Here is a 72,089-nt window from a genome sequence, read left to right as displayed (position 1 = left end):
GTGTGAAGGTTGTGGCTTCTCTTAGTTGTCTGTCTGTGATTCTCTTGTTAGTGTAGAGGAATGCTATTGATTTTTGAGTACTGATTTTGTATCCAGCCACATTACTGAATTTATTTATTATATCTAGTAGTCTTTCAATGAGTTTTGGGGGTCTTTTATGTAGAGTATTATGTCATCTGCAAATAATGACAATTTAACTTCTTCTTTTCTTATCTTTACCCCTTATATTTCTCTCTCTTGTTTAATTGCTCTGGCTAGTATTTCTAGTACTATATTAAATACGAGCTGTGTAACAGACAACCTTGTCTTGTGCCTGATTTTAAAGTAAAGGCCTTCAATTTTTGGCCATTTAGTATGATACTGGCTGTTGGTTTGTCATAGATGGCCTTTATTATATTAAGGTAAGCTATTCCAATTTTCTGCAAGGTTCTTATCATAAATGAATGTTGGACCTTATCAAAATCTTTTTCTGCATCTATAGAAATGATCATGTGATCCTTACTTTTGGTTTTATTGATGTGGTTGATTACATTTATTGATTTATGTATGTTGAACCATCCCTGCATGCCTGGGATGAATCCCACTTGGTCATGGTATATAACCTTCTTGATGATTTGCCGCATCCTATTTGCCAATGTTTTATTGAGGATTTTTGCGTCAGTGTTCATTGGAGAGATTGGTCTATAGTTCTCTTTTTTAGTTGGGTCTTTCTCAGGTTTTAGTACTAGAGTAGTATTTGCTTCCAGCAATGACTTAGAAAGGATTGCTTCCTTTTCAATTCATTGAAGAGTTTGAGGAATGTCGGCATTAAGTCTACTTTGTACTTCTTGTAGAATCCTGCAGTGAATCTATCTGGGCCTGTGCTCTTCTTTGTAGATAAGGACTTTACTACATTTTCTATTTAATTACTAGAAATTGGGTTATTCAGCAGTTTTACATCTTCTTGACCTAGCTTTAGTACTTCATATGTTTCTAGGAATCTGTCTTTTTCTTCTGTGTTATTAAACCTTTGAGAATAGAGGTTTTCGAAATGGGTGTTGATGATCTTCTGTACTTCTGTAGTGGTTTAGCCTTTTTCATTCTTATTGCATGAAATGGAACTTTTCTTCCCTTTTTTAATAAGGTTGTCTAGGGGTTGTCTAAGGTTGTCTACTTATCAATTTTGTTCATTCTTTCAAAGAACCAAATCTTTGATTCATTGATTCTTTGGATTGCTTTCTTAATCTCTAATGCATTGATATCTGCTCTGATTTTTATAATTTCCTCTCCTGTTTTGGCTTTGGGCTTGAGTTCCTCTTCTTTTTTCTTTTTCTTTTTTTTTTTTAATTTTTTTATTGGTACCGGGGATTGAACTCATGACAGCATGCTTACAAGGCAGGTGCTTATGCTGCTGAGCTAAATCCCCAGCCCCTGCTCTTCTTTTTCTAGATGTTTGAGGTGTAACACCAGGTTATTTGTTTGTATTCATTCTGTTTTCCTGACTGAACTCAGTACAATAAATTTTCCTCTGAGGACAGCTTTCATTGCATCCCCAGAATCCGGTAAGTTGTGTTTGTACTTTCATTTGCTTGTAGGTATTGTTTAATTTCTTCTTTAATTTACCCAGTGACCCACTGATTACTCACAGTGTGTTATTCAGTGTCCGTGTATTTATGGGATTTTTGTGATATCTTTTATCATTAATTTCTAATCTCATGGTGCTATGATCCATTAACATGCAAGGGATAATTTCACCTCTTTTGCATTTATTTAAATATGCTCTATGAGCTAATATATGGTCTATTTTAGAAAATGACCCATGTACTGCTGAGAAGAATGTGTATTCTGTTGTTGGATGGAACACTCTGTATATGTCTATCAAGTCCATTTGTTCACAGGGATGATTTAGTTCTGTTATTTCTTTGCTGATTATCTGTCTCCTTAATCTGTCCCTTGGTGTCAATGGTATGCTAAAGTCTCCTGTTATAATTGTGTTACTGCTAATTTGGCTTTTCATTTCTGTTAATACTTGTTTTATATAACTGGGTGCTCTGGAATTTGGTGCATATACATTTAAGATAGTTATCTCTTCCTCTTGAAGGTTTCCCCTAACCAGTATTTAGTGACCTTCTTTATCTCTTCTGATCATTATTGGTTTGAAGTTCACATTGTCTGTGAACAGAATAGCTACCCTCACTTTTTGAGGGGTTCCTGTTGCATGAAGTATTGTTTTCCATCCTTTGACTCTCAATCTGTGAGTATCCTTTTGGGTTAGATGGATTTCTTGCAGACAGCATATGTTTGGATTTTGTTTCTTGACCCATTTTGCCCGTCTGTTTCTTTTAATCGGTGCATTGAGACCATTTACAATAATGATTATAACTGTTATATATTGGTTTATTGTTGACATGTTATCTTTCTGCTGTTGCATCTTTACCTTTCCATTCTGTTTGATTGTCTGCTTTGTTTAGTGTTTTTCCTAAGTGTATATTAACTGCCTTTCAGTACTCTTTGCAGGGTTGGCTTGGTGATCATGAAGTTCCTCAGCTTTTCTTTGTCCTGGAAGTATCTTATTTCTCCATTGATTTTGAAGGACAGTTTTGCAGGGTACATCAATCTAGCTTGGAAATCATTTTCCTTTAGGATCTGAAATACTTCACTCGATGCTCTTCTTGACTTTATTGTTTTGCTGAGAAGTCTGCTGTGATTCTGATAGGTTTTCCTTTATAGGTGATCTGTCCTGTATCTCTGACAGCTTTTAATATTCTATTCTTATGTTGAATTTTTGGGATGGTGATTATTATACATCTGGGTGTGGTTTTATTTTGGTTATGGCTATTTGGATTTCTATATGCTTCACTGATCCTGATGTTGGTTTCCCATCTTATGTTTGGGAAATTTTCAGCTACTACTTCTCTAAATATCCTCTTGATGTCCTTTATATTGTTTGCTTCTTTTTCATTTATCCATATCAATTTTATGTTGTTTTTCTTTGTGTCATCTTCCAGTTGTTAAGTTGTTATTTCCTGATTCCTTGTTATTTTTAAAAGATCTTTCGTTTTCTGTTCACTAGCTGCAATCTTGTCTTTGAGGTCTGAAATTCTATATTCACTTTCACTGAGGCGGTTTTTACAACTTTCAATGGAATTTTTGATTTCCTGTATATCTCTCTGCATCTGCTTTATATATTCTGTTTGCTTCTTATATTGTTCATCCAGGGATTCTATCTTTTTGTTTAGTTCCTCCACTTTTTTAACTGTGTCTTCTTTGATATGTTCAGCATCTCCTTCATTTCTTTTATCATTTCTTCTTTTACCTGGGAGATTATTTCTAGTTTGAATTCCTTTAAAGCTTCCCAGAGTTGTTTCTTTATTTCAGTTACTATTATGTCCGATATTTGAGGTGTGTGGCATATATTTTCTTCCCTGTACTTAGCTGTTAAGGTTTCTTGGGATGAGCTGGATGCTTGAGACTATAATTGGTGTTTTGTTTTGTCATTTTCCTATATTTCTCTGTTTCAAATGTTATTCCAAGGCTTCCCCAGCGTCCATTGGAAATCCTCTTCTATGCCCTCAGCTCCTGGAACTCTGGCCACACAGTTCCCCAGATTGAGAGAGGGTCACTGGAGGTGGGGCAGGCCAGCTCAAGACCCACGGAGGTGTTCCAGTGCAACAGGAAGCCAGGAAGCTCCTTGTTTGGGGCCCAGCGAGGATCCCAAACTAGCTGGGCTCAGGGGATGGTGTGGAGACACTCATCCCAGGGCCCCCAGTCTCTGGAACTGACTGCTCTGGCAGGCCTAGAACTCCAGAGTCCACCAAGCATGGCCAGGAGTGGAGAGGACATTGTGGGCCTGCTCAGGACCTGCCATGCTGGTCCAGTGCAATAGGAAGCTGAAAGTTCCCTGTCCAGGGCTGATCATGGGTCTCAAACTAGCTGAGCTCAGGGTATGGTGTGGGGGACACTCACCCCAGGCCACCCTGTCTCTGGAACCAATGGTACCTATTTGCTTAGAACTCCAGAGTCTGCCAAGCGTAGCAGGGAGCAGCGAGGCTATTGCAGGCCTGTTCAGGATCTGCCGTGCTGGTCCAGTGCAACCAGAAGCCTCTAAGTTCCTTGTCCAGGGCCAAGCATAGGTCCCAAGCTAGCTGGGCTCGGGGGATGGTGCAGGGACACTCACCCCAGGCCACCCAGCCTCTGGAACTGATGGCGCCTGCTTGCTTAGAACTCCAGACTCCACCAAACATGGCAAAGAGCCACTCCTCTATTTTTAATCTTTATTTTCTTTGGATATACCCACCAAATCTTTCATTATGTTCATCATTTCTATTTTTACCTGAGAGATTATTTCTGATCTGATTTCTTTTACATCTTCCTGGAGTTTTTTCTTTACTTACTTGGCCATCATTTCAGAAATTTTAGATGTGTGATTTCCCATTTCATTCATATCTATATCTACTGTACTTGATGTGGATGGGCTGGAAGTTTGAGATTCAATTCTGTTCATTCATTTGGTCATCCCCTGCATTTGTCAGAATCCACTGGATGTCAAGTCCTAGTGGCATCCCATGCTGAGAGCCTATCCAGCAGTGGGCCTCACTGAGGATTGCCAAAGTCTGTGGGTCTGTAGGCCCAGACTCCCAGTCTCTGTGGGCTTTAGAGATGGTTTCCAGTTGTGAGTGGGTCACTGGGTGCAGCTTACCAGTCCCTGCAAAATTCCTGGGTAAAGCAGGTCACTGGAAACTACTTTCCTGTCCTGGAGGGCCTCAATGGTCTTCTCTGATAACTTTTGGTCACTGGGTGCAGGCTCCCAAACCCTGTGAGCCTCAGATATAGTTCCCAGTTGTGAATGTTTCAGTAATCATGGACTCCCAATCCTCATGGGTTTTACTGAGAGTTCCTGGAAGACTGAGGATAACTGGGCATGGACTCTTTGTCCCCACAGGACTCAATGATTCCCAGGTGTTGGCAAGTCTCTAGGTACAGACTGGGTGTAGGCTTTACTGAGGGTTCCTGGATGACTGTGGGATGCTGAGAGTGGACTCCTAGTCCCTGCAGGACTCACTGAGGGTTTCCAGATAGCTACTGGTCTTTGGGCTTGTACTCCTGGTCCCTGTGTGCTTGAGATGGTTCCCAGGTGTGGGACATCACTGGCATCAGAATCTCAGTTTCTATGGCCCTCACCAAGGAATTCTGGGTGACTGAAGAATGCTGGGCATAGACTCCCAGTTCCTGTGGGCCTCAGAGATAGTTTCTGGGCACCCATTGTATCTTCTTTAAAGTTCTTTTAGAGTCCCAGGCCCAGAGCATGTGCACATTGAAACCCAGCATACAGGCAAGTGTTGGAATATTGTTCACAGTTGGTAAGACCATGCCTCACATCTGATGCACTTGAGGTCCAAGTAGGCCCAGCTGGCCCACACCCAGCAAACTCCAAGCAGCTGGCAGGGGCCTGAATTGAGTTCCAGGCCCACAGCCTGTGGGGGTTGAAACCCAGCATAAATGAAGCCTGGGAACATCACTCCCAAGCAGTAAGACTGTGCCCCATATCTGAAATCAGCTGAGGGCACATGGGAGGTACAAGCAGGCCTAACTGGGCCATGCCCAATGAACTTCAAGCAGCTGGTATGGGACTGAATTGAGTCCCAGGCCCAGAGCCTGTGTGGGTTGAAGCCCAGTACACAGGGAAGACTTGGAACATCACTCTCAGGTGTCAGGAGCACACCCTGTGTCTGAAATCACAGGAAGTGACAAGAGAGTCACTGCAGGCCTAACTGGCTCACACCCATCAAACTCCAAGCTGCTAGTTCTTGCCCGTTGTCTGCTCTGGGAGACAAAAGAAGGCCAGGTGATTCTCAGTGCACAGGGGAAGCCATGAAACATAGCTTGAAACCCAGAAATATATTAACAAGACATCAAAATGCAATATCAAACTTCCAACCCAAACAAAGCAAGCCTAGGAGACATGGACACAGAAGAAAATATAAGCCATACACCTGAAATGCCTGAAATGATAACAACTGAAGTACAGAAACAACTCTGGGAAGCTATCAAATAATTCAAATAAGAAATAATCTCCCACTTAAAAGAAATAATGATAAATGTAATTAAATAAATGCTAAACACATCTAAGGAAGACACAGTTAAAAAATTAGAGGAACAATGCAAAAAATGGAAACTGAATGAAGAATATAAGAAACAAACAGAATGCACGATGCAGATTCAAAGATATATACAGGAAATCAAAAATTCCATTGAAAATTGGCAAAAAAAAACCCTCAATGAAAGTGAAAATAGAATTTCAGATCTTGAAGACAAGATTGCAGATAGTGAACAAAAAAGGAAAACTCTTTAAAAAATAACAAGGAATCAGGAAATAACAATTCAACAGTTGCAAGATGATGTAAAGGAAAACAACATATGGATGATACGCATAAACAAAAAGGAAGATGACAACACAAAGGATATTAAGAAGCTATTTACAGAAGTAATAGCTTAAAATTTACCAAATATGAGGACAAAAACTTATATACATATCAGTGAAGCATATAGAACTCCAAATAACCACAAGCAAAAGTAAACTACACCCAGACATATAATAATCAACATCCCAGAAATCCAACATAAGAACAGAATATTAAAGACTGCTAGAGAAAAGATAAAGATCACCTATAAAGGAAAGCCTATCAGAATCACAGAAGACTTCACAACAGAAACAATGAAGTCAGGAAAAGCATGGAGTGAAGTACTTTAGTTTCTAAAGGAAAATGATTTCCAACCCAGACTCATGTACTCTACAAAACTTCCCTTTAAAATGGATGGAGAAATAAGATACTTCCATGACAATAAAGAGCTGAAGAAGCTGGTGACCACCAAACCAACCCTGCAAAGAACACTGAACGACATTCTAGACAGACATACAAAAAAAAAAAAACCACTAAGCAAGGCAAACAATTAAACAGAGTGAAAAGGTAAAAAATCAACATCAGAAAGATAACATGCCAAAAGTAAACCAATATATATCAGTTATAACTATTAATGTAAATGACCAATTCACCAATTAAAAGAGACAGACCTGCAGAATGGATCAAGAAACAACATCAAACCATATGCTGTATACAAGAAATACATCTAACACAAAATAAAGCACATAGACTGAAAGTCAAATGATGGGAAACAATACTCCAGGCAACAGGATTCTGAAAAAAACTATGCTGTTTGCAGATAATGTGAACTTCAAACCAAGAATGACAAGAAGAGATAAAGAAGGCCACTATATTCTAGTTAGGGTAAAATTTCAAGAGGCAGGGATAACAATCTTTAATATATATGCACCAAATTTGGGAACACCCAGCTATACAAAACAAATATTAACAGAAATGAAAAATCAAATAAGCAATAGCACAAATAATAACAGGAAACCATACCATGGAATTGACACAAAGGGACAGAGCAACTAGATAGAAAATCAGCAAAGAAATAACAGAACTGAATCACACCTGTGAACAAATGGATTTGGTGGATGTATACAGAGTGTTCCACCCAACAACATCAGAATACATATTCTCAGAAGCACATGGAGTGTTCTCTAAAATAGACCATGTACTAGCCTACAAAACATGCTTATGTAAATGAAAAAGAGGTGAAATTATCCCATGCTTGTTAGTGCATCACAGCACCATGAAACTAGAAATTAATGACAAAAGAAACTGCAAAAACCCCACAAACACATGGAAATTGAATAATACACTCCTGAGCAATCAGTGAGTCACAGAGTAAATTAAAGAAGACATTAAACAATGTATATAAGCAAACAAAAATACAAATACATCTTACTGGAACCTGTGGGATGTAATAAGAGCAGTTCTTGGGGAAAAATTTATTGTGATGAATTCCCATATCAGGTAAACAGAATGAACACAAATAAACCACCTGATGCTACACTTCAAATATTTAGAAAGGAAGAGCAAGTCAAGCCCAAAGCCAAAAGAAGGGAGGAAATTGTAAATGTCAGAGCAGAAATCAATGCAACAGAGACTAAGAAAACCATACAAAGAATCACTGCATGAAAGAGTTGGTTCTTTGAAAGAATAAATAAAACTGACAGGTCTCTAGGCAATCTTATTTTAAAAAGGAAACAAAAAACTCAAATTCATGTGATAAAGAATGAAAATGGTGAAATCACTACAGACCCTGGGTAAAAAACACATAAGAACATAAATACCTATTTCAAAAACCTCTGCTCTCATAGGCTTGATAGCACAGAAGAAATTGACAGATTCTTAAAAACACATGAACTACCAAAGCTGGGTCATGAAGATGTAAAACTGCTGAATAACCCAATTTCACTTAACAAAATTGAAAATGTAACTAAATCCCTACTAACAAGGAGAAGCCCAGGTCCAAATGGACTCACTGTGGAATTCTACAAGAAATTCAAGATTTAATGCTGACAGTCCTCAAACTCTTCAATGAAATTGAAAGGGATACAATTCTCCCTAACTCTTTCCTGGAAGCAGACAATACTAATACCAAAACCTGATAAAGACCCAACCAAAAAAGAAAGCAACAGGCAAGTATCCCTAATGCACATAGATGCAAAAATTCTCAATGAAATTTTGGCAAACAGAATGGAGCAAATCATTAAGTAGATTACACCGAAGGCCAAGTGGGATTCATCTCAGGAATGCAGGGATGAAATATGCAAATCAATAAATGTAACCCATCATATCAACAGAGCCAAAAAAAACCACATGATCATTTCTATAGATGCAGAAAAACCTTTTGATAGGGTCCAGCACTTATTCATAGTAACAACCTTACAGAAAATTGGAATGTATAGACTTTACCTCAATATGATAAAAGCTATCTATGAAAACCTAATAGCCACCTTCATATTAAATGTCCTAAACTGAAAGCCTTTACTCTAAAATCAGGCAAAGACAAGGATGTCCCTTATCACCACTCCTATTCAATATAGTGCTGGAAATACCAGTCAGAACAATTAGACAACAGAGAGAAATAAAAGGAGTAAGGATAGGAAAAGAAGAAATTAAATTATGATTATTTGCACATGACATGATACTCTACATAGAGGACCCCCAAATCTCCTAGATATAATAAATTAAGCAATGTAGCTGGATACAAAGTCAATACTCAAAAATCAATAGCATTCCTCTACACTAACAAGATAATCACAGAGAGAGAACTAAAAGAAGCCACACCCTTCACACTAGCAACCAAAAAAATGAAATAATTGAGAATTACTCTCCTGAAAGAAGTGAAAGACCTATACAGGGAAAATTATAATGCACTGAAAAATGAAATTGAACATGATCTCAGAAAATGGAAAGACATCCCTTGCTCATGGATAGGAAGAATAAATATTGTGAATATGGCCATTCTCCCAAAATTGTTATACAGATTCAATGCAATCCCAATGAAAATATCACTAACATGCCACATAGATTTAGAGAAATCACTCCTAAAATTCATCTGGAATCAGAAGAGACCTAGAATAGCAAAGCTAATTCTGAGTAGCAAAGGCAAGGCAGGAGGCATCACAATCCCTGACTTGAAGTTATACTACAAAACTTCTGTAATGAAATCAGCATGGTACTGGAACAAAAATATATCTGAAGATGAAAAGAATAGATTAGAAGATACAACTATAACTACAAACACACTTGGCCACCTTATCCTTGAGCCAAACACATTCACTGGAAGAAATATAGTCTCTTCAATAAATGGTACTAGAAAAACTGGCTCTCCATATGCTGAAAACTAAAGCTAGACCCATGCCTATCACCATGTACTGACTGAAACTCTAAATGAATAAAATATCTAAATATTAAAACAGAAACACTAAATTTGTTGGATGGCAAAGTAGGTAGAAATCTTGAAGTCACAAAGGTAGGTAGAGAATGCATGAACAAGAATCAAACTGTATAAAAATGCTTCACAGAATCAAAAACTGGGATCGTGTCCTATTAAAGAGTTTTTGTATGTTGAAACATATCTGCAGCATAGCCAAGAGATAACTCACAAATTGGGAAAAATCTTAGTGAGCTGTCCCTCAGACAAAAGACTTCTGTCAAGACTATATAAAGAGTGAATACAATCAGATTCCCCAAAATTAAAAGATTCATTCCCATAATGGGCAACTGAGATGAATACAGAGTTCTCAGATGAATAAATACGAATGGCAAATAAATACATGAAAAACATGTTCAGCTTCATTGGCCATTAGAAAAATGCAAATTAAAACAACACTGATATTCCATCTAGCTCCAGAAAGTATGGCCAGGATCAAGAAAACTACCAACAAAAAATGCTGGAGAGCCTGCAGGGAAATTAAACTCCTCTGCACTGTTGGTGGGAGTGTAGATTAGTGCAAACATTATGGTGATCAATCTAGAGATTGCTCAAAAACATAGGATTGGAGGTCCCATTTTACCCAGCTCTCCCACTTTTAGGCATATTCCCAGAAGAATTGAAAACATCATACCATAATGATATATGTGCACCCATGTTTATAGTAGCATAATTTGTAATAGCCAGATTTTGGAAACAACCTAAATGCTCATCAACTGAGGAATGTATAAAAAAGATGTGATGTTTTTATACAATGGAGTACTACTCAGTTGCAAAGAATGATCACATTGAGTTATTTATAAGTAAATGGATGCAACTTAAGGCCATACTCATAACTTAAATAAAATTCACATTTGTAAATACCATGTTGTCTCCCTAGTGTAAGAAATGGTAAGAGTACATAAGATACAAAACTCAATAATTACAGTGAAAGGATAACCATCTGTTTAAAGGTGAAAAATAATATGTCAGTGGAAAAAGAAAAATAAAAAGCAAGGGAAAAGAAAAAATTTCCTAAATAAAAACACATTTAGAATATCTAAGATGACTGCACTACAAACTCTGTAAGTTCTTGGAACAAAGTAGTTAACATTCATAAGATTGGAACAATTGTGCATATTATTGTATGGTGTCCTCTGGAACTCTTGAAGATCATTATATAAAATAACAACCCTAGTTTTGCTCATACCACTTTGTTTTGAAGACCTATTATGTCAGTGTTCTGGGATCTTTGCTGTTGTTTATATGTCTTTTTCATTTTGTTTTTCTAGGAATTTGTTTGTTTTGTCTTGGTTTGTTTTATTTTCCTATAACACAGAAAGGATAGATATACATGTAGAGACTCATGCATGCACTGAACTTCCATAAGTTTATTAGAATCAATAGCATAATGCACAAATGAAATGAACAACTACTTTGAAGAAAAGAGACACTAAGGTACCCAGTGCTGATTCTGTAGCATCATGATGTGAAATCCAGCAATGCTATTATTCTTTTTTTCAGAGTGATTTTAGTTTGTTTCATTTTAATTTCAACATAAATATAGGTGTGGACAGTTATTTTGAAGAGAATGAGAGACATTATGGAAGCCATTGTTTACTTCATATTGTCTGGTTTTGAAGACCTATAACGCCTTCATCATCCTGTTCTGACCTATTATATATTATTTTGTTTTGTATGAATTCATTTTACGTGAAGATATGGACAACTGTTTGGAAGAAAACAAGAGACAGTATGATAGACAATTAATATCTCTGTCTTGCTTTGAAATCTGTGTCTCTTACATTGTTATGATCTCTTTTGTTCTGTTTTGTTATGGTTAATTTTAACCTCTTTAAAAATAAAAATAACAAAGTTCTTTTAGAATTCTAGAAGAAATCTCCGAGGTCCTGGGCTTTTTCTTTTCTTTTTTTCTTTTTCTTAATCTTCAAATTTTTATTTCAAAGTACATTTCTTTTTAAGTTTATTTGCATATTAGCCATATAATTATTTATATATATGCAATATAATGATTTTTTTAGCATTCATTACACACATCTTTTGTGCTTTAGATCTCAGATAGCATGAATGATTTGTGAAGTTGCTGCTCCCCATCTGCTAGCTATTATTCATAGTGAAACTGTATTAGGTATACAGAGTGTTTCATGTTTTAGTGAGAGAATAACTCTTAAGTAGCTCATTGTCCTTTTCCCAAGTCATGTTGACTGAATTCACAACTGTTCATGTTGTGAACCAGCAGGCGAGAGTCATAATAAGATATTCCAAAGTGACATTTTTTCTACTATCGTATGGAATGTTCGGTGGGTTTTACGTTATGATTCTTGAAGAAAAGTTTATGGTATTTTGCCATCATTATTTCTCAAACAGGTAAAGGAAAGCTAATGACTTTTTTAAAAAATTTCTTTAAAGAGAAATAAACAAAACAGAAAAAGAGAAGAAATAATACATAATTTCAAAACATAAACAGTAACAAATTACTAGTTGATAAATTACATAGTGTCCTCTTAGAAATAGTTGTTCAATTACAAAAGTAAAGCATAGAAAGTGGACATTCAAATCACAAGACTGCAACCAGTTCTGTTGATGATCCAACAAAAACTTAGTAATATGGCTATCAATCCTACACACTTAAACATACATGCAGTTATATCCTTTAGAGTACTTTTTTTCTCTCTATTTTACAATAGTAATTACACATTTTGAGTTTCATTACTCTTACATTTCTAATTAATTTTTACACTAGAGACAGAATGTGATTATTTATGGATATGATTCTTACTTATTTCACTAATCATGATAGTTGAAAGTTGTCTTCATAGGCGCCTACATCTGCCTCCCCATTCCGGCTGCACTTGGAGAACTGTGGAGTTTCCAGCAAGCAGATGGGTGTACATATTCCTGGAGCCCAGCCTATTTGGGACTCTCACACCTTCTGGTGCAGAGTAAGGGCTGGGGGGATCTGGGGCACCTGCATCCACCTCCCCATGTGCCTGGAGGACTGTACATTTCTCAGCAAGCAGGCGAGCATCGCCAGTTCCAGAGGCCCTGCAGCCTGTGATAAGTGCCCAGTGCATTCTGCCCCAAGCACAGACTGTTCAGGACCCTCCAGGCTTCCAGGTGCAGTGAAGTGGCTAAGTGGGTCTGAGGTGCCTACATCCACCTCCCCATTCTGGCTGCACTCGGAGAACTGTGGAGTTTCCAGCAAGCAGGCAGGCACACACTATCCCCGAGCCCAGCCTATTTGGGACTCTCGCACCCTCTGGGTGCAGAGTAAGGGCTGGGCAGATCTGGGGCACCTGCATCCGCCTCCCCATGTGTCTGGAGAACTTTGGATTTCTCAGCAAGCAGGCAAGCATCACCAGTTCCAGAGGTTCTGCACCCTGCGGTAAGTGCTCAGTGCACTCTGCCCAAAGCCCAGACTGTTTGGCACCCTTGAGCTTCCAGGTGCAGTGAAGTGGCTAAGTGGGCCCCAAGGTCCTACATCCGCCACCCCATTCCAGCTGCACTTAGAGAACTGTGGAGTTTCAAGCAAGCAGGTGGGCACACAGTGTCCCTGGAACCCAGTTTATCTGGAACTACGGAGTTCTAAACAGGCAGAAGACAGCCACTGGTTCCAGAGGCCCAGAGGCCTAGGGGACCTGGGTGCCAGAGTCCCAGGAGCTGCAAACATAGAAGTGGATTTCCAAGAGACGCTCAGGAAGTTTTAGAATAACACTTGAAACACAGAAATACAGGAAAATGACAAAACAAAAGACCAAATTACAACCTCAAAACTCCAGCCCATCTCAAGAAACCCTAGGAGCAATGTATATAGAAGAAAATATATGCCATACACCTCAAATATCAGACATAATAGCTACTGAAATAAACAAGCAACTCCAGGAAGCTTTAAAGGAATTCAAAAAGAAATAATGTCCCAGGTAAAACAAGAAATGATAAAAGAAATGAAAGTGCTTCTGAATATATCTAAAGAAAACACAGTTAAAAAATTGGAGGAACTAAACAAAAAGATAGAATCCCTAGACGATCAATATAAGAAACAAACAGAATAGATAACGCAGATGCACAGAGATACACAGAAAATCAAAAATTCCACAGAAAGCTGTAAAAACCGCCTCAATGAAAGTGTAGATAGAATTTCAGACCTTGAAGACATGATTGCAGCTAGTGAACAGGAAAGGAAAGACCTTTTAAAAATAACAAAAAATCAGGAAATAACCATTCAACAACTGCAAGATGATGCAAAGAAAAACAACATAAGATTGATAGGGATTAATGAAAAAGAATGGGACAACATAAAGGATGTCAAGAGGATATTTAGAGAAGTAATAGCTGAAAATTTCCCAAGCATGAGATCAGAAACCGACATCAGGTACAGTGAAGCCCATAGAACTCCAAATAGTCATAACCAAAATAAAACTACACCCAGACATATAATAATCACCATCCCAGAAATCCAACACAAGAATAGATTATTAAAAGCTGGCAGAGAGAAAAGACAGATCACTTATAAAGGAAAACCTATCAGAATAACAGCAGACTTCTCAGTACAAACAATAAAGTCAAGAAGAGCATGGAGTGAAGTATTTCAGATCCTAAAGCAAAATGATTTCCAACCTAGACTGATGTACCCTGCAAAATTATCATTCAAAATCGATGGTGAAATGAGATACTTCCGTGGCAAAGAACAGCTGAAGAACTTCATGAACACCAAGCCAAACCTGCAAAAAATATAGAGAGACAATTTAGATACACAAAGGAAAAAAACCACTAAGCAAAGCAGATAATTAAACAGAACAGAAATATGAAGATGCAACATCTGAGAGATAACATGTCAAAAATAAACCAGCATATAACTGTTATAACCATTAATGTAAATTATCTCAATGCACCAATCAAAAGAAACAGACTAGGAGAATGGATCAAGAAACAACATCCAACCATATGCTGTTTACAGAAAACCCGTCTAACCCAGAAGGATACTCACAGACTGAAAGTCAAAGGATGGAAAACAATACTTCACGCAACAGGAATCCAAAAAAAAGCAGGACTAGCCATTCTGTTTGCAGATAACATGAACTTTAAACCAACAATGATCATAAAGGACGAAGAAAGTCATTACATACTCGCTGAGGGAAAACTCCAAGAGGAAGAGATAACTATCTTAAATATATACGCACCAAACTCCAGAGCACCCAGTTATACAAAACAACTTTAACAGAAATGAAAACTCAAGTTATCAGTAACAAAATTGTAACAAGAGACCTTAACACGCCATTGACACCAAGGGACAGATCAACCAGACAGAAAATGAGCAAAGAAATAAGAGAACTGAATCACACCTGTAAAGAAGTAGACTTGATAAACATATACAGAATGTTCCACCCAACAATATCAGAATACATATTCTTCTCAGACGTACATGAGTCATTCTCTAAAATAGACCATATATTAGCTCACAGAACATATTTAAACAAATGCAAAAGAGTTGAAATCATCCCTTGCATGTTATCAGATCAAAGCACTTTGAAATTAGAAATTAATGATAAAAGATACTGCAAAAATCTCACTATTGAGCAATCAGTGGGTCACAGAGGAAATTAAAGAAAAAATTAAACAATACCTACAAGAAAATGAAAATACAGATACAACTTACCAGAATCTGTGGGATGCAATGAAACCCGTCCTGAGAGGAAAATTTATTGCACTGAGTTCCCACATCAGGAAAACAGAATGAATACGAATAAATAACCTGATGCTACACCTTAAACAGCTAGAAAAAGAAGAGCAAGTCAAGCCCAAAGCAAAAAGAAGGAGAAAATTATAAAACTCAGAGGAGAAATCAATGCAGTAGAGACTAAGAAAACAATCCAAAGAATCAACGAATCAAAGAGTTGGTTCTTTGAAAGAATAAATAAAATCGATAATCCCCTAGCCAATCTTATTTAAAAAGGGAAGAAAAAGCTCAAATTCATCCATTAAGAAATGAAAAAGATGAAAACACTACAGACTCTACAGAAATACAGATCATCAACACCTATTTCGAAAACCTCTACTCTCAAAGGTTTGATAACACAGAAGAAATAGACAGATTCCTAGAAACATATAAAGTACCAATGCTAGATCAAAAGGATGTAAAACTGCTGAATAACCCAATGTCTATTAATGAAATTGAAAATGTGATTAAGTCCTTACCTACAAAGAAGAGCCCAGGCCCAGATGGATTCACTGCAGAATTCTACAAGAAATACAAAGAAGACCTAGTGTCAACACACCTCAAACTATTCAATGAAACTGAAAGGGAAACAATCCTTCCTAAGTCATTCCGGGAAGCAAATATTACTCTAGTACCAAAACCCGAGAAAGACCCAAGTAAAAGAGAGAACTATAGAATGAACTATGTTCATTCTCCATAATGCAAAAATCCCCAATAAAATATTGGCAAATAGGATGCAGCAAATCATCAAGATTATACACCATGACCAAGCTGCATTCATCCCAGGAATGCAGGGATGCTCCAACATATGTAAATCAAGAAATGAAATCCATCACATCAATAAAGCGAAAAGTAAGAATCACATGATTATTTCTATATATGCAGAAAAAGCCTTTGATAAGGTCCAACATGCATTCATGATAAGGACTTTACAGAAAAGTGGAATAGATGGTCTTTACCTCAATATAATAATGGCCATTTATGACAAACCAATAGCCACCACATACTAAAAGGCCAAGTATTGAAAGCCTTTACTTTAAAATCAGACACAAGACAAGGATGTCCTTTATCACCACTCCTATTTAATATAGTACTGGAAGTACTAGCCAGAGCAATTAGACAAGAGAGAGAAATAAAAGGGGTAAAGATAGGAAAATAAGAAGTTAAATTTTCGGGCAGGCCCACACTATCCCCGGAGCCCAGCCTGTTTCGGACTGCCACGCCTAGCCATCGGTGTGCAGAGGAGGGGCTGGGCAGATCGGGGGAGCCTGCATCGGCCTCCCCATGTGTCTGGAGGACTGTGGATATCTCAGCAAGCAGGGAGGGATCGCAAGCTCTGGAGGCACCGCAGCCTGTGGTGAGTGCTTAGCACACACTGCCCAAATCTCAGACTGTTCCGGGCTCTCCAGGCTTCCAGGTGCAGTGAAGTGGAGAAGTGGGTTTGAGGCCTCTACATCCACCTCCCCATCCCAGCTGCACTTGGAGAACTGCTGAGCTTCCAACGGGTGGGCGGGCCTACACTATCCCCGGAGCCCAGCCTGTTTCGGACTGCCCCGCCTAGCCATCAGTGTGCAAAGGAGGGGCTGGGTGGATCTGGGGCACCTGCATAGGCCTCCCTGTGTGTCTGGAGGACTGTGGATGTCTCAGTGGGCGGTGGAGCATCGAGGGTTGCGGAGGCCCTGCAGCATGTGGTGAGTGCTCAGCATACTCTACCCAGAGCCCAGACTGTTTGGGTCCCTCCAGGCTTCCAGGTGCAGTGAAGTGGAGAGGTGGGTTTGAGCCGTCTACATCTGCCTCCACATCCCGGCTGCGATTGGAGAGCTGTGGAGCTTCCAAGGGGCAGGTGGGTGCACAGTGTCCCTGAGGCCCAGCTTGTCTGGAACTGCGGAGTTCTGAGCAGGCAGAGGAGGGCCATTGGTTCTGCAGGCACAGTGGCTTGGGGTAGTGTGGTGCCAGAGTTTCAGTAGCTGCATACATAGAAGGGGATTTTCAACAGACCCTGAGGAAGCTTTCAAATAACACTTGAAATACAGAAATATAGGAAAATGACAAAATGAAAAACCAAATTACAATCTCAAACCTCCAGCCCATCTCAAGAAACCCTAGGAGCAATGTATATAGAAGAAAATATATGCCATTCACCTCAAATATCGGACACAACAGCTACTGAAATTGACAAGGAACTCCAGGAAGCTTTAAAGAAATTCAAACTCGAAATAATCTCCCAGATAAAAGAAGAAATGATAAAAGAAATGAAAGCAATTCTGAATATATCTAAAGAAAACACAGATAAAAAATTGGAGGAACTAAACAAAAAGATAGAATCCCTAGACGAGCAATAACAAAAACAAACAGAATACATAATGCAGATGCACAGAGATATACAGGAAATAAAAAAACTCCACTGAAAGTTGTAAAAACCGCCTTAATGAAAGTGAAGATAGAATTTCAGACCTTGAAGACACGATTGCAGCTAGTGAACAGGAAAGGAAAGATCTTTTAAAAATAACAAGGAATCAGGAAACAACATCTCAACAACTGCAAGATGATACAAAGAAGAATAACATAATAATGATAGGGATTAATGAAAAAGAAGGAGACAACATAAAGGATGTCAAGAGGATATTTAGAGAAGTAATAGCTGAAAATTTCCCAAGCATGAGATCAGAAACAGACATCAGGATCAGTGAAGCATATAGAACTCCAAATAGTCATAACCAAAATAAAATTACACCCAGACATATAATAATCACCATCCCAGAAATCCAACACAAGAATAGATTATTAAAAGCTGGCAGAGAGAAAAGACAATCACAGATAAAGGAAAACCTATCAGAATCACAGCAGACTTCTCAGTACAAACATTAAAGTCAAGAAGAGCATGGAGTGAAGTATTTCAAATCCTAAAGCAAAATGATTTCCAACCAAGACTCATATATCCTGCAAAATCATTCAAAACTATGGTGAAATATGATATTTCCATGACAAAGAACAGCTGAACAACTTCATGAACACCAAACCAACCCTGCAAAAAATATTGAAAGACAGTTTAGATACACAAAGGAAAAAACCACTAAACAAAGCAAATAATTAAACAGAACAGAAATATAAATATACAACAGCAGAGAGATAACATTCCAACAATAAACCAGCACTTAACAGTAATAACCATTAATGTAAATGGTCTCAATGCACCAATCAAAAGAAACAGACTAGCAGAATGGATCAAGAAACAAAATCCAACCATACGCTGTTTACAAGAAACCCATCTAACCCAGAAGTATACTCACAGACTGAAAGTCAAAGGATGGAAAATAATACTTCATGCAGCAGGAATCCAAAAAAGGCAGGAGTAGCCATTCTGTTTGCAGACAACGTGAACTTTAAACCAACAATGACCATAAAGGACAAAGAAGGTCACTACATACTTAAGAGGAAAACTCCAAGAGGAAGAGATAACTATCTTAAATATATATGCACCAAACTCCAGAGCACCCAGTTATATAAAACAACTATTAACAGAAATGAAAACTCAAATTATCAGTAACACAATTGTAACAGGAGAACTTAATACGACATTGACACCAAGGGACAGATCAACCAGACATAAAATGAGGAAAGAAATAACAGAACTGAATCACACTTGTGAACAAATGGGTTTGATAGACATATACAGAATGTTCCCCCAAACAACATTAGAATACACATTCTTCTTAGCAGTCCATGGATTATTCTCTAAAATAGACCATATATTAGCTCACAGAACATATTTAAACAAATGCAAAAGACTTGAAATCATCCCTTGCATGTTATCGGATCATAGCGCTCTGAAATTAGAAATTAATGATAAAAGATACTGCAAAAATCCCACAAACACATGGAAACTGAATAACACACTCTTGAGTAATCAGTGGGTCACAGGAGAAATTAAAGAAGTTAAACAATACCTAAAAGAAAATGAAAATGCAGATACAATTTACCGGAATCTGTGTGATGCAATGAAAGCCGTCCTGAGAGGAAAATTTATTGCACTGAATTCCCACATCAGGAAAACAGAACAAATACAAATAAATAAATTCATGCTATACCTCAAACAGCTAGAAAAAGAAGAGCAAGTCAAGCCCAAAGCCAAAAGAAGAGAGGAAATCATAAAAATCAGAGCAGAAATCAATGCAATAGAGACTAAGGAAACAATCCAAAGAATCAACGAATCAAAGAGTTGGTTCTTTGAAAGAATACATAAAATCGATAAGCCCCTAGTCAACCTTATTTTAAAAAGGGAAGAAAAAGCTCAAATTCATGCAATAATAAATGAAAAATGTGCAATCACTACAGACCCAATAGAAATACAGAAGATCATCAACACCTATTTCAAAAACCTCTACTCTCAAAAGTTTGATGACACAGAAAAAATAGACAGTTTCTTAGAAACATATGAAGTACCAAAACTAGATCAAGAGGATGTAAAACTGCTGAATAACCCAATCTCTGTTAATGAAATTGAAAATGTAATTAAGTCCTTACCCACCAAGAATAGCCCAGGCCCAAATGGATTCACTGCAGAATTCTTCAAGAAATACAAAGAAGACCTAATGCCGAAGCTCCTCAAACTATTCAATGAAACTGAAAGGGAAGCAATCCTTCCTAAGTCATTCCTGGAAGCAAATATTACTCTAGTACCAAAACCTGAGAAAGACCCAACTAAAAAGGAGAACTATAGACCGATCTCCCTAATGAACACAGATGCAAAAATCCTCAATAAAATATTGGCAAATAGGATGCAGCAAATCATCAAGAAGTTTATACACCATGACCAAGTGGGATTCATCCCAGGAATGCAAGGATGGTTCAACATACACAAATCAATAAATGTAATCCACCATATCAATAAAGCCAAAAATAAGAATCACATGATCATCTCTATAGATGCAGAAAAAGCCTTTGATAAGGTCCAACATTTATTCATGATAAGAACTTTACAGAAAATTGGAATAGATGGTTTTCTCTCAATATAATAAAGGCCATTTATGACAAACCAACAGCCAGCATCATACTAAATGGCCAAACATTGAAAGCCTTTACTTTAAAATCAGGCACAAGACAAGGATGTCCTTTATTACCACTCCTATTTAATATAGTACTGGAAGTACTAGCCAGAGCAATTAGGCAAGAAGGAGAAATAAAAGGGGTAAAGATAGGAAAAGAAGAAGTTAAATTATCATTGTTTGCAGATGACATGATACTCTACATAGAAGACTCCCTAAACTCCATTGAAAGACTCTTAGATACAATAAATAAATTCAGTAATGTGGCTGGATACAAAATCAATACTCAGAAATCAATAGCATTCCTATACACGAACAACAAAATCACTGAGAGGGAAATAAGAGAAACTGCACTCTTCACATTAGCAAGCAAAAAAATGAAATATTTAGGATTTACTCTAATGAAAGAAGTGAAAGACTTATACAGTGAAAATTATAATACACTGAAAAAGGAAATTGAGGATGATCTCAGAAAATGGAAAGACATCCCTTGCTCATGGATAGGAAGAACAAACATTGTGAAGATGGCCATTCTCCCAAACCTGTTGTACCGATTCAATGCAATCTCAATAGAAATACCATCAACATACCTTATAGATCTACAGAAATCACTCCTAAATTTCATCTGGAACCAGAAGAGACCTAGAATAGCAAAGGCAATTCTAAGCAGCTAAGGAAAGGCAGGACGCAGCACAATCCCTGACTTGAAGATATACTACAAAGCAACAGTAGTAAAATCAACATGGTATTGGAATCAAAACAGAGCTGAAGATCAATAGAATAGATTAGAAGATACAACCACAACTCAAACACACTCAACCACCTTATCTTTGATAGAGGAGCCAAGCAGGTTCACTGGAAGAACGACAGTCTCTTTAATAAATGGTGCTGGAAAAACTGGCTCTCCATTTGCCGAAACCTAAAGCTAGACCCATGTCTATCACCATGTACTAAATTAAAATCTAAATGGGTCAAAGTTCTGAATATTAAAACAGAAACACTAAATCTATTGGAAGACAAATTGCGTAGAAACCTTGAAGACTTTGGAGTAGGTAGAGAATTCATGAACCAGACACAAACCGCACGGGAAATACTTCCCAGAATCAATAACTGGGACCACTTCTTATTAAAAAGTTTCTGCATGTCAAAAGAAATCTCCAGCATAGTGAAAAGAAAACCCACAAACTGGGAAAAGATTTTAGTGAACTCTCTCTCAGACAAGGGACTCTTGTCTAAAACATATAAAGAATTAAAAAAAAACTCAGACCCCCAAAATTCAAAGATACAATCCAAAAATGGGCATCTGAGATGAATACGCACTTCTCAGATGAAGAAATGCAAATGGCAAATAAATACATGAAAAAATGTTCATCATCATTGGTCATTAGAGAAATGCAAATTAAAACCACACTGAGATACCATCTCACTCCAGAAAGAATGGCCAGGATCAAGAAAACCAACAACAACAAATGCTGGAGAGGCTGTGGGGAAAAAGCAACTGTCCTACACTGTTGGTGGGAGTGTAGACTGGTACAGCCTTTGTGGAGGTCTATCTGGAGATTTCTCAAAAATTTGGGATTGGAAATCCCATTTATTCCAGCTATCCCACTTCTAGGCATATTCCCAGAAGAACTGAAAGCATCATACCACAGGGATATATGTGCACCTATGTTTATAGCGCACAATTTGTAATCGCCAGATCTTGGAAACAACCCAAGTGTCCATCAACTGAGGAATGGATAAAAAAGTTGTGGTATATCTATACAATGGAGTATTATTCAGCTATAAAGAAGGATCACATTGAGATATTTATCAATAAATGGGTTCAGCTTGAGACCATACTCATAAGAGAAATAAATCAATCTCGCATGTATGAATACCGAATAGTTTCCCTAATGTAAGTAATGATTCAAATATATAAAAATATGTGGTAATCATGATTCCCCATTATGTGGCCTTGAAGCTTTATAAAGTTTTCACTTATTAATTGGAAAGGCTTTATTCTGGGCTTCTTGATATGGAAATATTTGAAGCTATAGTATACGAAGTTTTGTTCAAATATTTCAAGGAAAAATACAGACACTATGGTAACTACTATTAAGTTGGGTTATATGGTGGTGAAGCACTAGGTTGCTGAAACAGTCATGCTTTGACCTGTATTTTTATATTGTTATGTCCTGGTTTGTCTCAACCTCTCCCTTATTGTTTAAAAAAATTTAGTTATTTCTTATGTTTGTTTTAATTAAGGGGAAAAATTTAAAAAAATTAGCAGGATGTATAATAGTAACTTTTTTTGATTTCCTTTTAACTTGTGTTGAAGTCCTGTAATACTCCCACGATTTTGTTTTGACTGATTAGACTCTGTTCCATTCTGTATGATAGTATTAAGTTTGAGGGTACAGGCAACTACTTTGAAGGCAATAAGATTCACTAAGATGCCCATTCTGGTTTGACTATTGTCTCCTTTGGATGTCCTGTAATGTTTACAATGCTTAAGTTTTATTGGTCTTGTTCTCTACTGTTTTGTTCAACTTTATAATATCTAATGAGATAGAAGGAAACAAGGAAACAAGAGACATCGTTGATAACCATTTTTGATAACCTTGTACTCTGTTTTACATCATGTGCTATAACTATCCTTGGTTTTGACTGACAGCTTTGTTTTGCCATATTTGACTTTATTCTCTCCCCCCCCAAAAAAGTATTAAGAACTAAGGAGTAATAAAACCCAAAATGTGTAAATTTTGTTGTAAAAAAGAGAGGGAAAACAAAAGATCTCTAAAGGATACAACAGCAAGTGTGTTTAGGGGTGTTAAATAGCTGACCATATTAATGTTTTTGGTTAGATCATTGAACACAACTGTTTGCAGTCTCACTGTTTGAATGTCCACTTTGTATGCTTTGATACTGTGATTTGAGCAACTATTTCTAAGATGATAATATGTAATCTATTACCTGGTGATTTCTTACTGTTTTTTTTTTTTTTTTTGTAATTCTGTATTACGTGTACCCTTACACTACTTTGTTTTGTTTTGTGTTTTTCTCTTTTTCCTTTTAAATAAAATATAAAAAAAGAAGTTAAATTATCATTGTTGGCAGATGACATGATACTCCACATAGAAGACCCCCTAAACTCCATTGAAATCCTCTTAGATATAATAAATAAATTCAGTAATATAACTGGATACAAAATCAATACTCAGAAATCAATAGCATTCCTATACACTAACAACAAAATCACAGAGATGGAAATAAGAGAAACCACAGCCTTCACACTAGTAAGCAAAAAAATGAAATATGTAGGAATTACTCTTATGAAAGAAGTGAAAGACCTATGCAGGGAAAATTATAATACATTGAAAAAATAAATTGAAGATGATCTCAGAAAATGGAAAGACATCCCTTGCTCATGGATAGGAAGAACAAACATTGTGAAAATGGCCATTCTCCCAAAACTTTTATACAGATTCAATGCAATTTCAATAAAAATACCATCAACATACCTTATAAATCTAGAGAAATCATTCCTAAAATTCATCTGGAACCAGAAGAGATCTAGAATAGCAAAGGCAATTCTAAACAGCTAAGGAAAGGCAGGACGCAGCACAATCCCTGACTTGAAGTTACACTACAAAGCAACAGTAGTAAAATCGACATGGTACTGGAATCAAAACAGAGCTGAAAATCAATGGAATAGATTAGAAGATACAACCACAACTACAAGCACACTCAATCACCTTATCTTTAATAAAGGAGCCAAGCAGGTTCACTGGAAGAACGACAGTCTCTTTAATAAATGGTGCTGGAAAAACTGGCTGTCCATTTGCTGAAAACTAAAGCTAGACCCATGCCTATCACCATGTGCTAAATTAAAATCTAAATGGATCAAAGATCTGAATATTAAAACAGAAACGCTAAATCTATTGGAAGATAAATTGGGTAGAAACCTTGAAGACATAGGGGTAGGTAGAGAATTCATGAACCAGACTCAAACTGCATGGAAAATAATTCCCAGAATCAATAACTGGGACCACTTCTTATTAAAAAGTTTCTGCATGTCAAAAGAAATCTCCAGCATAGTGAAAAGAAAACCCACATACTGAGAAAAGATCTTAGTGAACTCCCCCTCAGACCAGGGACTTGAAGAATTCAGAATAGCTGGATTTAATGGAACCTTCAGTCCTAATCTTCTGAAAATTCTCCATACTGATTTCTGTAGTGGTTGCATCAGTCTACACTCCAACTAATAGTGGGGCAGTGTTTAATTTTCCCTGCAGCCTCACCCACATTTGTGATCAGTTGATTTCTTGATGGCAGCTATTCTTTCCACAGTGAAATGAAATCTCAATGCTGTTTTAACTTGAATTTCTTGAATGACCGGTGAGAGTGAACATTTCTTCATGTATTTATTTGCCATTTGTATATCTTCATTTGAGAACTGTGTGTTCATCTCACATGCCCATTTTTGGAGAGGGTCTTTGAATTTGCGGGCTTGATGCTTTTCAAATCTTTATGTGTTCAAGATATAAATCCTTTGTCTGAGGGGTTTCTGGCTAAAATTCTTTCCCATTCTGTGGGTTTTATTTTCACTCTGTTGGTGATTTCTTTTGAAGTGAGTAAACTTTGCAATAATATGAGATACCAGTTGTTGGTTCTTTCAAGTGTTTCCCTTGCAGTTTGTGTTTTGTTCATGAATTCTCTGCCTACCACTATATCTCAAAGACTTCCTTGTCTTCCAGTAGTTTTAGTGTTTATCTTATAATATTTAGGTCTTTGATCCATTTAGACTTTTGTTTTGTGCATGGTGATAGGCATGGTTCTAGTTTCTGTCTTCAGCATGTAGAGAGCCAATTTGCCCAACACTATTTATTAAAGAGGATATCCTTCTTCCAGTGAACATGTTTAGCCCCTTTGTCAAATATCAGGTGGCTGAGTGTCTTTGTAGTCGTGCTTGCATCTTCTAATCTATTCCATTTAATCCTCAGGTCTATTTATTTACCAGTACCATGCTGATTTTATCACCGTGGCTTTGTAGTATAGTTTCAAGTCAGGAACTGAGATGCCTCCTGCCTTGCCTTTGTTTTCCAGGATTGCCTTTGTATTCTAGGTTTCTTCTGTTTCCAAATGAATTTTAGGAGTGTTTTCTCTAGATGTGTGAGGTATGTTAATGGTATTTTGATTGGGATTGCATTAAATCTGTATAACAGTTTTGGGAGTATGGCTATTTTTCCAACATTGGTTCCTCCTAGCCAAACAAGAAATATCCTTCCATTTTCTAATATTTTCTTCAATCTTTTTTAGTGTAGCATAATTTTCAGCATACAGATCTTTTACATTTTTAGTTAGATTGATTCCTAAGTATTTCATTATTTAGATGCTATTCTGAAGGTCGATATTACCATAATTTCTCTTTCAATGAGTTTTTTGTTTGTGTACTAGAATGCTTTGGATTTTTGAGTATTGACCTTGTATTCAGCTACACTGACAAATTTGTTTACTACCTCTAGTAGTCTTTTAATGGAGTTTTTGGGAGCTTCTATACAGAGTAACATGTCATCTTCAAATAGTGATAATTTAACTTCTTTTCCTATATTTATTCCTTTTAGTTCTCTCCCTTGTCTGGTTGTCCTGGGTAGTGTTTCCAGAATTACACTGAATAGGAGTGATGATAGTGGACATCCTTGTCTTGTTCCTGATTTTAAAGTGAAAGCTTTCAGTTTTTGGTCACTTAGTATAATATTGGCTGTTGTTTTAACATAGATGGCCTTTATAAGATTGAGGTAGACACTGTGTATTCCGAGTTTCTGAAGGGTTTTTTTTATCATGAACATGTGTTGGACTTTATCAGAAGCTCTTTCTGCATTTATTGAGATGACTATGTGGTTTTTGCTTTTGAATCTATTGATGTGCTGTATTACATTTATTGATTTGTGTGTGTTAAACCATCCCTGCATTCCTGGAATGAATCCCCCTCGGTCATGATGTTTAATCTTCTTAATGATTTACTGCATTCTATTTGCCAGTATTTTATTGAGAATCTTTGCGTCAGTGTTTATTAGTGAGTTTGGCCCATACTTTCTTTTGGTTGGGTCTTTCTCTGATTTTGGTATGTGAATGATACTTGCCTCCAGGAATGATTTAGGGAGCATTGCTTCCTTTTGAACTTCACTGAAGTGTTTAAGGAGTATTGGCATCTAATCTTCTCTAAATTTATGGTATAATTCAGCTGTGAATCCATGAGGAGTATTGTTTGGGCTTTTCTTTGTTGGTAAATTTTTAATCGCATTTGAAATTTCAATAGCGAATATTGGGTTATTCAAAATTACTATATCTTCTTTGGTGAGCTTTGGTACCTCATATGTTTCTAGAAAACTTTCCCTTTCTGTGTTTTCCACCCTATGAGAGTAGAGATTCTCAAAGTAGTTGTTCATAATCTTTTGAATTTCCATGAGATCTGTGGTAATTTCCTTCATTTCAGTCTTTATACCTTGGATTTGAGGTTTTTTTTCTTGATAAGGTTGGGTAGAGGTTTATCAATGTTGTTTATCCTCTCAAAAAAAGTAGCTGTTTGATTTATTAATTCTTTGTATGTTGTTGTCACAATTGCATCAATTTCTGCTCTAATTTTTACAATTTCCTCTCTTCTATGATCTTTAGGTTTGACTTGCTTTTCCTTTTCTAGGAGCTTGAGATGTAGCATTAGGTTATTTATTTGTGCTCATTTTGCTTTCTTGATAGGACTGTTTATTGCTATATATTTTCCTCTTAGGACTGCTTTCAATGTATCCTGTAGGATACAGTATGTTGTGTCTGAATTTTCATTGTATTATTATTTCTTCTTTAATTTCATCTGTAGCCCACTGGTTGTTCCGAAGGTTGTCATTTGGTTTCCATGTATTTATGCATGTTGTGCAGGTTTTTTGCCAGTGTTTTCCAATTTTATTGCATCATGATCAGATATTATGTGTGGGATAATTTCACTCCTTTGCATTTACTTAAGAATATTTTAGGTGGTAATATATGGTCTATTTTGGAGAATGTTCCATGAGCAGCTGAGAAGAATGTATATTCTGATGTGGTTGTGTGGAACACTCTGTAAACATCCACTAAGCCCATTTGTTCACAGGTGAGATTTAATTCTGTTATTTCTTTGCTGACTTTTTGTCTATTTGATCTATCTCTTCGTGACAGTGGTGTGTTAAGCTTTCCTACTACAATTGTATTCTTGTGTACTTGGTTTTTCATGTCCATTAGTGTTTGTCTTACATAGTTGCATGCTCCTGTATTTGCTGCTTATGTATTTATAATTGTGTGTTCTTCCACTTGTAGTTTTTTCACTTGAAAGTAAGTCGTGCTGTTCTTTGTCTCTTTTATAATTTTTGTTTGAAGTTCATTTGTCTGCAAACAGAATACCTACCCCTGCTTTTTTCTGAGTTCCTGTTGCATGGAATGTTATTTTCCATCCTTTAACTTTAGTCTATGAGTTTCTTTTTGAGTCAAATGTGTTTTTTGTATGCAGCATACAGTGGGGTCCTGTTTCTTGATCCATTCTGTTAACCTGCTTATTTTGCCAAGTGAATTGAGCCAATTTACAATTATGAATATCACTCTTATGTATTGGATTAACTGTTGTTGATTTCCCACTTTTCCCCCTTGTTTTATTTTTTGACATGCCTGGTGGTTTCTTTCTTTTGTTGTTCTGGAGATTGTGGTCTTTTAAAACATCTATTTCTTGTATGTCTTTCAATACTCTTTCTAGGGTTGTTTTGGTAGACATGAATTTCTTCAGTTGTTCTTTGTCATGGAAGTATCTTGTTTCTCCATTGAGTTTGAAAGACAGTTTTTCTGGGTGTATCAGTCTGGGTTGAATGTTGTTTTCTTTTAGGGCTTGAAATACCCCACTCAAAACTCATCTTAACCTGAAGGTCTGTGCTGAGAAGTCTTCTGTGATTGTAATGGGGTGTCCTTGATAGATGAGTTGTGTGTTTTCTCTAACATCATTTAGTATTCTATTTTTATGCTGTGTATATGGGATCTTAATTATTATATGTCTGGATGTAGATTTATGCTGGTTATGACTGTTTGATGTTCTATATACCTCACTTAATGTATGTCAGATAGTTTCCCCATGTTTGGGAAATTTTCTGCTATTACTTCTGTGAACAGCATAGTTATGTCCTTTGTGTTGTCTCCTGCATCCTCACTGATTCCTATTAGTCTTATGATGTTTCTCTTGGCATCATCTTGAAGCTGCTGGATTGTCATTTCATGCTGCTTTGTTTTTATAAGTTCTATCTTTTCATGTTCACTATCAGTGATTCTGTCCTCAAGGTCTGAAATTCTATACTCATGTTCATTTAGAGAGTTTTACCAGCTGTCAATAGAATTTTTTGTTTCTTGGATATTTCTATGAATTTGTTTCATGGATTCTGCTTGTTTTCTGCATTGTTCATTCAGAGTTTCAAACAATTTCCCATGCTCCTTTATTTTTTATCTATTTGTCCCCTAGCTAAATTGAGTAAATCCTTTACTAACGTTGTTATTTCTGTCTTTACATAAGACATTACTTCTAATTTGATTTCCTCTATAGCCTCATTGATTTTTTTTCTTTACTTCATTTGCTATATTTTCAGAGATTCCTGGTGTACAACTTTCAAAGTCCTGCATTTCACTGTCACCTGTTCTTGCACCTGATGGACTAAATGTTTGAGATTGCAATTTGTTTTTTCATTTTGTTATTTTCACCTTCCGGGCCAATATCTAGTTATGTAATCCCAACAGTCACAAATGTCAACAGTGTGTGTCTCAGGGTCCTACTATGTTGTTGATGTCAGCCCGATCGTTGGGTACAGAGTGACTGGAACCTGTCAGGGTCATCTGGGTGTGGGTCCACCTAGTCTCCCATAAAACCAGCACTGCCAGTCCACTGCAGTTCAATGTTCTGGGAAGGAGAGTGGGAGCCAAATGTTCACAATAGTTCTTGGTCTAAGTGATGGGGAGGATAGCCTGAGGGTAGTGGGTCAAACCAGGGTGGATACGGTGGTCCTGTGGGTCAGCACATGGGAGGAATGTGTTGGGTCAGTGATCTGAGCCAGGAAGGACCATGGCTGTCATCTCTGTGCAGTGACAGTGGGAGGGTGATGAAATGGGCAAACTCTAGCTCAGCTACCTGAGCCCAGGCAGATCAGTGTTCTTCCTCCTTGTGGTGGGGTGGCCAGCAGCAGCTGGGGGCACTGAGGTGCTTGGCATGCCCAGCAGTATAAGCTGGAGTGGAACTTTGGTACTTCCTCAGTGTGGTGCCTTCCACCATGCAAGTGGCGGCAGTGGGAGGGGGGCTGAGGCAAGCCGGCACACCCACTGGTCAAGCAGGGGTGGAACTTGGTGTTCTTCTTCCACACAGTGAGGTGGCTGACAGTGACCTGGGGTGCTGAGGCACTCAGGCATGCCTAGCAGCCCAAGCTTGGTTGGAGCTAGGCAGCTTGCACCATGCAGCACCTTTCTCCTGGCTGAAGAGGTGGTGTGGGGGGCATAGAGGCATGCTGGAATGCCCAGGTGCCCGAACAGGAGCGGAGCTTGGTGTTCTTCCTCCATGCAGTGGGGCAGCCATCAGAGTCTGGGGCACTGGCTGAGGCAGTCAGTCACACCCAGTGGCCCGAGCCAGGTCGAAGCTCAGCAGCTTCCACCATACAGTGCCTTCCTCCTGGCTATGGTGCTGGTGTAGAGCTATTCACTTTAAAATATGAAAGTGTATATCAGTCTGTGTTGGAAAGTGTTATATTTTAGGGCTTCAAATACTTTACTCCAAATTTTCTTGGTTTTTAATTGTTATGTGAGAAATCAACTGTAATTCTAATAGATTTTCTTTCATCAGCCATTTATTGTTTTTATGTAACAACTTTTTAAGATTGTATTTTTTTTTTTTGGTCTTTTTTCATTTTTATCGGTACCGGGGATTGAACTCACGACCACCTGCTTGCAAGGCAGGTGCTTATGCCACTGAGCTAAACCCCCAGCCCCTTAAGATTGTATTCTTGCATTAGATCTGGGATTTTTGTTATACTGTATCATGGAGAAGTTTAAAACATATTTTTGCAGTGCAATGCTATAATTACCTGTATGTTGCACTTTTTTTTTTTTTTTTGGTACCAAGGATTGAACTCATGACCTCACACTTGCCAGGTGGGTACTTATGCCACTAAGCTAAATCCCCAGCCCTGTATGTTACATTTTGATCCAATATTTGGCAAGTTTTCTGCTGTGATTCTGTAATCAGAAATTTTTTGTAGAAAATGTGATGTCTTTTGACCTAAACTCTAACTAATCTTAAGTTAGTTGTATTTGCATTGTGTATCAGCTGTTTGATCCACTTTTAAGGTACTCTTTATTTTAAAAGTATCTCTGAATATAACATCACCATCATTGGCTCTAACTTCTGTTTCTGACACTGTGTCTTCATATTGGCTATATTTCAATAGAATTGCTTATCTTTTGGGTCCTTGTTTGATATAATTTCATGGACTTTACTTCTTTGCTAAATTGATAACTTATGTTTTGAATCATTTTGGCTAGCTCTATAGTTTGTAAATTAAATTTAAAAGTATTTGTTAGTACATGTTAGTTATTATATGTTAATAATAAAAGTTGGTATATATTGGAATAATAAGAAATAATATATATATATATATATATATATATATATATATACCCTTCCATTTTGCAAAAGACCTTATCTTTCTATTTTATATGATCTACTTTTTTCTTCCTTACATTTTGGGTAATTCATATAAGAGAAACCATGAGATCTTTACACTTCTACATCTCATTTATTTTACTTAACATTATCATATTAAGGTGCATCCATTTTCCTACAAATGGCTCATTCTTTAATGCAGTAGAGTACTCTTGAAGATAGAGTCACAGGCAAGAACTACCCAAACAGAACCTCAGTTGCACAAAAATGCATCACAAGTCAACAAATGAGGTCATATCAAATTAGAAACTAATAGACTTCTGGGATGATGGCAGAGTGGTTAACAGCAGTAAATCAGACTCTCCAAGATTAACAATCTGTGCAATGGAAAATAACAATGTAGAAAACAAAAGAGTAAGAGAGGTGGACCTCTGGAACTTATGAAGGATCTTAAAGAAAAATTAGAACCTATAGAGATGTCAAAGAGTCATATTACAACACAGAAAAAGGAAGGGGAAATTTGCACTTTCTCCCCCGTTTCTTGCTCATGAAAAAAGGGAGTTTGAATCTACAGAGGCACCGTGAAAGTAGGCAACTGAGAGGCCTTCTTGTACAAATAAATCAGTGGAATTGAGCCATAGATGCTATGTATTACAACTGGTGAGAGAAACAAGTCCAAGCATTTGCCATATCCCCTGGAGAGAGTTCCTACTTGGATGCCATTTTAGGGAGAGACCAACTGAGCCTGAGACTCAGAGCAACTGCAAGTTAACTTTATCACATGACTTCCAGTGTTAAATTTCCACAGTGTCCAGGTCAGAGACATGCGCAGGAGGTGTCCATGATTGGTGAGCTGTGGTTAGGTCTGAAAGAGACACCTAGAGTGTTATAAGCAAAATGACTCAGGCCACACACCCATGACCAGAGGGGAGGTTTAGACTGAATTTCTATGGATTTGAAAATGCCAAATCAGCACACTGCCCTGATCTTACTGCCAGATTGCTGTGATTATGCAAAAAAAAAATCTGAAAGCTGACTCCTGCCCTGAATTTTTTTTATAGATTTTGATATTTTCACATGAGTGAACAGTGTCTCTGGTCTATCAGCTTCTTTGGGTGTTTTGTCCTTTCTCTTTCATCCTTTCTCTCCTGTGCTCTTCTGCTGTTTTCCAAAGACACAATGATCATCCTTTATGCTTTAGCTTGTTTCTACAATGTTATTGATCATTTATCTCTGTGCTTTGTATGTATACCTTTTAAATTTTCCCACCACAAATAAAATCACTCTATTAAGCAGAAACTCACTGCATACAAGTTGCTAATTTATGTTGGATTTTTATATATAACCATAGATGATGCTTCCATGGTTAAAAGTATGAAAATAGTAGTTACCACAGTTTGTCAGTTTCTAGGCTGTGCTTGATACTAGTGTTACTTCTAATTGTCCTACTTTAACCTGTGTATCACACCTGTTATAATCAGTTTTTCTCCCTTGTATGTCAAAATTGTGATTTTTCTGGGGTCACAACCATCTCCACAGTGCAGTACCAAAAGACTAGGTGCTGAGCCAAATAGAGAGTAATTTTTCATTCCTAATAAACTGATAAGGTAATATCTTGGGAAAGACACAAGGATCAAAGTATTACTACACTTAGAAAACATCCAGAAACAATAGAGATTGCCTAGGAAAGCTTTGATACTAGTGATAAAACTATTTACCATAAGAAATTATAAGCTACTTCCTGTGTGACTCCAGCTGGCAACAAGGACTGCCACGCTACCCTGGGACCTTGTCCCATGCTACCACATGCTCCCTGCCTGACTCATGCCGGCCCGGGGGAACGCATGCTACCCTCACATTATGACCTGCACAGCTGTACACATTCTATGCAACTTCAGTGGCCACCAAGGAACACCACGCCACCCTGTGACCTTGACCTGCACTGCTGTGCCTGCTCAACTCATGCTGGCCCTGGGGAATGCGTGCTGCCCTCAGACCTTGGCCTGCACATCCACATGCTTCCCGTGTGACTCCAGCCAGCACTGAGGAACACCATGCCACCCTGAGACCTTGCCCTGTGCCTAGTGGATGCCCTGACACAGGACATCTACTTGTCCCTCAGGGACACTTCCTACCTCCTGGACATAATGCTGCTGTTGATCTTCAGCTCCGACCTTTCTCCCAGAACCTTGGACTACAGCTGTGCTAGTTTGAAGAGAGATTCAGTAAGTGTCTCACACAAACAGAAGATCTCAGTAGGGTCCAGTCAGTGTGGTGAGTATGGCCCTAAAATAGAGGTGTACAGTGGGTAAATAAGGCTAATAGTAAAGCTCCCTCCAACTAACTGTAAGACCTTGGTGAGTCTGACAAGAGTGTAGGTGACCCCTTCCTGCACACAGAAAATATCAGGAAAGGGGAGGAGTATGCCAATAAGGACTCTCCCAACTTGGAGAAAATCAAATAGGCTTATGAGACACACAGGCACACATTAGGGACACAATACGGCCTCAGCTGACACAAGCACTATAGACAGGGAGAATTGGTGACCGGGAATAACTTGAAGATAAAGTAATAGCAGGAACTAAAAGTTGACCTACATCAATATTACTAGGCTTGTCAGTCCAGGAAGAATACAGGACTCACCCAACAGGCCCTTCAGTGGGAAGTCAGATGACTGGCCTACCTCTTCATTGTGGGACCCAGCAACCATTGTGGGACCCAGCAACTGGACAAACATCAACCTTACATTAGGACCCCAAGATCCCCACTACTAGCAGTTGGCACTAGTGAGATTGAAGGATCAAATAACTTGAAAGAGGAAAATGGCAAAACAAAAAAGCAAAATGCAATCTCGACCATCTAGTCCACCAGGAGCAAGTACAGGAGACACTGAAATAGAGGACTTCAAAAGTAACACACTGGAAATTTCTGAAAAGATAGTGAGTGAAATAAAAAAAAAACAACTCCATGAGGCTAGAAAAAATCAAATTAGAAATACTCTCCCATGTAAAGATACAAATAACAAACTTAGTAAAGGGGTTGCTGAGAACAGGTAAAGAAGAAATAGAGACAAAAGTACAGGAGCATGGGAAACTGATTAAAACCTTGAATGAACAATACAGAAAACAAGCAGAATTCATGAAACAAACCCAGAGACATCCAAGAAACAAAAAATTCTATTCAAAGTTGACAAAACCATATAAATAAAGCTGAGGATAGTGTTTCAGGCCATGAGGACAGGGTCATAATTAGCGATTGAAAAAGGATAGAACATTTTTTATTCAGAGAAAGATAAAACAGAATAGAAAACAGGCAGAAATAGTACATACTTTCAAAGAAAAGAAATAAACAGTAATAAATCACTAGTTGATGTATACATATTGTCACCCCACAAATAATTGTTCAAGATACAAAAGTGGAACATACAAATGGGAATTCAACCAGGGAGACTGCAAATCATTCTGTTCAACTATCCAACAAAAACTAACTAATATGAGTATCAATCCTATACACTTAGACATGTATGCATTTATCCATATCTTCATTTATGTTGAGAACTAACAAAACTTATTAGATTAAAATCCTTCTGAACAAAGATTAATAATATTACTGGATTTTACATCATAACACTCTGGTATCAGCACTGGGTACTGCAGTGCCCCTGTCTTTCCTTCAAAGTATTCATTCATTTCATCATGTGTCATAAGATCAGTTCTCATAAACTGTTTATAGGTATTACACAAGCATGAGTCTTAACATGTATTTCTATCCTTTCTATATTAGAGGGAGAAACAGAACAATGCAGAACAGAGCTAAACATATTCCTATAGACACATAAAACTAAAAAAAAACATATAAAACTGCTGTATAAGGAGTTCTACCATGGTTACTGTGCTGTTTCTTGTTATCATCAACCAAATTGGCTATATCATCTTATAAAGTATAATTCAACATATCAGTACATAACAGCATTAACAGAAATACAACTTTGTAGACAGTGTAGAGCTACAAAAACAGGTAGTAATCAAATCAGAATGGGTATCATGATGAATCATTGTCATTTTTAGTATAGTTGTCTATACTCCTGAAATTGATACTAGCAACCTAACAGTTTTGAATAAAATCTGTCAATAATAAGTAGTATTCAAACAAGTAAGATTTAACTAAGAACAGTCATGGTACAACAGTATAAGTCATACAGGGATCTTGATTAATTTAATAGGAAATTAAAGATGACCACTGTGCTATGTCCTGATACCTTCAGGACAGCTGTCTGTGCCCTCAGATCCAGTGCTTGTATACAAACTAGGATAGAACAAGTTCCAACCAAGCAGAGTGGTGCAAGTAATAAGGATTTTAATTCCTGATACACTATTAGCTATAGCTTATGCTGTTTTTTGAAGACTATTTCTCCCCTTTATTCCCCCAGAATGAACTGTGTATTTTCAGGTCTCCCCATCACTCATGGTTTTATATTGGGGGGCCAACCTGCTATTACCTAAGTATTTATGTACTTTCTGACTCCTGGGTTGGATTTCTAGTTATATTTCTTCATTTATTAAAGCCTGTCTGTTTAAACTATCCATAAATACTGGACCAGGTACCCCTACTAATCATTGGTTCCCTATCATTTCGAGTTCCATTGTCTCATATTTGATTTTGGTCTATATAACCTTCTTCAGGCTAACTATATTTCCTATAAAGACTCTCTTGGTGGACCCTATCTCTTGATCCATTCTTCCTGTGATTCTCTCTTTTTTCCCTCGTTAGTGTATTTAGGCCATCTATATTAGAAATTATATCCAACCTTCTTTGCCTCCTTTCTTTTGTGCTCTTTTTCTGTCATTGGTTGTCTGTCTTTTTCATTTCACTTTCTGCTCCATTCATTGTGGCCTCTCTGCCATTGTTTCTGGAATCCTGGCACTTTTCTCTCTCTTTAGAATGTCTTGCAGTATTTTCTGTAGGGTTGGATTCGTGGTTGTGAATTCCACCAGTTCCTCTTTATCTTGGAAGCACCTTGTTTCTCCATTAATTTCTAGGGACAATTGTGCAGGATAGGTCAATCTTGCCTGGAGGTTATTGTACTGAGAAGTCTGCTGTAATTCTGATGGTTGTTCCCTTGTAAGTTATCTGTTTCTTGTCTCTGACAGCTTTTAATATTCTGTTCTTATATTGGATTTCTGGAATCTTGATTATTATATGCCTAGGTGTAGTTCTGTTTTGATTGTGGCTGGAGTTCTGCATGCCTCATACATCTGAGCATCTTTCCCTTTTCCTATGTTTGGGAAGTTTTCCCTCATTATTTCTGTGAACAGCCTTTGCAGTTCCTTTGTTTGTATGCCTGCTACTTCTCTCACATTCTTTATTCTTAAGTTATATATTCCCTTGTCATCTTCTATCCTTTGTATTGTTACTGGTTTCCTTGTTATTTTTATGAAGTTTTTCTTTTCATGCTCCCACATTACAAATCTGTTCTCCAGTTCAGATAATCTATCCTTAGTTTCTTTCAAGCTATGATGCAATATTTCAGTAGAGTTTTTAGTTTCCTGGTAATCTCTTTGAATCTGCTTCATGTATTCTATGTTTTCTCTATTTTCTCCATCAAACAATTTTCCCCTTTTTTCTGTTCTTCCATTCCACCATCTGTTTTTTCTTGGGACGTGCTTAGCATTTCTTTAACTATTCTACTTATATTTTGCTTTACTTGGTTAAATACTTCACTTTTGAACTCATCTATGAGGTCCCAGAGATAATGCTTTATGTCTATTGATGCCATGCCTGATATTACATGTTTTCTGCCCTCATTCTCCTTTGCATTTACCTTTCCTGGATCAGTATTCTCAGGATTGGGGGTTGAGGACCCTTTCTTGCTGCCGCCTCTTTTCATATTTTTGTTCCTTCCATACAGGCATATATTGGGGGCCCAGTTACTTTCTTTGTTGGTTCCAGTTTGTTTGAATTACACCAGCTAGGTGTTCCCACCCACTGCAGTGTACTAAGAAGACACACACTTGGGCAGCTTATGATAGGCTCGCCTCTCCAGGTCAGTCAACCTGCTGAAGGCTTCACTGCATTAGGGTGCACTGCCAGGCACAGGGACCTGGTTTGGGCTAGCCTATTGGGCCTCAGTCTGTGGCATCACCTAAGTCAAGTGCTCCTCACCAATCCTGCTTGAGAGGGGAATTTGTGACTGAAGTCACTGCAGCACCCTGCTCTGGCCAGTCTGCCTGGTCCCAGAATGTCCTCTGTTGGAGCCTTCTAGTCTATGGAAGGGTCCTTTCACTCACTGCAGGTTGATGCAGGGCTCCCCATCAGTTCTGCTCTCAATTTGGTTCACCGATTCCTGCTTTCAGAGCATTTGCATCTCCGGTGAGTTGAAACTAGCAGGCTATCCCTGCTGTGCTGATTCAGACACAGCAGCAGCAGGGAATTCAAGCTATGGGTTCCAGTGGCAGTGGCACCAAGACTTTAGCTGTTCCAATTGTAGCACTGGGATTGCATTTCCGATTGTTTTCTCACTGCTTAGTTTGTTCCTGGGTCAGCAGGGTATATCTCTCCCTGCTTAGGACTCCCCACACCACATTTCTGGAATCTAAGCTGGCTATCTCAGAGAGCCTCCGTAGCTGCCATTATCTATCCACCATCTTCTCAAGAACTAAGGATAGAACTTTTAAAAATAACAAAGAGGCAAAAAAAAAAAAAAAACAAAGAAGCATGAAATTACAACCCAGCAGCCTCAGGGTAATGCCAAGAGTAAAAATATAAGATTAATAAGGCATCAGTGAAGATGCAGGAGTCAATGTAAATGCCATAACTAAAATATTCACAGAAGCAATAGCATAAAATTTCCAAAACATGGGGGAAAATCTGATATGCACATAAGTGAGGCTTATGTGCAAACAGTCATGACCAACATAAATCTACGCCCAGACATATTATAAAGATCTCAGACATATCTCAGTATAAAAAAATACTAAAAGTTGTTAGAGAAAAGACACAATTCACCTATCAAGAAAAGTCTATTAGAGTTACAGCAGACTTTTCAGTACAAAAACTCAAGTCCAGTTGAGCTTGAAGTGAAAAATTTCAAGCCTTGAAAGAACACAAATTTCAACCCAGACTGATATACACAAAAAAAAACCTTTCAGTTAAATTTCAGTTAAATTTAATGGAGAAACAAAATACTTCCATTACAAAGAACCACTAAAGAAATTCATGTCCACCAAATCAACCCTACAAAGAGTATTGAAAGTCATACTGGATAGTATTAAAAATGACCACAATCCCTAGAACAACAACATAAATAAACCACCAGGTAGGACAAGCAATTAAACAAAGGGGAAAAGTAGAAAGTAAACAACAGGAACATAACATGGCAAAGTCAAGCCAGTACATATCACTGATATCCATAAATGTAATGGCCTCAATTCACCTATCAAAAGAAACAGGCTGACAGAATGTATCAAGAAACTTCATCCCACAATACACTGTATAGAATAAACACATGACCCTAAAGGAAACTTAGAGATTAAAAGTCAAAGGATGGAAAACAGTATTCCATGCAACAGGAACCCAGAAAAAAGTAGGGGTAACTATTCTATTTGCAGACAATGTGAACTTCAAACCTAAAATAATTCAAAGAGATAAAGAAGGTCACTACATACTCATTAGTGGAAAAGAACTAACAATTATAAATATATATGCACCAAATATAGGAGCACCCAACTATATAAGACAGATACTAATAGATACAAAAGACCAAATACAAAAGAACACAATTATAACATGGGACCTTAACATCCCATTGTCACAAAGAGATAGATCAACTAGACAAAAAGTCAGCAAAGAAATAATAGAACTGAATCATACCTACAAGCAATTGGACTGAGTAGATGTTTACAGAGTGCTCCACCAACCACATCAGAATACACATTCTTCTCAGCTTCGCATGGGACATTCTCTAAAATAGACCACACATTATCCCATAAAATATTCTTAAGAGACTACAAAGGTACTGAAATAATTCCATGCATAATATCTGACCATAGGTCTCTGAAACTGAAAATTAATGGCATAAGAAATTGCAAAACCTACATAAATACATGGAAATTACATAACAACCTTTTGAACAACCAGTAGGCTACAGATGAAGTTAAAGAAGAAATAAAGCCATACCTACAATTAAATGAAAATTTGGAAGCAAAATACTGAAATCTGTGGGATACAATGAACATGCCATAGAGGGAAATACATAGAAACAAATTGTTTAGCATATGAAATGAGCACAAATAAACAACCTAATACTACATCTCAAGCCTCTATAAAATGAAGATCAAGTTATACCCAAAGCACATATAAGAGAGTAAATTGTAAAATTTAGAATAGAAATCAAAAGCAGAAATAAAAATCAGAAACTAAAAAAAATTTTAAAAGTTAATGAATCAAAAGGGTGCTTTTTGAGAGAATAGGAAATATGGACAAAACTCTAGCTAACGTTATCAAGAAAAACAAAGAAAAACCCAAATTCAAGCAATAAGGACTGAAAAGGGGGAAATTACTACAGGTCTCATGGAAATTCAAAAGATTTTGAATACCTACTTTGAAAATCTATACTCTCATAGGGTGGAAAACACAGAGGAAATGAAAAGATTTCTAGAAATATATGAACTACCAAAGCTCACCAAAGAAGATATAGTAATTTTGAATAACCCAATATTTGCTATTGAAATTTCAAATGTGATTAAAAGTTTACCAACAAAGAAAAGCCCAGCTCCTCATGGATTCACAGCTGAATTATACCAGAAATTTAGAGAAGATTAGATGGCAATAATCCTTAAACACTTCAGTGAAGTTCAAAAGGAAGCAGTGCTCCTTAAATCATTCCTAGAGGCAAGTGTCACTCACATACCAAAATCAGAGAAAGACCCAACCAAAAAGAACTACAGGCCAAATTCACTAATGAACACTGGTGCAGATTCTCAATGAAATACTGGCAAATAGAATGCAGTAAATCATTAAGAAGATTAAACATCATGACCGAGGGGGATTCATTCCAGGAATGCAGGGATGGTTTAACACACACAAATCAATAAATGTAATACAGCACATCAATAGATTCAAAAGCAAAAACCACATAGTCATCTCAATAAATGCAGAAAGAGCTTCTGATAAAGTCCAACACATGTTCATGATAAAAACCCTTCAGAAACTCGGAATACACAGTGTCTACCTCAATCTTATAAAGGCTATCAATGTTAAAACAACAGCCAATATTATACTAAGTGACCAAAAACTGAAAGCTTTCACTTTAAAATCAGGAACAAGACAAGGATGTCCACTATCATCACTCCTACTCAATGTAATTCTGGAAACACTACCCAGGACAACCAGACAAGGGAGAGAACTAAAAGGAATAAATATAGGAAAAGAAGTTAAATTATCACTATTTGAAGATGACATGTTACTCTGTATAGAAGCTCCCAAAAACTCCATTAAAAGACTACTAGAGGTAGTAAACAAATTTGTCAGTGTAGCTGAATACAAGGTCAATACTCAAAAATCCAAAGCATTCTAGTACACAAACAAAATCTCATCGAAAGAGAAATTATGGTAATATCGACCTTCAGAATAGCATCTAAAAAATGAAATACTTAGGAATCAATCTAACTAAAAATGTAAAAGATCTGTATGCTGAAAATTATGCTATGCTAAAAAAGATTGAAGAAAATATTAGAAAATGGAAGGATATTCCTTGTTCTTGGTTAGGAGGAACCAATGTTGGAAAAATAGCCATACTCCCAAAACTGTTATACAGATTTAATGCAATCCCAATCAAAATACCATTAACATACCTCACACATCTAGAGAAAACACTCCTAAAATTCATTTGGAAACAGAAGAAACCTAGAATACAAAGGCAATCCTGGAAAACAAAGGCAAGGCAGGAGGCATCTCAATTCCTGACTTGAAACTATACTACAAAGCCACGGTGATAAAATCAGCATGGTACTGGTAAATAAATAGACCTGAGGATTAAATGGAATAGATTTGAAGATGCAAGCACGACTACAAAGACACTCAGCCACCTGATATTTGACAAAGGGGCTAAACATGTTCACTGGAAGAAGGATATCCTCTTTAATAAATAGTGTTGGGCAAATTGGCTCTCTACATGCTGAAGACAGAAACTAGAACCATGCCTATCACCATGCACAAAACAAAAGTCTAAATGGATCAAAGACCTAAATATTATAAGATAAACACTAAAACTACTGGAAGACAAGGAAGTCTTTGAGATATAGTGGTAGGCAGAGAATTCATGAACAAAACACAAACTGCAAGGGAAACACTTGAAAGAACCAACAACTGGTATCTCATATTATTGCAAAGTTTACTCACTTCAAAAGAAATCACCAACAGAGTGAAAATAAAACCCACAGAATGGGAAAGAATTTTAGCCAGAAACCCCTCAGACAAAGGATTTATATCTTGAACACATAAAGATTTGAAAAGCATCAAGCAGGCAAATTCAAAGACCCTCTCCAAAAATGGGCATGTGAGATGAACACACAGTTCTCAAATGAAGATATACAAATGGCAAATAAATACATAAAGAAATGTTCACTCTCACTGATCATTCAAGAAATGCAAGTTAAAACAGCATTGAGATTTCATTTCACTGTGGAAAGAATAGCTGCCATCAAGAAATCAACTGATCACAAATGTGGGTGAGGCTGCAGGGAAAATTAAACACTGCCCCACTATTAGTTGGAGTGTAGACTGATGCAACCACTACAGAAATCAGTATGGAGAATTTTCAGAAGACTAGGATTGAAGGTTCCATCAAATTCAGCTATTCTCCTCCTGAGTATTTTCCCAGAAAACCTGAAAAAAGCATGTCTCAGTAGTATATGTGCACCCAAGTTCATAACAGCACAATTTTTGATAGCTAAGTCTTGGAAACAACTAACATGCCCTTCAACCATTGAGTGGATGAAAATGATGTAGTATTTTTATACAATGGGAATATTACATGGCTATAAAAAGGATGATCTTGAGGTCTTCATAAGTAAATAAAGACAACTTTAGACTATCCTGATTATTGAAATAAATAGGAATCGTATTTATAAATATCACATTTTGTTTGTAGTGTAAAAAGTAATCAGAAATGTAGGAGTAATAAAACCTAAAATGTGTAATTGCTAGTATAAAAAAGAGAGGAAAAGGGAAAAGAAGTGTTCTAAAGGATATAACTATGTGCATGTTTGAGTGTGTAGGACTGATAGTCATATACTAAGTTTTTGTTGGATCACTAACAGAACTCTTTTCAGTATTGCTGCTTGAATATCCACTTTCTATGCTTTCGTTTTATAACTTGAACAACTATTTCTAAGAGGGCAATATGTAATTTATCACCTAATGATTTCATACAGTTTATTTGTTTTGAAATTATGTATTATTTGTATGCTTTTTCTGTTTTGTTTTTTCTCTTTAAATAAAATTTTAAAAACTTAAAAAAGAAATTGCAAACATCAACAGAGAAAACAAATTAAAAATTTAGAAAACAAGATGATAAGCTGCAGAAAGAAAATGCAGCCTGGGACTTCCAACTAACAATGCAGTAGTCCAGGGGGCAAAGAAATAGATGAAATCACTATGTCTTCACCCTAATTTTCTGAAATGATAGTAACATAAGAAACACACCCACCCATACACACACACACACACACACACACACACACACACACACACACAAAACAGATTAGTTAGTGTACAGAGAAAATGAGATCACAAGTAATCTCAGGTAAGAAGCATGACAATCTAAGTGAAGTACTTGCTTAGTTAATCTAGAAAATACATAGATTAAAAAATAGAGACTTCTGGGAGAACATGGCAGACAGATAGCAGCAGCTACGGAGTCTCTCTGAGAGACCCAGCTTAGAATCCAGGAATGGCGCAGAGTGAGGAATCCTAAGAAAGAGGAGATATACCCTGCTGACCCAAGAATGAACTGGGCTGAGAGAAACCAACTGGGAATGCAATCATGGTGCTATAACAGGAACAGATAAAGCCTCAGTATGGAAGCTGGAGCCCATGCCATTGTTAGCCACAATTTGGGTTTCCTGCCACCGCTGCAGGGTCTGAATCAGCTCAAAAGGGAAAGAGACACGTGAAAGCTCTGAGAATGGGAATCAGTGAATGGAGTTGAGAGTGGGACAGAAAGGGAGATGTGCAGTGACCTGCGGAGAGTGAGGGAAACTGGGACTCTTCCACAATCTAGGAGGCTCCAATAAAGGACATTCTGGGACTGGGCAGACTTGCCAGAACAGGGCACTGTAGTGAATTCAGTCATGTATCCCCCTCTCAAGCAGGATTGGTGAGCAGTGCCTAGCCTACGTGATGTTGCTGGTTGAGACCCAGTAGGCTAGCACAACCCAGGTCCCAGCGCCTGGAGGTGCACCCTAGCTGGGAAGCCTTTGGTAGGTTGACCTGGAGGGGCAGGCCCCACATAGACTGCTCAGTCCCTAACTCTCTGGTGTGCTGCGGTGGGCAGGAACAGCTAGCCAGTGCAATTCAAACAGACTGTGGCTGACAGGGAAGGAAGCTGGACCTCCTACATACGCTTGTATATAAGGAACAAAGAATATAGGAAGAGGGAGCAACAAGAAAGGGTCCTCGGCATCCAATCCTGAGAAACAGGCAATAGCAGAAACGGCAACAATAGACATAAAGTGTTATCTCCAGAACCTCATTGATGAGTTCAGGAATGAAGTTATTAATGACCTGAAGCTAGACATAAGCAGAATAGTTAGAGAAATGCTAAGCATAACCCAAGAAAAAAGAGATGGTGGAATGGAAGAACAGAAAAAAAGGGGAGAATTGTTTGATGGAGAAAATAGAGAAAACATAGAATACGTGCAGCAGATTCAAAGAGATTACCAAGAAACTAAAAACTCTATCAAAAACTGGCATAACAGCTTGAAAGAAACTAAGAATAGATTATCTGAACTGGAGGGCAGATTTGTAATATGGGAGCATGAAATGAAAAACTTCTTAAAAATAACAAAGAACCAAACAGCAATAATACAAAGACTAGAAGATGATAAGAGGATCTATAACTTAAGAATTAAGAACATAAAAGAAGAGGTAGGGACACAAACAAATGAACTACAAAAGCTACTCGCAGAAATAATCCAGGAGAATTTTCCTAATTTAGCAAAAGGTAAAGATACTCAGATGTACAAGGCATACAGACCCAGCCACCTACAACCCAAACAGAGATACACCCAGACATATAATAATCCAAATACCAGAAATCCAATATAAGAACAGAATATTAAAAGCCATCAGAGACAAAAAACAGATCACTTACAAGGGAACACCCATCAGAATTACAGCAGACTTCTTGGCACAAACCATCAAATCACAAACAGCATGGGGGTAAATAATTCAAGCTTTGAAAGATAATAATCTCCAGCCAAGATTGATATATCCTGCACAACTATCCCTGGAAATTGATGGAAAAACAAGGTGCTTCCAAGATAAAAAGGAATTAGGGGAATTTACAACTCAACCAATTCAACTCTACAGAGAATACTGCAGGATATTCTAAAAAAGAAAAATATGAAGAATTCAGAAATAGTGGCAGAGAGGCCACAATGAATGGAGCAGAAAACAAAATGAAGAAGACAAACTTACAACTAATGACAGAAAAAGAGCTCAACAGAAATGAGGCAGAGAAGATTGGATGGTAGGAACAGCTATTTTGGAGAAAATGACATCATAAAAGGTAATGTTGATTTAGTATTATCTTGCTTTGAAGTCCCATCAAGCTTTTGTTCTTCTGTCTCCATAGGTCTTAATATGTTGTATCTTATTGGATTTTATTATATGTGATAGTATAAACAAAAACTTTTATAGACAAGGAGATTATACAGAAACCCTTGTTCATTTTCTGTTAGTTGATTCTAAATACCCTGTAATACTGTCATTCTCTTGAATGGTTTTGCATTGTTTTGATATATTTTATGGTACAGTATGCAAAGTTATATTCAAAGATTTCCAGGAAAGAGCCAATATGGTAACTACTTTTATGTCAGGATTATCTTGTGGTGAAACACTATTTTGCTTAAATGGTTATGTTTTGGTCTGTGCTGTTTTGTTGTTATGTCCTCTTTTATCTCAATCTCCATTTTATTATTAACTTTTCTATTTTTGTCCCTTTAATTAAGGGAAAAATAAATTTAAAATAGCAGGATATATTATAGTAACCCACTTTGATTTTCTATTAACTTGATTTGAAGCCCTGTATTGCTCTCACCATCTTGTTTTGACTGATGTTCCTCTATTCTGTTTTGCTTGATAGTACCAGGTTCAAAAGTTTAGGCAACAGCTGTGAAGATAGTGGGATTCATTATGACGCCCATTCTGGTTGACTATTATCTACTTTTGAAGACCTGTAATGTTTCCCATGTTTTGGTTTTGTTGGTTTCGTTCTTTACTGTTTTGTTCAATTTTATTATAACTGATGATATAGATAATTCTATTTGAGATAGCAGGAGGCATTATGTAACCATTGTTGATCACCTTGTATTATGTTTTTTTACATTATCTATTATGTCCATCCTTTTGATTTGACTGACTCTGTTCTGTTATGTCACACTTGGTTTTACTCTCTTCCAAAAAAGTAATAAGAACTGTGGGAGTAATAAAACCCAAAATGTGTAATAGTCATTGTACAAAAGAGAGGAAAAGAAAGTGCTCTAAATGATATAACTGATGTATATTTAAGTGTATAAGATGACAATGATATTACTGAGTTTTGTTGGATGATTGAACAGAACTGTTTGCGGTCTCACTGTTTGAATGTCCACTTTATATGCTTTAATTTTGTAACTTAAGCAAATATTTCTAAGATGACAGTATGTAATCCAGTAACTAGTGACTTCCTACTGGTTATTTTTTTCTGAAATTCTGTATAACTTGTACTCTTTTTCTGCTTTTTTTTCTATTTTTCTCCTTAAATAAAAAAATAGAGGATCTCAGGAAAATGATGAGAGCCATAAATGCCCAACAGAGGGAAGAAATGGAATCCATGAAACAGATACAGATATCCAGGAGATTAAAAGTTCCAAAGAAACTATAAACAGTCAATTGAATGCAGTTGAGCACAGAATCTCAGATGTAGACATTGGATTGCATGATTTTGCTGAGATTTCCCAAAAATAGCAAATGAGCATGAAAAAATCCAACAGCTGCAAGATGATACACAGAAGAACAACATAAGATTAACTGGAGTCAATGAGAAAAGAGGAGACATTCCAAATTCCATTAAGTACCTGTTAATCTAAATAAGGGCAGAAAACTTCTCAAATACTGGAAAAGTATTTGACACAAAAATAAATGAAAACTATATAACTCCAATTAGCCATGACCAAAACAAATTTATACTAAGACATACAATAATCAAGTATCAGAAATTCAGCACAAGCACAAAACTTTAAAAGATATTAGAGAAAAGAAACAAATCACCTACTAAGCAAAGTCCATCAGAATCACAGCAGACTTCCCATTTTAAATCCTTTAGTCAAGGAGGTGTTTGAATGAAGTGTCTAAAGACCTGAAAGAAAGAGATTTGGAACCCAGACTTATTTTACTCTGCAAGACTATTTTTCAAACTCACTGGAGAAATAAGATACTTCCGTGATAAAGGACTAAAGGAACTCATGACCAAAACCCCAAGAATACCAACAGAAAGAAGCAACTAAGTGAGACAAGCAATTATTAAGGGAAAAAACAGGGAACCAACAACAGGAAAATAACATGACAAGTGTAAGTGAATACATATCAGTTATAAACCTTAATGTCAATAGTCACAATTCACCAAAGAAAAAGATTAACAGAATGCATCAAGAGCCAGGAAAGTCAAAGGATGGAAAATATTACTTCCTGAATTAAGAACCCAGAAAAAAGCAAGGTTAGCTATTCCATTTGTACATAATGTGAACTCAAGCCAAGACTTTGAAAGAGATAAAGAAGGTCACTACATTCTTGTTAAATGGAAACTCTAAAAAGAAAACAGTCAAAAATATATATGCACGAAATACTAGCACACAGAACTATATGAAACCAATATTAAGCCAATTGAAAAATCGAATAAGCACTTACACAATTATAATGTGATATTTTAATACCTCACTGTCACAAATAGACAAATGGACTAGACAAAAACTCAACAAAAAAATATCAGAGCTCAATAACAACATGGAGAGGGCCAGATGAATGGATGATTCTTATTAACCAAGACATCATGGCTGGAGGATTTGAAGTCATGCTGAGACTGCAGCCACTGATAACTGGAATCTGCAAATCCCACACCTTTAACGCAGCACACCAACCAGTGGATCCAAGAGGAAAAGCTGTATTGGCTTTTGGTGACTGCTAGAAATTGAGACCCGGGACCCTGTGAAGCAGCCAGGGCCTCCTGGCTGCACCGGAGGAGATTGTGAGAAGCTCCAGAGCTCAGAAGCTAGGCACCATGCAGTTTTCTGACTGTTTCATGCTGTATCAGGAATGCAGTGAAGGCAAGCGGTGAAGTGTACAGTAGACCCAAGAGTAAGATCTGCACTGAGTCCTGGTGAGTACTGTGGACTGGGTCCCATAGCTGCTGTGGCTGGTTGGAGGACATCTTGGAATTGGGCAGAGCCTGCCACCACGGCAGCATCAGTAACACGGAGAGTCTGGTGGAGGACATCTTGGAGTTGGGCAGAGCTTGGCGCCATGACAGCATCAGTGACACAGAGAGAACTAGTGTAGGACATCTTAGAATTGGGCAGACCCAGTGCCATGGTGACATTAGGTAGGTGCTCCTGGCACAGAGCGGGCTGGTAGAAGACAGAAGGGATTTGGGCAGAGCCCTGTGCCACAGTAACATAAGTCAGCTGCTTCTGGCACAGAGAGTTCTGGCAGGATCTGCTGGCTGAACAAAGCCACTGGTTGGGACCCAATAAGCAGATACAAAATAGTCGTGACTCGGTGACATCCACAAAGTACAGCCTAACTTGCAGATTGACTGGCACAGAGGCTGGAGGCTACCCTGCACTGTCCCGGCATCCCTGTCTACCCCAGATAACAGCAAATTGGGGAGGGCAGCAAAAACTCAAGTCAGCATGCTTCTGAAAGGCCCTAAGCAATACAGAGAGGGCCAGATACCCCCAGGACACTCCAGTCTGAAAGAAAACAGAAACATGACAAGAGATAGAAATTAAAAAAAAATTCTCCAGCTGCCCAACATGAGAAAATAAGCCCAGGAGAAGTAAACACTAAAGAGAACAAGCACAGTAACCATTCAATTCTGGACACAGCATCAGCCAAAATAAAAAATACCTCCATGATGTCATAAATGAATTTAAAGCTGTACTCCTGATTCAAGTGAGGCAAGATACGAAGATTAATTAAAGAAATGATAAGCCTTGCCCAAGAGAACACAGATGGAAGGACTGAGGAAATCAGAAAAGAAAGAGAAACTTCTGAAGAAGAATTTAAACATAACTTAGAGTACATGAAACAGATCCAAAGAGATTACCAGGAAACTAAATACTCTATTGAACACTGGCAAAATGCCTTGACACAAACTAAAGTTAGCCTTTTGAAACTCGAAGAGAGATTTATGATATATGATTGTGAAAGAAAAGACCTCTTAAAAATGACAAGGAACCAGAAAGAAACAATTCAAAGGCTAGAAGATGACAAAAGAATACATAACTTAAGAATAAAGAATGTGAGTGAGGAAGCAGGAGCAACCAAAAATGAAATACAAAGAATATTCACAGATATATTAAAGTAAAATTTCCCATGTATAGCAAAAAGAAATGATATCTAGATAAACAAGGCATACATAACACCAGCTACCTGCAACCAAAACAGATCTACATCCAGACATATAATAATCAAGATTCTAGAAACCCACCAAAAGAACAGAACATTAAAAGCAGCCAGGGAAAAGAAGCAGATTACCTACAATGGGAAAATTATCAAAATAACAACAGACTTATCAACACAAACTCTTAAATCAATAAGGGAATGGGCAGAAATAGTCCAAGTCCTGAAAGAAAATAATTTGCAATCAAGACTCATATACCCATCAAAACTCTCTCTCAAAATTAATGGAGTAATAAGATGCTTCCAAGACAAGGAGGAACTGTGGGAGTTCTTGGCCACCAACCCAACCCTACAGAGAGTTCTGAAGGACATTCCAGAGAAAGAGAGGAAGGGATACCAGGATTTCACAACAGTGGCAGAGAGGCCTCAATGAACAAGGTAGAAAGTGGAATGAGGGAGTAAGGTGGACAAATTAAAGCAGTAAAGTGGAGTAGCAGACATGAAGCAGAGATGGTAAGCTGTAATCTTTAGTATAGATAGCTTTGATACACTATAAAAAAGGCAGAGGTCATTGTTAATACGGTATCAGGATTTAAAAGTCATAGTAGTCTTATCACCCTGTTTAGTTTGAATTTAATTTGTTTTGGTCTGTCCACTCATATCAGATTTGAGGGCAGACATCTGACCCCAAAATAGCAGGTTATACCATGGTAACTATCCTTAATTTCCTATTAACTTAAACTGAAACCCTGTATTACTTACATTGTCTTACTATGACTGATCTTATTTCAATCCAATTCATTAGACCGCGGTTTTGCCTTGGCTGATTTTATTTGAATTTGGTATGCTTGATAGTATCAACCTTAAAGGTAGAGGCAACTACTCTGAAGATGACAAGATGTAAAAAATATCCATACTTGTATTGATTATTCATAGCTCTCAAGTCCTACAATGTTTTCAAAGGTGTGTTTTTATAAAAATAGCTATGTAATACTATGCTTAACTATATTAAGCCCGATGATGTGGACAAGTCTATTGAAAGTAACAAGAAAAAGCATAGCAACTACGGTAGATTACCTAATACTGTGGTCTTATGTGTCTGTTTCATGCCATGTTTTTCTAGGAATTTGTTTTGCTGTCTTGTTATGATTTATTTTTCCCCATAATGCAGAGAGGATAGATATACATGTAGAAATTCACACATGAGAAGATTTTTTTAAAACTATTTACAGGAACAGATTATATAATGCAAGATATAATGAACAGATACTCTGAAGAAGAGATACTAAGAAACCCAATGTTAATTCTGTAGCATTATGATATAAAATCTAGCAATACTATTATTCACTGATCAGAGTGATATTAATCTAGTCTCTTAAGTTCAATTTCAGCATATGTAAAGATAAGGACAGCTACTATGAAGAAAATGAGGGACACTATGGTAGTTATTATTGTCTTCCCCCAATGTCTCATCTTGAAGACCTAAAAAGCCTTCATCATCCTGTAATGATTTGATTAGTTCTATAATATGTAGTAGGTATTTAATGTGCGTGAAGATGAGGACAACTATTTGGAAGAAACTAGAGACAGTTAGATAAACAATGAAGATCTCCAGTGGAATTGCTTTGAAATCTGTATTTCTTTAAATTTTTTTGAACTGTTTTGTTCTATTTTTATATGCTTAATCTTACCCTTTTTAAGATAAAAAGCAAGTGTGTAGGAATGATAACCGTATTACTAAGTTCTTGTTAGATCATTGAGCAGAACTATTGGCAGTGTCACTATTTGAATGTCATTTTACATACTTTAATTTTGTAACCTGAACAGCTATTTCTAAGATGACAATATGTAACTTATCAACTGGTGATTTTTTACCATTTATTTTTCTGTAATTCTGTATTATTTCTACCCTTTTTTATATCTGTGTATTTTTTCTTTATCTTTAAAAAAAAGAGAATAAAATCCCACCCAATAAAAAAGAAATATCAGAGCTCAATTAACTTAGTAGATGTCTACAGATTGTTCCACTACACAACATCAGATACATATACATCTCAGCTGTGCATGGGATGTTCTCCAAAATACACCACATCCCAGGTCATAGAATAAGTTTACATTAGCTCAAATGAATTGAAAATATCTCACATATATAATCAGACCATAGTGCAAGAAATTGGAAATCAGTGAAAATAGAAACCACAAAAATTCCATGAACATGTGGATATTAAATAACATCCTCCTGAACAAGTAATGGGTCAAAGGTGAAACTGAATAAGAAATTCCACAATATCTACAATTAAAAGATGACAATTTAACACACTGGAACATATGGGATGCAATGAAAGAAATCCTACAGGGAAATTTAGAGTGGTCACCTCCCACATCAGGAAAACAGAACCAGCTCAAATGGACAACCTGATGTTGAACCTTATACTTCTAGAAAAAGAAGAACAAGTCAAGCCTAAAGCTCATACAGGGGAATAAATTATAAATATCAGAGCAGAAATTAATGCAATAACTAAGAAAATAATACAAAAAATCCCTGAATCAGAGGTGTTTCTTTGAAAGATTTGATTAAATTAATAAACATTATCCAGTATTATCAAAAAAAGAAAGTATTCAAATCCAAGCAGTTAGGAATGAAAATGGGGGAGTCATAAGAGATCTGCAGAAATACAGATCATTAATACCTTCAATAATTAGAAACTTACCAACAAAGAAAATTCCAGGTTCTGATGAATTCACAATTAAATCATAAAAGGAATTTTGAGAAGATCAAATTCCATTACTCCTGAAATTCTTTAATGAGATTAAAAAGGGGCAATACACCCAAAGACATTACTGCAAGCAAATATTGCCCTAATAACAAAACCAGAGAAGGATCCAAATACAAAAGGAAATTACAGGCCAATCTTCCTAATAAAAGTGAATGTAAATATCTCCAGGAGTACTGCAAGTTCAAGCACTACCTGGGCAATTCAAAGAAAATCTCTCTTAAAAATACAAAATAAGGAAAAAGGACTGTGAATGTAGCTCAGTGTAAAGGCCTTAGTATCACCCAAAAAAAGAAAAGAAAAGAAAGTATAAAGTGACATCAAAATTGTTTTTCTGGTGAGACAGAAGTGTACAGTATGTATATAAAATATTCATTATTGCTAAAAAAAAGTTTACAAAAAAGTATGATTCTGTTTTCTTCATAATGGATCACAAGCACAAAAAATAACAGCAAAACAAAGCAAATGGGACTAAATCAGAGCAAAGGCTTCTGTATAGTGAAAGAATCAATCAGTAGATTCCTCAGACAGAGGACTTATACCTAGAATAAAGAAAGAGCTCAAAAAATTGAGACACTCAAAATTAGGGATCCAGTCAAGAAACAAGAAAGAAAAATGAGCAAACACTTCACAGAGGAAGAAATGCAAATGGTTAATGAATATGTGAAAAAATGCTTATCATCTGTATCAGAGAAACACAAATTAACACATTGCAAATATTCCATCTTACACCAGAAAAAATGGTAATCATTAAGATAACAAAAAACAAATGCTGGCAAGACTGTGATGAAAAAGGAAGTCTGCTTCATTGTTGGTAGGAATGTAAACTAATCCAACTATGACAGAAAAAGTGGGAAATAATGAAGATGAGTATGAAGTGAAATTAGAAATTCCATATGGCCCAACCCCCCACAGTGGGTATTTTCCCTAAAGAGTTTAAGAGATCATACTACATAAACACTTGCTTAACAATGTTTATATCAGTACAAGTTGCAAAAGCTTGAACTTGGAAAAAGCTTGTATGCTGATAAAAAGATAATTGGGTAAAGAAAATGTGGTATCTGAATGTAATGGAATTCTGTTGTGCTACAAAGAATAAAGGATTTGAATAGTTGTAGGAAAATGAATGAACCTGGAACATAAAATGCTGAGTGAAATAAACCAGACACAAAAACTTAAATATCATATGATATCTTTAACTTGAGTGGGGCAAAGTGCAGACAAAGCAAATAATAAGGATGGACAGAAAAGGACCAGGAGATAGATCTCTTTCAGCAGAAAAGTGGTCCAAGGGAAAGAGTTGAGGTGTGAGGAAGGGAAGGGGAAATAAGTAGAATATAGATAAGTCATGCAAGAGAACCCAACAACCTCTATTACTGTAACTGTTATATACCCTAACATGAGCTAAGATTAATAGTATCAATAAGAATGAAAAATGAGATGAAAGGATTGGAGGATGGGGGAGAGAATGGGAAGAGGATTTTAAAAAATAAAAAGATGTTGTATGTACATATAACCACTCCTCATAATGACTGTAAACTGCATGAACTGCAAACATGTAGTAATAAAATAAAATATATTACAAAAATAAGGCAGAAGATAGAGCAAATGTGTAATAGGAGATTATTAGTTAATGAGTACAAAAGAGTTTCAGTTATGTAAGTTGAGAAAGTTCTGGAGATTCATTGCAAAAACTGGTTAATATATTAAATACTATAAAACTACACACAAAGTACATTATATAGACAGAATGGAGTATTACCAAGCTATAAAGTATAAATTTGACTTATTTTTTAGAAAAGTAGATGGAAGTTGAGAACATAACATGAAATAAAATAAATCGACACAAAATGTTAGATAACAGTATCACATCATTTTTCTTACATGAGAAATCCACATTATAAATAATTTAAAGATCAAAAGAAAAGATAGATGATAAGAAACCTGGATGTAGACTGTAGAGATGGCAAGGGGACATGAGGATGGTGGAAGTTTAGGGGTAGGGGAAAGTAAAAAGAATTAAAATTTGTGTATATACATCAATTTCCCAAAATGAATTATTTATTATTTATAGTAAATGTATACCAATATATCATATACATTAAAATTATTTTTATCATAAGACTAATAGTTTTTTTCTACATTAAAACAATGCAAACATATACGTATTTTAAAATATTTTTTAAATTGTTATATTGGTAAATTTCTGTATATTTCACCACCATTAAAAATAACCATGAGCAGGATACAAAATCAAAACACAAAAATCAGTAGTGTTCCTGTACCAAAAAATGAATCTACTAAGAAAGAAATCAAGGAATAAGTCCATTCAAAATAACTTTCAAAAAGTTTATATATTTATGCATCAACCAAGCAAAGGAGGTGAAGACTTCCGCAGTGAACATTAAACAACATTGAAGAAAAAAATGTAGGAAACATCATAAAATTGGAAGATATCCCTTGTTCATGAATCAGAATAATTAATATTGTAAAAATGGCCGTACTATCAAGAGAGAGCTACAGATTCCATGGAATCTCCATTAAGCTGCCAACAATATGCTTTACAGATGATAAAAAGCAGACCTCAGTTTCATGAGGAATAGGCAAACACCCAAAACAGCCACAAAGAATTCTTTCTGAACAAAGGATACAGTGCTAGAGTCACCACTACACTGGACTTCAAGCTAACATATAGTACTTAGCACCAACACAGAAATGCAAACCAGTGAAACAGAACACAAGACAGAAAAAAATCCAGTGAATTAAAACCACCCCATTTTTTACAAAAAGACTAAAAAATGTCCACTAGAGAAAACAGTCCCTTAAACCAACTGTACTAAAAAAATTGATTACTCACATGTAAAAAATTGAAACTAGATCCTTATCTCTTACCCTGTCTGTTCCTAGGACTTGCTGGTCCTGATTCAGTCTCTGTCCTCTGAGTATTCTCTAGCTTCCATTTTCCTTATTGCTACTATCTTGTCACTGGGTTCTGCTTCCCCTGAGGGAGGAAAGTTAGGCAAGATGGGCAAAGGGTGAAAGCTCCTTGGCTGGCATGGATCAGCAGCCTGGCAGTCACCGTGCTCAACTTCTCTTGGGAATTTGAACTTTCCCAAAATGACATGTTGGCAGGATCTGACTATAAGCAGTACTGGGATGGGAAGTGGCCCTACTTCTTATTCAAAGTATCCCAGTTACTAGATTTCATCCGATGGGCTTTTCCTTCAAGTTACCTACCAATGGTTGGATTTGTTCATATACATATCCTCCTCCACCCCACCCTACATCCAAATTCCTGTAAATCTTTGTGAGTTCTTCTGAACATCTTGAGAACACTGTTCTTTCTAGCTCACCATGGCACTGAATCCTTTGATTCATTTTTATTTTATTTTAGGACAGCAAGTTCCTTTGCAATTAGCCTTCCTTAGCTTTGAAGGACTTGCTGGAGAACTTGAGCATGAAGTGTATGTTGGTGTTTTCACAGACTGGACCCATGTCTCTTTCTAACTATGCTGAGACTGTTGGAAAGAGCACGTTTTGCTTCAGACTGGAGAGTACCTTGTACCACCAACACTGAAGACAAATCTGTTGCGTGGACAGAGATCGTTTGACCTAGAGATGATTCTTGGAAAACAGGAGGATCCTGTTAAATAAATGAAGGCTAACTGCAAAGGAACTTGCTGAGGCTGGAAGGAAGTAGGCTTCAGAAAAGCTTGAGGCATCAGAGGAAAGCAACTTGTTTGGAATTTCTGAGTCTGAGATGGGCCTAAAACACCATTATTCACTGAGTAGGCCAGAGACCAATGGAACAGACTGCACAGAATTATTTGAAAATAGTCCACTCAGCAGTTACATGAAAGCAATAGCATCAAAAACCAAAGAGATTAAACAGGTTTATGGACAACACAGAGAAACTTTTGAGAGGATGGTAAAAATGTTGACTGAAAAAGATCCTTCCCTACAAAAGTTTATAAAGTTTTCAATGAGGCAGGATTTACACAAAATAGGAGAACAGTGTGTTGAAGCACTCAAGCACTTAATTGCAGAGTATGATACTTCTACTCAAGATTTTGAAAGACATGACATGTGGTCTGAGTGACAATATGACTATGAATTACTTCCCAATAAACAAGTACTCCCTGGGAGTCATCCCAGTGATTGGCACCATAGAGTAGTTAACATTGTGCCAAAGAAATCACCCTGCTAGAAAAGAAACCATCATTGTCAGGCAGACCTGGTGAAGGAAGCTACAGTAGATGTTACAGTCATGCTGGATACCAAGAATATGACAAAGGCTACAGTTTTTCTTATGATCAAAGAAGTATTCCACCTTACACAGAAGATGAATCTGACTATCAATGGTCAAGACATGGTCATTTCAAAGCCACCAGAGTGGTTACAGGGATATGAGAGATAGCTATAGAAGAAAAAATATCTACTATTCCCATTATATGAGAGACCAGTCTCCTTATACAAGAGATCCTTCTTTTTTCCAAGAATCATTCATAGGTCAAAAGAACTCTTCACACAACTGATTTGTCTCCAGTGTTGGTAGCAGAAGCTACTCTTCAATATGAAGCAAAAATGCTACCTCCAACAATCTCAGCATAGAAGTAAAGGGAGAAATGTCCAGTCTGTGAAACCATCAAGATATTCTTTACTTTCAGGTTCTCCAACAGGCCCTTCATCAAAGATGTTAGAGAAACTCAGCAGGCTAACTGCAAAGAAACTTGCTGAGGTTGGAAGGAAGTCTGCTGTGGAAAAGTTTGAGACATCAGAGGACAGCAACTTGTCTGAAATTTATGAGTTCGAGGTGGTACCTATAAAACTATTATTCACCAGCCAGCCAGAGAAACCAAAGGGCAATGGAGCAGATGGCATAGAATTATTTGAAGATAGTTCACTCAGCAGTCACTAAAAAGCAATAACATCAAAAACCAAAAAGGTTGACCAGGTTTACCGACAACACAGTAAAACTTTTGGGATGGTGGTGAAGATACTGATTGAAAAAAAAAAAAATCCTTCCCTAGAAAAGTCTATTTAGCTTGTACTGAGGCAGAATTTACATGAAATAGAAGAGCAGTGTGTTGAAGCACTCAAACATTTCATTGTAAAATATGATACTTCTACTCAAGATTCTGAAAGATATAACATGTGGTCTGAGGGACACTATGTCTACGATGGATTTCCCAAAAAATGAGTAGCTCCTTAGAGTCATCCCAGTAATGACCACCATAGCGTATCCATAGAGTATCAAATATTGTGCCAAAAAACGCCACTGCTAGAAAACAAACCTCCACTGCTATACAGACCTGGTGAAGGAAGCTGCAATAATCATGGCAGTCATGTTGGTTACCAAGAATAAGACAAGGGGCACAGTTTTTCTCATTATAGAAGTGGTCCACCTCTGAGGGGCAGTGAATCTAGCCATCAGTGATCAAGATATGATCATTCTGCAAGCTGCCAGAGTGATTACAGAGACATGAGAGGTGGTTGTAGAAGAAAAAGCTTCTACTCTTCTCATTATATGAGAGAACAGTTTCATCATCCAAGGGATCCTCCTTTCTAAGAATCACCTGTAGGCCAAAAGATGTCTCCATGCAACAAATTTGTCTCCAGTGTTGGTAGCAGAAGGACTCTCCAGTCTGAAGCAAAATTTGCTCTTTACAACAGTCTCAGCAAAGAAGGAAAGAGAGACAGGTCAAGTCTTTGAAAACATCAAGATACACTTCACTCTCAAGTTCTCCAACAGGCCCTTAATCAAAGGTGTTAGATAAACCCACCAGGCTAACTGCAAAGGAACTTGCTGAGGCTGTAAGGAAGTGGGCTGTGGAAAATCTTGAAAGGTCACAGAATAACTTGCCCAGGATTTTTTTAATTCAAGGTGGGGCCTACAACACCTTTACTCACTGAGCAACCAGAGAAGCAAGGGACTAAAGCATCAGAAAGTACAGAATTATTTGAAGATAGTAAACTCAGCAGTTACTCAAAAGCAATAGCATCCAAAACTAAAGAGATTAAGCATGCTTACTGACAACACAGTGAGAATTTAGGATGGTGGTGAAAATGCTGATTAAAGAAGAGCCTTCCCTGGAAAAGGCCATACACTTTGCACTTAGGCACAATTTACATTAGACAGCAGAGTGATATGTTGAAGAAATCAGGCACTTCAATGCAGAATATGATATTTCTCATGATTTTGGAGAGTCCATTTAGCAGACACAGTGGTCAGGCAAAATAAATGTTTCTAGAAATTTTTCCTGGATTGTGTAAATGCATAATGTATGAAATTCTTTGATGAACAGAAATACTTTATGAGTTTTCAATATCTAATAAACACCTAACACAGTGTGTTTAAAATATTTTCATTACAATTTGCTTCTACATGTAGGAACTTCTAAGCCATATCATCTCTACCCCAAGGATGATGGTCAGTTAATTGTTTAAGCTTTGAAGAAGCTGCCCTGGATGGCAGTTTTCTGTCCTTATTCATGTTACATAGTCTCCCATGTGTGATTTGTTTGGACACATGAGTGTAACTTGCAGATTGGAGATCATTTCACCTAAACACTAATAATCTTTTACATTTCATAGTGAGTGGTATCATGTGGCAATATTGGAAAGGACATAATAGTCTTAACTGGAAGAGTAGTGAAACAAAAGGAAAACAAAGAAAACAGCAATGAAAAATCAACACAAATACAGGAATTACACAGACTGACACACTGGAACAAAATACCCCTAAGTATATGATGCATGCAAGAAACACATATCATTCCTTCAAAAAACAAAGAAACATAGACTGAAAAAGAAAAAATGGAAAGCAAAGCTCCATGTAATCAGAATAGAAAAAATACAGGAGTATTGATCCTAACTTCATACAAAGTGGATTCCAAGTCAAAATTTATCAGAAGCGACAAAGAAGATAACACTACACATTGATAGATAGAATAATTCACCAAAAGAAATAATTTATGACTGTTACTGTATCCAATTGCATAAAACAAAAACTACTAGGCATAAAATCTAAAAGAACAGATACACACCAATACACTCATAGTGGAATATTTTAATGCCCCTGTTTCCCAAATACATCAAACAAACAAAAGCTTAAAACTTTTTAAAGATCACAGGTACAGATAGACATCTGTGTGGATATATATATGCACAATCTCACATAAACACAAATAACATGTTCAGTTGCTAAACTATACAAGAGTCATGATATTCTTGGGACAGAAATCATAAAATGGTTAGTATTATCAAAAAGTGTGCTAAAAAAGAAGGAAATTTTTATATAAAGAGCAATCCAGATCAGTAGATGCACATGTTGTGAAAGCAAACATATATTTATTTCTTTAATTCTAAGACCAACAATTAATGTTAACTGACAAATTGTTATTTGCAATATTGGTTGTTATAAACCTTTTACTTATATCATCTCATGTAATGGTCCCAATAATCAATTAACATGAATATTGTAATCCTCTTTTACAATGAACAAACTAATACATAAAATATTCATACATATAGTATTAAAACAATATGCTAGATTGAAGGGGTCTATCTACAGTCTCATATACTGAACTGTGAATTTCTCCTAGAACCAAAAATTTCAATAAGTAGTGGTTTTCAACAGAGAAAAAAACAGTTTAGAACACAGTTCAACTCTTTGTGAAATGTGTTTGTAATTTGTAAATTGATAGCTTCATTTTTTTAATTTTATGGAGGATTTTTTAAAGCAAAATGCTGGCAGTGGTGTTTGCATACCTGTAGATGCATCACTTGGGAAACTGAGCCAGGAGGATTGCCATGAGTTTGAAACCAGCCTGTGCTACATAGTGAGTTCAAGGCTAGTCTGAACTACACTGTGAGAACCTGTCTCAAAAAACAAACAAAACAAAACAAAAAAAACTCCAAAAAAACAATAAAAAGGATATAGAATTTCAGAACAAGATGATAGGAAATTAAGAATGAAGTTTTTTTACATATTTTTCTTTCAAAATAGTTGCTCAGTTTACTAAATATAGGCATGCAAAATTGATCAAGCAATACAAGCACTGACTGTTCCTTTTAACAAACTAATAGTGTGTGCAGTTCAATTATCTTAGCTATCATATATATATATATATATATCCCATTTTTTTATATTTTCCCTTATCCCAGATGTTCTTTCCTTTGAGCAGTTTCTTTGCCTTTCATTTCTTAATACATATGGGATCTTATTTACCCTTTCAATTCTTTCCAGTAGGGAGATGATATGTTTACTTATGCAAGTGTGATTTATGTCATTTATGAGTATAGTCTCTAGTTGTGTCCATTTACCTATAAAAGCCTCAATTTTATATTTCTTTAGAGCTGAGTAGCACTGCATTATATAAAAATACCACATCTTTTTTAAAATTTTATTTAAAAAGAAAAAGAGAAAAAACAAAGCAGTGTAAAGGTACAAGTAATACAAAACTACAACAAAAAAAGTAAGAAATCACCAGTTAATAGATTACACATTGTCATCTTAGAAATAGTTGCTCAAGTCACAGGATCAAAGCATACAAAGTGGACATTCAAACAGTGAGACTGCAAACAGTTGTGTTCAATGATCCTCTATTCCTTTGTTGATGGGCATTTGGGTTGTTTCCAAGATTTAGCTATTACAAATTGTGCTGCTACAAACATGGTTACAACATATCACTGTGGTATGATATTTTCAATACTTGTGGAAAAATATCCAGAAGGGTGATCAACTAATCGAACAGAACCTCTAATTCTGTTTTTTAAGGAATCTCTACACTGATTTCTACAGTGGTTGTATCAGTCCACACTCCCACAAATGGCAGACAAGGGTACCTGTTTCCCCTTAACCTTGGTAGCATTTGTTATTAGATGATTTTTTTAATGGTAGCTATTCTTTCTGGAATGAAATGGAATCTCCGTGTTATTTTAATTTGCATTTCATAAATGACCAATAATGCTGAAAATTTTTTCATATATTTATTTTACATTTGATTTTCTTCTAAGAAATTTGTTTTTGCCTCTAATACCCATTTTTATATTGGGTCTTTGAATTTGGGGGAGCCTGGTTTTTATTAATTCTTTGTATAATCTAGATAGGAGTCCTTTGTCTGAGGGACAGTTAACCAAAAATTTTTCCCAATTCATGGGTTTTCTTTTCACTCTGTTGGTGATTTCTTTTGAGGTGCAAAAAGTTTTTAATGAGATGAGAGCCCAGTTGTTGATTCATTCAAGTATTTTCCATGTAGTTTAGTTTTGTTCAAGAACTCTCTGCCAACATTTCTACCTACTTTCTCTTCTAGTAGATTTCAATGTTTCTGTTTTAATATTCAGATCTTTGAACCACTTTGACTTTAGTTTAGTTCATGGTGATAGATGTGGGTCTAGTTTTAGTCTTCAGCATTTGGAAAGCCAGTTTTCCCAGCATCATTTATTAAAGAATCTATCTTTCTTCCAGTGAACATTCGTAGCCACTTTGTCAAAGATAAGGTGGCTGAGTGTATTTGGAGTTGTGTCTGCATCTTCTAATCTGTTCCATTGATCTTCAGATCTGTTTTTTTGTCAGTACTGTGCTGATTTTATCACAGTGGTTTTGTATTATAATTTCAAATCAAGGATTGTGATGCCTCCTGCCTTGTCTTGTTGCTCAGGATTTTCTTTCCTGTTCTAGATCTCTTCTGCTTCCAAATGAATTATAGGGATGTTTTCTCTAGTTCTGTGATGTATACTAATGGAATTTTGATTAAGATGTCATTAAACCTGTATAATAGTTTTGGGAGTGTGGCTAGTTTTACAAAGTTGATTCTTTCTATCCATGAGAAAATAATCTTTCTATTTTACTATATCCTCTCTGATTTCTTCAGAATACTGTAATATTCAATGCATAGAAGTTTTACTTCCATTGTTAGATTGATTCCAAAGTATTTCATTTTTTGATGTTATTTTGAGCATCCTTAAAAAACTCTTTGAATTCTTTCACAGGTATTTTATATATCTCCTTAGAGCCAATTTTGTGACATTATTTTTCTTGATCCACACAGATGTGTGCTGATATCTATGCATTTAAGGAAAAGTTACTTACTCTAATTTTCTTGGTCTGACTACCTAAGAATAACTTCCAATAGTAAGTCTACCCAAAAATTCTGAGCAGATCACCCATTGTAGTTCCTAAGCATATCTATGACAGCAACAACTCTTACAATACTAGGTAAGTCTATAAGCCACTGTTTTAAAAATATCTGTCTGGAAATTCATGCCCACCTATGTTGATACAGCTTTGGACTGGAATCCAAGTGTCCACCTGCTAGAACATGCCTATTGATGGAGTTTATTCAGAGCCCAAGGCAATGTCTTTTACTAGATTGTAAATTCCACAAAATTCTAGTATGTCTAGCACAGTATTTGGTGTGCTAGAAGTGCTCATGAATGCTGGTTAAATGAAATGTGTAATAATTATTTTTTTAAATGACCATTTACAATGATCCAGAAACACTTGTAAGTGCTGTCCATGAATTTTTTTATGTAATCCTTTCAATGATCTTAGGAGAAAACTTTATTAGTAATTTATTTATGCAGCTGAACAAAGAGTACCAGCTAAACTAATATTCTCAACTCGATTTACAGAAGTACCAATTGGAAAGTTGGAAGTAACTATTCAATTAATTTGTTTATGAAAAATACTTGGATTCATTTTTTTATTTAAGAATACTCAATAAGTGTTATTATTTTTCCAATTATTTATTAGTATATGTTTGAAGTACATAACAATTACATTCATCTTGGGTACTTGGTAGATATATGTGTTACATCTTGATAATGTTTCCTCCCCATTGCTCTCACTTCTCCCTACTTCCCTAGATCTCTTCCCCATCTCCAGAAAGTGTACCTCCATGTTTTCCAGCATCTCTTTTATTTATATTTTGTTGCTTTCATATTACAGAAAAATGAAATATCTAAAATTCATAGAGTGACATTTCACTTAATATTAGCATCACAGGGGGTCACACAATTCTCCTACAAATAACTCAAACTGACTTTTTTAGGTCTGTGTAGGACTCTTCTGTTTATATATACCATATTTTTTCACTTGTTTATTTTTTGATGGGCCTGTAGGCTACTTCCAAGATTCAGCTATTACAAATGGTGGTGTTCATCAGAATTACAGCAGACTTCTCAGCACAAACCATCAAATCATGAACAGCGTGGGGGGAAATAATTCAAGCTTTGAAAGATAATAACCTCCAGCCAAGATTGATATATCTTGCACAACTGTCCCTAGAAATTGATGGAAAAACAAGGTGCTTCCAGGATAAAGAGGAAGTAGGGGAATTTGCAACCAACAATTCAACTCTACAGAGAATACTGCAGGATATTCTAAAAAAGGAAAATACCAAGATTCCAGAAATAGTGGCAGAGATGTCACAATGAATGGAACAGAAAGCAAAATGAGGAAGACACACTGACAACAAATGACAGAAAAAGAGCTCATCAGAACTGAGGCAGAGAAGATCGGATGGTAGGAACAGCTATTTTGGAGAAAACAAGACATCATAATAGCTAGTGCTGATTTAGTATCATCTTGTTTTGAAATCCCATCAAACTTGTATTCTTCTGTCTCCATCGGTCTTAAAAGGTTTTATCTTATTGGATTTTACTATCTATGATGATATAAGTAAAAAATTTTATAGACAAGAAGATTATACAGAAAGCATTGTTCATTTTCTGTTAATTGGTTCTGAATACCCTGTAATAATGTCATTCTCTTGAATGGTTTTACAGTGTCTTGATATGTTTGGTGCTACAGTACACAAAGTTATACTCAAAGATTTCAAGGAAAGAGACACTATGGTAACTATTTTTATGTCAGGGTATCTTGTGGTGAAACACTATTTTGCTTAAATGGTTATGTTTTGACCTGCGCTGTTCTGTTGTTATGCCCTCTTTTATCTCAATCCCTTTTTTTAATTATTTACTTTTTTCTTTTTATTTTTTGAATTAAGGGAAAAATAAATAAAAATAGCAGGATACATTATGGTAACCTACTTTGATTTCCTATTAACTTGATTTGAAATCCCATATTGCCCTCACCATCTTGTTTTGACTGATTTTCCCCTATTCTGCTTTGCTTGATAGTACCAAGTTCGAAAGTACAGGCAAAACTGTGAAGACAATAAGATTCATTATGACACCCATTCTGGTTGACTATTATCTTCTTTTAAAGCCCTGTAATGTCTCCGATGCTTTGGTTTTATTCTTTACTGTTTTGTTCAATTTTATTATAACTGTCAATTCTTAAAATAGCAAGAGGCAGTATGGTAACCATTGTTGATCACCTTGTATTTTGTTTTTACTTTATCTATTATGTCCATCTTTTTGATTTGACTGACTCTGTTCTGATACCTCTCATTTGGTTTTATTCTCTTCAAAAAAATGTAGTAAGGATTTGACAGGGAACACATTTAATATGGACATTAATTTGGGGAGATCTGCTATTATAGAATTAACAAGCTGATCCTAAAGTATATGTAAAAATCCAAAGGACTGAAATAATCAAACCACTTTTAAAAAAGAACAAAATCAGAGGAGTCATTATAGCCATTTCCAAAAAACGACACAGCAGCAGTCATCAAGACAATATGATACTGACATAAAGATCTGCATGTAGATTAGGGACACAGCACTGAGAGTCTAGAAAATAAACAAATGAAGCCATATAATGTTTTCACTCATTAATTACAATGGTTTTAACCTGGGTTGTTTGATTTTAGTATCTATGATAGTACGAATAGCTATTTTGAAGAAAACAACACAACATAAAAGCTAGTGCTGATTTAATATCATCTTGTTTTGAAGTCCCATCAAGCTGTGGTACATCTGTTTCCACGGGTTTTACCATGATATATCTTACTATATTTCACTATATGCTATAGTATAAACAAAATTCTTTATAGGCAAAGAGATAATATAGAAACTGTTGTTTGTTTTCTATTAGCTGGTTCTAAATACTCTGTAATTCTTGCATTCTCTTGAATGGCTTCACGCTGTCTTGATATGCTTGATGTTATAGCATACAAAGTTACACTCAAATAATTCAAGGAAAGAGGCACTATGGCGACTACTATTATGTTAGATTATCTGGTGGTAAAACATAATGTCGCTTGAATTGTTTGGTTCTGACCTTCGTTGTTCTGTTACAATGTCCTCTCTTATCTCAATCTCCCTCCTTTTTTTAAAATTAATCTATTTTCTCTCGTTTTTTTTTAATTAAGGGAAAACTAAATTAAAAAAATAGCGGGACATATTATAGTAACTTTCTTGGTTTTCCTATTAACCTGATTTGAACCCCAGTATTGCTCTCCCCATCTTGTTCTGTCTGATTATTCTATATTCTGTTTTGATAGTATCAAGTTTGAGGGTATAGGCAACCACTTTGAAGGCAATAAATACTATGATGCCCATTATGGTTTGACTATTATCCTTTTTTTGAAGTTCCGTAAGGTCTCCAGTATAGGTTTTATTGGTCTTGTACTGTACTGTTTTGATCAATTCTATTATACCTGATGATATAGGGAACTCAATTTAAAAATAGCAAGAGGCACAATGGTAACCACTTTTGATCACCTGGTATTCTATTTTTGCATCATGTACTATGCCCACCCTTATGTTCTAACTGACTCTGTTTTGCTTAGTCACATTTGGTTTTATTCTCTTCAAAAAAAGTAATAAGAACCATGGGAGTAATAAAACCCAAAAAGTCTAATTGTTATTGTAAAAAAGAGAGAGGAAAGGAAGGTGGTCTAAGGGATATAACTGCAGGTGCATTCGAGTGTGTAGGATGGAAAACCATATCACTGAGCTTTTGTTGGATCATTGGATGGAACTGTCTACAGTGTCACTGTATGAATGTCACTTTATATGCTTCAATTTTGTAATTTGGACAACTGTTTCTGGGAAGATAATATGTAACCTATTTACTGGTGATTTTTTACTGTATTTTTTTTCTTGAAATTCTGTATTACTTGTACCCTTTTACTGCGGTTTTTTTTTTCATGTCCTTTTTCTCTCCTTTAAAAAAAAGAAAGAAAATAAATTCATACAAAATTTTTAAAAATGTAGTAAGAACTGTGGGAGTAATAAAACCCAAAATGTGTAATGGTCATTGTACAAAAGAAAAGAAAAGAAAGTGCTCTAAAGGTTATAACTGCATATATGTTTAAGTGTATAAGATAGATAACTATATTACTGAGTTTTTTTGAATCATTGAACAAAACTATTTGCACTCTCACTGTTTGAAAGTCCGCTTTATATGCTTCAATTTTGTAACCTGAACAACTATTTCTAAGATGAGAATATGTAATCTATTAACTAGTGAGTTCTTACTGTTTATTTTTTAAATTTTGTATTACTTGTACCCTTTATCTGTTTTTTTCTTTTTCTCCTTAAATAAAAAAAAACAAATTGTGGTGTTATAAATATGAGTATGCATATATCACTGTAATGTGATGTCTTGAACTATTTCAAAGGGATACCAGAAAAAGTATAAGTGATAGACCCCTCCCCTGTCTGAGAGACAGCACAATCATCATGGTGATGGTTCAAAACTGTGTCATGATAATGCATAACTCCTTCTTCCCAGAAGACCCTATGGCTTCTTCTTCCCAAAAGTCTTTGCCAGAGCTCATGCATGTAAAGATTTACCCAATCCATTGCACTCTCACAAACTAAATCAGCTCACATCAGTACCCAGAGCCCTTCTCCCATTAGAGCCTATATCAGGCAGAACCTGCCCTTTGTCTGCAGAGATCCACCACAGCCTTCTTTGTGGAGACTCTCTCCACGCCCACATTAAACTCTTTCTTATCTAGTTGCCTCCTGTCTTTTAATATTCTGCGCTGCTCTAGATTGAGTATAAAGCTTCAACTCAATCAATAACCTTGTCCAATGTAATTAGAAATTTTAGGATTTTGAGAAATTTCCATAATTATTTGCAGAATGGTTGTCTTTCTTGCCAAAATGGTTAAGGGTTACTTTTGGCTACACATTGGCAGAATTTGTTGTTTTTTGAGTCCTTGATAATAGTCATCCTAATAGATATATGGTGGAATCTCTATGTTGTTTTGACTTTCATTTCGCTAATGACAAAAGATGCTGAATGTATTTGTATGTACTTATTGATTACTTACAAATTTTCTTCTGAAAAATGTCTATTCATTTCAAATATTGATTTTTGGAGTGGGCATTTAGCTCAGTGGCTCAAGCACTTGCCCGGCAAGCATGATGTTATGAGTTTGATTTCCATTACCAAAAAACTCTAAAAAACAAACAAGCAAAAAACCAAAACTTATATCTGTTTTTATCTGGATATTTTATTTTATTTTTGGTAGTATAATTTTTGGTGTGTCAGTGAATAGCTGACAGAAAAGTTTCCATATTCTGTGGACTGTCTCTTCACTCTGTTTGGTTGTTTCTTTTAATGTGAAGGTTTTAAATTCAAGGTAATCCTTTTGTTAATTTTGTACAGTATCTTGTGTATTTGATGTGCTGTTCATGTAGTCTATGACTATGCTCATACTTTCAAAGATTAGTATCAAAATTTTCCTTTAGGAGACTTAGTGATACTTTTTTTTTTTTTGGTACTAGGGATTGAACTAAAGACCTCAAGTTTACCAGGCAAGCGCTTGAGCTACTGAGCTAAATCCCCAGTTCCTAGTGACTCTTTTATATCTAAACATTTGAAATTTTATTTTAGTAATGATAAGAGAAACAAATCTATATGGTTTGGGGCCTTTTGTTGAAAATAAGATGGCTAAATTTGATTGGTGTTGTTTCCATATCTATTCTATTCTATTTTTCAAAATGTGTGGTTTTTTTTTTTGCTGTTATCATGATTGTTGTTATCATTGTAGGTTTGTAGTGTAAGTTGAACTCTAGAATTGTAATGTCTTCTGCTTTTCCTTAGTTATGCAGGATTTCTTGCTTTCTTCTGGATCTATTTTGGTTCCATATACATTTTAAAATTGTTTCTTCTCATTATTTGAAGAATGTTGATGATATTTTGATTGAAATTGCATTAAATCTATATAACTTTTGGTCATATGGAAATTTTGCCAATGCTGTTTCTACCTATTTAAAAATTAAGGATGTATTATTATTTTTAAACTTCTATTTTTTATTAGTACATGTTTTCTGTATGTAATGATTATGTTGTTTTTGACAGGGGAATTGAAATGTGTGCATAACACATCTTAGTTACTTTTTTCATCCTGACTGTCTCTCTCTCCTTATCTTAGTCTTTTTTTCCTTCACAAAAGGTCCCTCTATTTCGTGTTATATACCTTTTATTTTGCTCTTTTATTTTTTTTATGTGTGTCAAATAGGAGCAATGATACAATATGTTTCTGAATTTTTGGTACCAAGAATTGAATTTAGAACCTTGTGCTTGCCAGGTAGACAATTATGTTGCTGAGTTATGTCCCTGGGCCAAGGGTACAATATTTAGGCTTGTGTGTCTGATTTATTTCACGTTACATTATGGACCTGAAGTGCACCCATATTCTTATAAATAACTCATTTATCATTCTTTATGCCTGAATAGTACCCTGATGTGTAAAAATACTACATTTTCTTCATTCATTCAACTGTTGATGAACATATAGATTCCTTGCAAATTTTGACTATCAGGAATTACGCTGTTATAAACATAAGCATGCATGTATCACTGTAATGTGATATCTTTAACTCTTTCAGCAGGATGCCTAGAAGAGAAACACCTGGGTCAAGTGGATTTTCTAGTTATTCAAGTAATCTTTATATTGATTTTTACAATGGTTGTACTAGTTTACATTCCCACCAGCAATGTAGAAGTGTTCCTTTTCTCCCACAGACTCACAAGCATTTGTTATAGTTCAATTTCTTAATGGTGACCATTTTTTGGTGGACTAAGATGAAATGTCAGTGGTCTTTTAGTTTGAATTTTTTTTTCTTTTTTCTTATGTACTGGGGATCAAACTCAGGACCTTGCACCTACGGGGCAAGGGTTTGAGTCACTGAGCTAAATCCCCAGCCCTATTTTGCATTTCTTAAATGGTCAGACATATTGAAATTTCCTCATATATGTATCAGCCTTTTGTTCTTATCATGAGGACTGTTTTGTTTCATTTCAGTAGCTCATTTATAGATTGGGTCTTTTATTTTGAAAGATCCAATACTTTTTAGGTTTTGTATATTCTAGATATCAGTCCTCTGTTCAATGAATAGTTGAAAATTTTTCCCATTTTGTGGGTTGTCTCTTCACTCTGATGGTGTTTTTATTTTCTAGTTAGAGGTTTTTAATTTAATTGATCTCATATGTTCAGTTTTGATGGTGTTTTATGTGTGACTGGGGTTCTGTTCAGAAGATCTTGCCTGTGCATATATCTTTAAGAAATTTAGTTATTGTATATGGCAGCAGTTAAGTTTTTGTGTTTTACCGTTTATATCTTTGATTCATTTTGATTTTAGTTTAGTATCTGGTGACATAGGGTTCTAGATTCAGCAGATGATTGAATCCAAACCCACATATCTTCCTTTATTTCCATTTTACAATGCCTATTTCTACCTTTATTTCAAGCACTTTTTTCACTATAAAGATCTTTTATTTCCTTGGTTAGTTAAAATCCTAAAATTTATGGTTTGAAGCTATTGTGAGTAGATTTGTTTGCCTGATTGTTTTCTGTGGATTCATAGGTGGTGTGCAAGAACACTCATAATTTTTGTGTTTAGTTTTCATCCTACCACATGGAATTATTTTTTAGTTCTAAGGGTCTTCTGTATTGGAAGACAAGGAAGCTGGGAATTGACCTAGGGCATGAACCAAGGTGACCCCACCAGAAAACAAAGAGCACCCAGGTCAGCCCTGTGAAGAAGTTGCAATGTCCAGTGAAACACCAAGCCCCTAGACAATCTAAGCAATGGGTTGCTAGCCAGAGGGGCTGAAATTGACATCATCTTTCCCAGTACCTTTCCTCCCATCAGGAGGATAAAGACTCCACCTGACCCAAACTTTAAATTTTTTTTAATTTTAAAAAGAAAAAAGTCAGAAAAGGAAAACAAAAAGCAAAAGAGATAACAATATAGATTTGTTACATCAATAACAATATAGATTTTCAAAACATAATGAAAGAAATTTAACAATGGTTGTTATATTAGATATTGTTGTTTTTTTCAAAGGAAGAAAAAAATTTAAAAAGCTAGAAAAACAGAGAAAAGTAGAACAATACCGAATTTTAAAAAAATAACATCATAAAATTGTTAGTTGATACATTATCCATTGTCGTCTTAAAAATAGTTACCAAACTCACAAAATCAAAGCATAAAAAGTGGCTAGACACTCAGACACTCACAGTGTAAACCTTTCTGTTCATTGATCCAACATAAATTCAGTAATATGGTCATCTATCTTACATACTATACATACTGTTATACCCATTAGAGCACTTTCCTTCCCTTTCACTTTCACAATATCTGTTTCACTTTTTGGATCCCATTAGTCTCTGATCCCAGTTTTGTCCCTTTATTTTCCTCATCCTCTCATGTACCTTAGCCCCAAGAAGCTCAGGAGCTGCATTGGGTTGTGGTATTTTACATGGAGTTTTTTTGGGACGTTTTATGTAAATAATTATACCATGTATAAATAAAGGTAATTTGACTTCTCCTTGAATACTACTATTTTTTGGTCTTTCCTGATTCCTCTGGCTAAAGTTTCAAATAGTATATTGAATAGGACAGTGAGATTGGGTGTCCTTGCCTCATTCCTTATTTTAGAGGGAATATTTTATTAACTCGCCCACTTAATATTATGTTAGTGGTTGGCTTGTAACAAATGAATTTATTTTATCAGTTTAAGGTGAAATCCTTTTATAACTATTTTCTTCAAGGTATTTTTAAAAATCAGGAATAGATATTGAAGTCTTTCAAAGGTTTTTCTTACATCTAGTGAAGAGTGCATGTCATTTTTATTCTTAGTTTTGTTCCTGTGTTTTATTATGCTTATTTATGTAAGTATGTTGAACCATGCTTGCATCCCTGGGGTAAATCTAACTTTGTCAAGATGTATGAACTTTTTTTAGTTTGTTGTACTTTGTTAACAAGTACATTGATATGGATTTTTGCATGTTAGTTCACTAAAGAAATTGGGCTTTTTCTTGTCGAGTACCCATTTGTCTTTGATTATTGGGTAATTCTAGCTTCAGTATGTGATTTTGACAGTATTTATTCATTTTCAATTTCATAAAAGAGTTTTAAGATTATTGACATTAGTTTCTCCCTGAAGTTTTGGTAAAATCTGGCATGGAGACTATTGGATTGTTGTTCCTAGCCACTGGGGTTTTTTTTATTACTACCGCTATTTCATTAATTATTATTGTCTTGTTTTTCAATCCATTTCACTCAGTTTTAGAAATTTTTATGTTTCTAAGAATTTGCCTATTTCTTCTGGATTCTCCAACTTATTGGAGCATTTTTGATGTCCATTTTTATAATCTTCTCCTGTTTGGTAATGTCCATTGTAACTACACTTTTCATTGCTTATTGCATTAGTATCAGTGTTTTCTTTCGTTTCTTTTGATAAGTTTGGCTAAGGGGTTATTATATTTTCTATTTTTCTACAATAACCAACACTTTGATTCATTGATCCATTGTATGTTTAGTGGTCTAAATTTACTTTTTCCTCTAAATTTTATCATCTCTTTTCTTCTACAAGTTTGAGGTGGTATGATTCTTGATGTTTTAAGACTATGAGGTGCATTGCTATGCTCGTTATTTGGGAATCATCCTATTTTTCTGATATGAACATTTACACTTTTTTGTGGTCTTGTAATATTTTATTAATGCCTTCTTAGGGTTACTTCTTAGGGTTTTTTTTTTCCTTTTGATTCATCTAGCAGCATTTGGGTCCAGTTTTCAAGGTGTTTTATTTATGCTATTATTGAATATGTGATTCATTACATCAAAATTGTTTTGTAGTTCTGACACTGTCTTCTATTTTTGGCCACTTTTGATGTGAGGAATTTTACAAGAACTGTTTGTATTCTGAATGTCCTTGATTTCTTTTTAATGACATTTAATTCTTTAGTAGAATAGTCATT

At 36.1% G+C, this 72,089-nt stretch overlaps 2 pseudogenes; both read left to right on the top strand.

The window, feature by feature from the left end:
- The first annotated feature begins 56,038 nt into the window (after positions 1 to 56,038).
- Positions 56,039 to 57,097, top strand: LOC100713289 (periphilin-1-like; annotated as a pseudogene).
- Positions 57,098 to 57,106: 9 nt separating this feature from the next.
- On the top strand, positions 57,107 to 58,089 carry LOC100713565 (periphilin-1-like; annotated as a pseudogene).
- The last annotated feature ends 14,000 nt before the right edge of the window (positions 58,090 to 72,089 follow it).

Source organism: Cavia porcellus, unplaced genomic scaffold (genome assembly GCF_034190915.1).
Source record: "Cavia porcellus strain 051 isolate PalLab524CR breed Dunkin Hartley unplaced genomic scaffold, mCavPor4.1 scaffold_3, whole genome shotgun sequence".
Lineage (NCBI taxonomy): Eukaryota > Metazoa > Chordata > Mammalia > Rodentia > Caviidae > Cavia > Cavia porcellus.
This window is presented reverse-complemented; position numbering and strand designations above follow the sequence as displayed.